General features: G+C 39.7%; 6 protein-coding genes, 2 long non-coding RNA genes and 1 pseudogene across 10 annotated transcripts; 5 read left to right on the top strand and 4 right to left on the bottom strand.

Moving 5' to 3' along the window:
• Window positions 1-13654: 13654 nt before the first annotated feature.
• LOC121805442 lies at window positions 13655-14862 on the top strand. Its single transcript, XR_006051479.1, has 3 exons — window positions 13655-13734; window positions 14176-14372; window positions 14507-14862. It is a non-coding gene; the product is annotated as an uncharacterized LOC121805442 (long non-coding RNA).
• A 272-nt stretch (window positions 14863-15134) lies between these two features.
• On the top strand, window positions 15135-17125 carry LOC121804139 (cleavage and polyadenylation specificity factor subunit 1-like). Its single transcript, XM_042203680.1, has 5 exons — window positions 15135-15317; window positions 15397-15690; window positions 15910-16131; window positions 16291-16422; window positions 16571-17125. Exons 1-5 carry the CDS (start codon window positions 15135-15137, stop codon window positions 16823-16825), a joined length of 1086 nt encoding a protein of 361 aa, XP_042059614.1. The 3' UTR covers window positions 16826-17125.
• Window positions 17126-17159: 34 nt separating this feature from the next.
• LOC121805441 lies at window positions 17160-17941 on the top strand. Its single transcript, XR_006051478.1, has 3 exons — window positions 17160-17180; window positions 17441-17804; window positions 17884-17941. It is a non-coding gene; the product is annotated as an uncharacterized LOC121805441 (long non-coding RNA).
• A 1995-nt stretch (window positions 17942-19936) lies between these two features.
• Window positions 19937-24959, bottom strand: LOC121804137. The gene is made up of 7 exons (XM_042203678.1): window positions 24952-24959; window positions 24544-24641; window positions 24382-24464; window positions 24158-24235; window positions 23976-24077; window positions 23146-23250; window positions 19937-23082 (listed from the first exon to the last, which is right to left on the bottom strand). Exons 1-7 carry the CDS (start codon window positions 24957-24959, stop codon window positions 23023-23025), a joined length of 534 nt encoding a protein of 177 aa, XP_042059612.1. The 3' UTR covers window positions 19937-23022.
• LOC121804138 lies at window positions 20201-21337 on the bottom strand. The gene has a single exon (XM_042203679.1). The coding sequence runs from the start codon at window positions 21335-21337 to the stop codon at window positions 20201-20203; it is 1137 nt and encodes a 378-aa protein (XP_042059613.1).
• An 8343-nt stretch (window positions 24960-33302) lies between the features above and the next one.
• On the top strand, window positions 33303-42908 carry LOC121804136 (annotated as a pseudogene).
• Window positions 42909-43459: 551 nt separating this feature from the next.
• On the bottom strand, window positions 43460-44605 carry LOC121804135. The gene has a single exon (XM_042203676.1). It carries the CDS (start codon window positions 44603-44605, stop codon window positions 43460-43462), a length of 1146 nt encoding a protein of 381 aa, XP_042059610.1.
• A 930-nt stretch (window positions 44606-45535) lies between these two features.
• Window positions 45536-47953, bottom strand: LOC121802433. Of its 3 annotated transcripts, none has more exons than XM_042202107.1 (5): window positions 47680-47866; window positions 47518-47600; window positions 47294-47371; window positions 47112-47213; window positions 45536-46489 (listed from the first exon to the last, which is right to left on the bottom strand). In XM_042202107.1, exons 1-5 carry the CDS (start codon window positions 47714-47716, stop codon window positions 46352-46354), a joined length of 438 nt encoding a protein of 145 aa, XP_042058041.1. In that variant the 5' UTR covers window positions 47717-47866; the 3' UTR covers window positions 45536-46351. The 3 variants fall into 3 exon arrangements, 2 of the variants coding, with proteins under 2 accessions (XP_042058041.1, XP_042058042.1); XM_042202108.1 differs by having other exon boundaries at window positions 47083-47213; window positions 47680-47839; XR_006050779.1 differs by having other exon boundaries at window positions 45536-47213; window positions 47294-47427; window positions 47680-47953.
• A 4313-nt stretch (window positions 47954-52266) lies between these two features.
• On the top strand, window positions 52267-58201 carry LOC121804134. The gene is made up of 4 exons (XM_042203675.1): window positions 52267-52632; window positions 53034-53141; window positions 54965-57315; window positions 57385-58201. Exons 1-4 carry the CDS (start codon window positions 52267-52269, stop codon window positions 58199-58201), a joined length of 3642 nt encoding a protein of 1213 aa, XP_042059609.1.
• The last annotated feature ends 2701 nt before the right edge of the window (window positions 58202-60902 follow it).

Genomic DNA, 60902 nt, shown 5'->3' with positions numbered 1-60902 from the left:
ATCAAACGTCACTTAATAGTACTTAAACCCTTGAAGGGATCCAAAGATGGGCTTCTCTACTAGGGGACGTTCATAAGATGATAAAATAAATCGATACTAGTATTCCCCTATAGATATCTCATGACTGATGCGGGTTTTAAGAAATTGTTTGACTTGTTCAAAAAAGTTCGGTATAAAAAATTAGTGGAACGTGAGTCTTATATTTATATATTAGTTTTATAAGAGCACTCACAAATCACAATAGCGCCAATAAACTTGACCGCTGCACTCGGCGACTTTATTGGAACTATTGCAAGCGACCGCCAAAAAATTAGACGCGGCGGCCGACCTGAGGATCAGCAGCCGCTGGGTCTCGGTTGTCTGGAACAAGGGTTGGTTGGCGCTGTTGCGGGCAGTGGCAGAGCTGTTAGGGAGTTTAAAGAAAAAACGTGAACAAAACAGATATCCTGAAATGCGTGAAACACTTTCAAATCAAATCAATTTGGCGGTTCTACCAATATTTGATCGGATACAATTCAGGTTTCGAAGATATTCGTATGTTAATTATCTATCTTACTCTGAACCGAAAATTGATCAATAATGAGGTTGAAACGAAATATCGCTTCTCTTCACGAAGAGTTGCGTCTCTTCGTTTTGGGTAACCGAATTTAACCGATTTTCAAAGGGTTTCTAAAATTGCAAATTAGTCCTTCGACTATCACAAAATAATTTTTCGGATGAATTTTCTGTACAACAACTTTAATGGAAATAAAGCCAGGGGCTCTGCCCCTTGGACCTCGCAACTCGGGGGCGCTGCCCCCGAACCCCCGTCTAGTCATAACGAATTCAAATAAGTGTACACTTCGCACTTCCAACTTATTTGATGTCTCATTATGATCACGTTGATCAAATCAAGTTTATCCAATTACACTAAAATATCCAACAGGAGCCACGGTGGGGCCAGGGAGGCCCTTGGGCCCTTCAGCCATTCGAATATTTCCTATATATATATATATTATATGTATAATAGGATGAATATGTGTATGCCTAGCTAAGTTGGGTTTGATGGCAGTTTTTAGACAGGCCTTCCTGGGATCATTCTCCTCTCCGTATATTGTTTTCTTAATTTCCTGTTTCTCTTGGATTCTTGAGGTTTTTAGATTTTCTTAATAATTTTGTTAATTTTCTGTTATACGTAGAAGCTAACAATTTTATGTAAACGGTTTTATTTTTTATTTAGTATAAAAAATAATTTTCATAATTTAGGACTGAAAACTATTTCTTTAGTTCTATGAATAAATAAAAATATGTAATATAATATTATTTAAAATCAATTTCAAGGATATGTTCTTTATAAACACATAATTATAATGATATGCTCTTTGATTCCGTAAATACATAAAAATATAAATTAGTAAAATTAATTTCAATATTATGCTTTTTATAATAAAAAAATATTGTTTTTAAGTATTTTGATGTCGACATTAACATTGTCATTATATCTCTAATTTCTAATCCTCTAATTATTTATCGCATTATCTATCTCTTTCCACGTCATTGACACTGAAAACAATTACTCCCTCTATTCCATAGCAGTTAAGTCATTTTGCTACGTTTTATAGTAGTGGAGTCATTTCCGTTTTTATTAAAAGTCAACACATATCTTCTCACTAATTTTTCTCTTTCTCTCTCTTACTTTATTCTCTCTACTTTTTTCTTCTCTACTTTATTTAAAGTCAACACATTTCTTCCTACTTTTTTTATTTAATATATTACACACTTTTTTAATCTTCGTGCCAGAAAGAAATACATCCGCTATTATAAAATGAAGGAAATAATAAATTTTAATAATAGTAATTTGGGTCCCCAGGATTGAAATCCTGGCTCTGCCACTGGTTGCGGGGTCGGTCCGCCGCGGATTCCACCCACTAGATTTGATTTTTTTTAATTACTCAGGTTTTTTAATCCGAAGGGGAAACCTCAGGTCCACCCACTAGTAGTAATATGAATGAATCATCTGTGAATAAGTCGGTGTGTTCTTAGAAAAGAAAATGAAAAGTTAAAAATCATGTAGGTTGTGGTTATTCTTGCATTGTTTAGCTTGTCAAGACTCATGCGATGCCTTCAATTTTATACACTTAGTTTTCTATTGGTAAAACTATTAGAATACACACTTGTGGCAATTTATATCATATATGAAATTCATTGCAATTCTCTTGAAAAACTGTCAAGTTAAGATAAAATAACATAAGAATATCTCTTCTTAGAATCTGTGAATGTCAATTTTCTCTTTCGACATTGGAACTTAGTAGTTGGGATGTCAATTAGACCAAGCCCGTTTGGTTTTGAGCTAGATTAATATCCCTTATCTTCCCAGAAAACATATACTAAATAAAATGCAAAATAACTTAATAAAATGTTCGATCTACACTTTGGAATTGTCCTTTTTGTAGGGTCTAGAATAGTACAAATGCCCCCATGGGTATTTGGTCTCCATACATCTCTGCGAACTATATTATGACGTATAGCATTTTCTATTTAAACATCGGTCTTAATGTCTTATGTATAAGAAAAGTTATATAATTAAATTAAGGCTAAAGTAGTAATTGTAACGAGAGCCTTTTATTTTCTTCTTCGTAGAATGTAAAGCTTTAAGAGTATTTTAGTTTCTCCTTGATGGTTTCATGAGTTTGTTTTATACCTTGTTTCTGAAGGAATCATTACCTGGTGCAAAGGAATTTGGACTGTCTACCACAAGAATTTGCGCAGTGACTCCTTTAAAGGAGTAGCTGATGAGGATGAATATCATACATACTTGATTATTAGTTTGGAAAATCGTACAATGGTATGCCGTTGTTCACCTTTTCCTTTCGAAGAAGATAACATTTGGAAATTCATCACTATCTGTTGTATAAAACTCTTATTGCCTTGACCTGTTATTTTCTTAGAGTTGTATTGATGGGGTACGAACTAAACAACTAAACCCTAATTGCAAGCCCAATAGCAGTGACGGCCCATCAGCCCAAAACCCAAGAAAGAGTATCAGTTCGGCACAGCCAAAGAGTTCGGTCGCGGCCTATAGCTCGGTAAAAGCCGACCAATCGAGCTCTACTCTCAGATCGGCAAAAGCTGACCGGCAAAGCTCAGCAGTTCGGTCTCAGTATTCGACCGAACAAGGAGATAGTGGACCCATGCAGGATCTCCACGACCTCCATTACACCCACGATCTATTTAGTGGTGTTAAGCAGTTATCAACCATCCACGACCTAGTTAGTGGTGCTGCAAACCACGATCTTAGTTCAATGTATAAATAGAACTTAGATCAGATAGACAAGGGTTGGTTAAGCTCTCAAAATCGTGAATCTATTATAGCAAGTCAGTATTGTAAGCTGTAAGCCAGATCAAGCAATGCAAATTTGCCCTCTCTTCCCCCGTGGACGTAGATTTACCTCAGTAAATCGAACCACGTAAATTTCTGTGTTGTGATCTTCATTTATTACTTGCATTTATTACCATCAAAAATTCGCCAAATCATCACTGGCGCCGTCTGTGGGAAACAGAGAACCAAAACTGTGATAAAAGCGAGTTTTTGATCCTCTTCCACCAAAAAAATGCATACCAGATCACATAATACCCGTACTTCCGTCCGTGATGTACGTGAGGAAGTTAGTCCAGCCCGTAGGTCTGGAAAACAGCCTCGTGAGAAATCTGCCTCCAGTCCTCACGGTGAAGGAACAAGCCACTCAAAAAGTCATCGCGCCGAGTCTTCCCAGCAGCTCGATTTGAATGAGGCTGTCAAGTTGTTCTTGGCTGAGAAGCAGGATGAATTCTTAACATTCCTGCAAAAGAGCCAAGAGCCGGAGAAGAAAACAGCGGATTCTCCCTCCCCCTCCAGACATGAAAGTCACTACCGCAGTAGTGTCGTGTCTTCCAGGAGAAAGAATCCTCACCCCCGACATGTTCCTGTTCCTCCTCGTTACCGAAATCACAGGAGAACTCCATCTCCACCATACCGTAGAGATGTCGGGTTCGCTATGTACGGAGCGCTGAAGACTCCATTTTCGGATGATATCACCCGAACTCCGTTGCCACAGAATTACCGAACTCCGTCAATGACTTATGACGGGTTAGCGGATCCTCATGATTTCCTGGGACGCTATCAGTATAATATGGCGAACCAAGGTCTCAATGAGGTCCATATGTGTAAGCTGTTTCCCGAGCTGCTCATCGGGAACGCAAGAAGGTGGTTTGATAGCCTCCCTCAAGGCAGCATTAGATCTTACAGAGATCTAATGGATGCTTTTCACAGGAGATTCTTCCAGAAAGCGGAAGCCCGAATCACTTCGGCTCAGCTGCTTTCTATACGTCAAGGTCGCGATGAAAAGATTAGCGACTTTATGACAAGATTCCACAAGGAATGCCTACAAGTAGATGATCTCAATGATCTACTTGTCATTTCGGCATTCCAAAATGGAATTCTGCCCGGAGCTCTCTACAGAAAGCTCGTTGAGTGCAGTCCGCAAACAGCTCAAGAGATGTGGGACATTGCGGACCAGTTTTCTCGTGCCGATGAGGCAGACCGTCGAAAACGGTCCTTAGACAGCTCATCCAGAGGAGACAGAAGGAAGCCCGATCATAGCGATCAGGGGCATCCTCGCCGAACTCCTTTTGAAAGAATTCAAAGGGCTCCGGTGCAAGACAGATTGGGACCACGTCTCAATCCTGAGAAGCCCCCCGCTCAGTTCGTACCATTGAACAAGTCGAGAGCGGAAATTTTCGAACTACATTCTGATATGTTCGAAAAGCCAAAGCATATGACGAAATCGGCCACGCGCCGAAGTCATGATAAATATTGCTCCTACCATCAAGACCACGGTCACGATACCGAGGAGTGCCGAAATTTAGCAGCAGGTATTGATGTTCTTGTGAAAGCAGGGACGTTAAAAAAGTACCAAAGCAAGCCGCCGAAAAAGAATAAGAAACAGAGGGGTACGAACTGCGCTCCTCAGGATCCTAAAAGGCAACAGGATCCCGAAGATGATGACGAGCCGCAATATGATGGAGTAATCCAGACTATTGACGCTCTCCCAGCCGGGAAGACTAAATCGTCTCTAAAATCAGAGCGCAGAGGCTTCAATCGAGAGGAGCCAACACATAAAAGGCTGAGGAAGGAGGAAGTAATTACATTTTCAGATGCAGATCCCGTCCCGGCCATTTCTCCTCATCAAGACGCTATTGTCATTCAAGCTGGAGTGGCAAATAAACTGATCCACAGAGTGTTTGTGGATACAGGAGCGTCGGTCAGCATTCTTTTTAAAGAATGTTTTGATAAACTGGAAGTGGATCCAACTCGGCTCAGTCCGGCTCCACTTCCTCTGAAAAGTTTCGCCCAGGAGGACACCCGCCCTGAAGGTATTATCAGCCTTCCGATTACAGTAGGAAGAGCGCCTGCTAGCTCCAGTACGATGATCGAGTTTTTTGTGGTAAAAGCTCGGTCCCCGTACAACATTATACTGGGAAGAGACTGGCTCAACACAGTTCGGGCCATTTGCTCTACTTATCACCTCACAATCAAGATCCCCACTAAAGGAGGGATAGCAGTCATCCGAGGTGATCAAAAGAGAGCAAAAGAGTGTTTGCAGATTGCGCTTAAAAGTGCCGAACAATCAGATCGGCACCATCAAGCATAGCAATCACAGCAACCGGAGTCAGAGGCAGGCGAAATGGACGAAGTCACACCGGAGCCGAACTCGATGAAAGTTCAGTTATACGAAGATGATCCATCCAGATCGGTCAAGATCGGTTTCGCGGGAACACCTCTACTCCGGGAGAAGACCATCCAGCTCCTCAAAGAGTACAAAGATGTCTTTGCGTGGTCTCCGTTGGACATGACCGGAGTGTCCCCCGAGGTAATTACACATCGGTTAAATATTGATCCTTCAGTCCGGCCTATAAAACAGAAGCAAAGACTCTTTGCGGCAGAAAGAAATCAAGTCATCCATGACGAAGTCCGCCAATTACTGAAAGCGTATGTATTGTTCGAAGTAAAATATCCTTCTTGGGTGGCCAATCCTGTGATGATCAAGAAAAAAGAAGGAGGATGACGGATGTGCATAGATTTTACCGATCTAAACAAGCACTGTCCTAAAGATTGCTACCCCCTTCCCAACATAGATAAAAAAGTAGAAGCTTTGATAGGCTTCGAAATTTTCTGTTTTCTTGATTTGTATAAAGGATACCATCAAGTTTTAATGGATGAGAATGATGCTTCAAAAACGGCTTTCATTACTGACTTCGGCATTTTTGCTTATAAAAAGATGCCATTTGGTTTAAAGAATGCCGGAGCCACATATCAAAGGATGGTAGATAAGCTATTTCGGCACCTGATCGGAAAAGAGGTTGAAGTATATGTTGACGACATAGTGGTTAAAAGCAGAAGCACTTCGGAGTACGAAAACAATCTCAAATCCACTCTCGACGTGCTCAAAAAAGCCAACCTCAAACTCAATCCCCAAAAATGTACCTTTCTGGTAGATTCGGGAAAGTTTCTGGGTTGTTGGGTTTCAAAGGAAGGACTCAAGGCAAATCCCCTAAAGGTTCAAGTTGTTCAGAACATGGCAATGCCGAAGTCCATACATGATGTGCAAAGGCTAACTGGATGTCTAGCCGCACTGAATAGATTCTTTTCCCAAGCAGCCGAAAAGCAAATGCCGTTCTTCAATGTTTTGAAGAAGGCACCAAAGTTTGAGTGGGGAGCCGAACAGAAAAAGGCTTTTGACGAACTCAAAAGTTATTTAACCGAACTTCCTATTCTCTCCGCTCCAACAGATGCCGAAGTGATATTCTTGTATTTAGCAGCATCAGATCAAACCATTAGCGCGGTGCTGGTACGAGAAGAAGGCCTAAAGCAGCGTCCTATCTACTTTACAAGCCGAGCATTAAGAGGTCCCGAAACAAGGTATCAACCTCTGGAAAAAATTGCTCTGGCATTAGTAAATGCAGCAAGGAGACTGCGGCCATACTTCTATGCTCACAAGGTATGCGTCTTAACCGATCTTCCACTTCGGCAAGTTTTGACTAAGCCAGAAGCATCAGGCAGAATTGCCAAGTGGGCCATAGAGTTGGGAGAACATTCAATAGAATATCTACCTCGGAAAGCCATCAAGGGACAAGCCTTGGCAGATTTTCTTGTAGAGGCAAGGTTCGATCAAGCAATCCCTATTATTGCCGAACAGAAAAATCCTGCCAATGATGAACTAACACAGCCCCAGAAATCCGAAGTAGAGCCGCCGGACTGTTGGATTGGATTCGTAGATGGAGCTTCGAATAAGACAGGAAGTGGAGCTGGTATTCTACTTATCGCTCCCGACGGACACGAAGTAACTTATTCACTTCGGTTCTTATTCCCAACCACTAATAACGAAGCCGAATACGAAGCCCTCCTTGCCGGACTTCAGTTAGCGCAACGTCTACTTGTCAAATCTCTCAAAATCCATTGTGATTCACAAGTCATAGTGAATCACATGCTGGGTACAAGTGAAGCCCGTGATGAAAGGATGAAAAAATATTTGGACAAAGCGCAAAGTATTAGCCGAAATTTCTCTTATTTTCGGATAATCCGCATTCCCAGAGCGGAAAATAGCCGAGCAGATACTTTAAGTAAGTTGGCCTCATATCCGAGCTCAAAGGTGGAGGAATTACCGCACAGAAGCATTGATGATGCTGAGGTACATTCAGTAACCAGTTCACCGAACTGGATGACGCCAATATTAAAGTATCTAGATCAAGGACAACTGCCCGAGGATAAGAGAGAAGCAAGGAAAATCACATGCCGAGCACTTCGGTACGAACTTCATGGAGGAGTCCTATATAGAAAGTCCTACCTTCAACCGTTATTGCGATGTGTAGGACCAGAAGAGACGGACTATATCCTTAGAGAAGTTCATGAAGGATCTTGCGGTAGCCACATCGGAGCTAGAGCATTAGCTAAAAAAGTTCTGAGATGGGGATATTATTGGCCAACTTTGGCACAAGAAGCAGTACAGCTCGTTAAGAAATGTACGAAGTGCCAAATCCATGCAAATATCCCAAGGATGCCGCAGACCGATCTATGTGCTATGCAAAGCCCTTGGCCTTTTATGCAATGGGGCATAGACATAGTAGGACCACTACCACAAGCTCCCCGGCAAATGAAATTCTTGATCGTTGCCGTGGATTACTTCACAAAGTGGGTGGAGGCTGAACCATTAGCTACGATAACAAGCTCAAAGGCATTAGATTTTGTCTGGAAGAACATAGTTTGCCGATTTGGCATACCCCATATCCTCATTTCGGATAATGGGACTCAGTTCACCGACAAAACATTCAAGAATTGGTGCCAAGAGTTGAATATTCAACAGCGGTTCACTTCGGTCTCTCACCCACAAGCAAACGGACAAACGGAAGTAACAAACCGTATTTTGGTGAAAGGATTAAAAGCTCGATTAGAACAAGCCAAAGGACAATGGGTAGAAAATCTTCCTCAAGTCCTATGGTCTTACCGAACTACACCAAAAACCTCCAACGGTGAAACTCCGTACAGTCTAGTGTACGGCACTGAAGCCGTAATTCCGGTTGAGATCGGCATACCCAGCCCCCGAACTCTTAATTTCTCAACAGAAATGAATGACGACGGACTGAGAGCCGAACTAGATCTTGCCGAAGAAAGAAGAGAATTGGCCTGCATAAAAGCGGCCAAGTACATGGAGCAAGTAGCCCGGTATTATAACCAAAGGGTGAAAAAGCTGCAGTTTCAAGTGGGGGATCTCGTATTGAGAAATAATGAAGTAAGCCGAGCAGAAAAGCTAGGCAAACTTGAACCCACATGGGAAGGTCCGTATCGGGTGTCAGAAGTCCTGGGAAAAGGGTCTTATAAATTGACTCACATGTCAGGAGAACAAGTACCCCGAATATGGCATATTTCCAACCTCAAGAAGTTCCATTTATAAGAGACAAGGTCCGGTCAGTCTTGTGTCTAGTTCGGTCCTAGGGATATGTGCTTTCATGTTTTTATTTGTTCTTTATGCTGGTCGTTTTTTTAAAAAAAAAGTTTAAAATCTTAGTCGTCCTTTTTATTTGTCTCTATGTGCGTTTTGTCTCTTATAAATGTTACTGAGGTATATTGATCTTTAAAGGCTGATCCCCTTTTTAGATCATGTATTAAAGACAATTGTGAGTCCAAGCTTCTAAGGAAGATACAAGACTCCACAATTCAGCTTAAGAAACAAGCAGTTCGTCTGAAACGAACTGCAATAAGCCGGAAACCACTCCGGTTAACTAGGGAAAGTCCAATCCAAGCGATAAAACTCGCCAAATCAGGACACAAACCATTTCGGTTAACCAGGGAAAGTCCAATCCAAGCGATAAAACTCGCCAAATCAGGACACAAACCATTTCGGTTAACCAGGGAAAGTCCAATCCAAGCGATAAAACTCGCCAAATAAGGACACAAACTCAGTCCGGTCAAAGAAGAGTTTACTTCATAAGATCGAGCTGCAATAAGCCGAAAACCACTTCGGTTAACCAGGGAAAGTCCAATCCAAGCGATAAAACTCGCCAAATAAGGACACAAACTAAGTCCGGTCAAAGAAGAGTTCACTTCATAAGACCGAGGACGAGTCCGGTCAAAGAAGAGTTTACTTCATAAGACCGAGGACGAGTCCGGTCAAAGAAGGGTTTACTTCATAAGACCGAGGACGAGTACAATAAATGAAATAAAAACTCGCTGAACTGTAAATACGCAGTGATAGAAGCGAAGTGAAAAAATTTCATTTACTAAGTCTTGTTGGGCATACAATTCCGCTGCCCTACGAGAAGGCGTTACACCATTACAAAGGACTATTCTACTGTCCACGGTTGCTAAAGTTGAGCCACCTATCCAAAAAATCCTCATGAGGCTGAGTTCGGGTGTTCCGAGCAGTTGAAGAATAAGTAGGTCGACGAGATGCTCTGATCGACCTACCGCCTCTTCCCTGAGTCCGGGAAGTTCTAGCACCTCGGCGGCGAAGAGTCTCTTCACGAAGCATTCGCTGATCTTGCTCACTCATAATCACAACTCCTCTACGAGCTTCAGGGCGTTCTCGTCTTGACGTTTCCGGTTGCTCCTGAGTCCGTTGTTGATTTGGAGTAGAATCTTGAGTAAGTGGATTAGAGGTTTGAGTTGGAGTGCGAGCATCTGTTAGCGGGAAACGCCTAAGGAATCTCTCGATTGAGGGACGCCGGGAAAGAATGATGTCGTACAGAGAAGCCAAGCGCCGCAATGATTTCACAACTTGTTGGCAAGCCGAGCTCTCCAGCACATTGTTCCTCCGGAGTACATGAAGCTCCTCCCACAGTTCGTCAACTTGATTCTGAACTTCAGATATGCTCATTCCCCCGCGCCCGCAGATGAAATCCTCATATGCAGTCCTCTCAGAGATGACAGTGTTCAGCTCGGCCTCCAGATCTTTCTTTACGGACTTTAAGTCCTTATTGTTGGACTCCAGCTCCACTGACCGAGCCAAGAGTTCATCATACTTCATCTGGTCATCTATAGCTTTTTTCTCAGCTTCGTTTAAAGCCGAAGAGTATAGCCGCTTCCAGTGAAGTACCTCCAGCTCCTTAAGAGTTAAGAATACGAAGCAGCTATGTCAGTTCGGCATTTCAGCTTACCGAGCAGGCAGTAAACCACAACAGGAGTAAAAGAGATTAAGAAAAGCTATAAAGAAGACACGAGTGTAGAAAGAAGAATTTTTTCATTCAAAGAAAAAATTTACACAAGGAGGGCTTCAAGGCCATTTTACAAATAGAAAGAAAGAAACTAAACTAAGAGAAGGGAGACGAAATCATACTCCGCCAGTTTCGTCTCCGGCTTCTCTGGAGATTTCAGCTTCTTTCTCCTTGTCTACCTCGGTCTCAGCCTCGGCCTCCTGCTCGGCGCCCCCATCGCCGATCTGCTGCACCTCCTGCTCGGCGTGCCCGTCGCCGGTCTGCTGATCCGTCTGCTCGGTCTCCTTGCCGGCCTCTTTTTCCTGCTCACCCTCTCGTTGAAAATTGAAGAGGGTGAAACAGGCCCCAAGGAGGCAAAGACAGCCTCCATGTTCTCGTCACGGTCAGCACGGCAAGCACGGACTCGTTCAGCAGAAAGCAAGACCGATGAAGACGCAAGCTCCTCAAGGAGCGGCAGACTCTGGAGGCGCGCTGCAATCTCTCGGCCATACAGCGGCAAAACGACTTCGGGTCCCTGCTCAGCATTATCGGTCATCAATTTCAGCAGATCACCGATAAGGGCCGAAAATTGATTGCTCAAAAAGAGTTTCTCCGTGTAAACACGGAGAGCCTCCCCCTGAGCAACCACGGCAGCAGCCTCCCTCTGTTTCGACTGCTCTCTCTGGATGATGAGCTGGTTTTTGGCACGCTGGGCTTCATCCTGAGCCGAGATCCTAGCGGCCCTTGCCTTCTCAAAGTCTGCCCGAGCCTGTTCGGCCTGGTAACGAGCAGCAGTCAACTTCCTCTGCATCTCAGCATAGTCGCTGGACGCTTTAGAGAGTTCAACTGCGACGAGCTTGCAGAGTACATCGTTCCTCTGAAAATGGAAAAAGGAAAAAGTCAACAGAGGGGCCACAAAAAATATAGGAAAGAAGCAAAGCCAGAGAATCAAGAAGAGAATTCACCTCTACAAAGTCCGTTGGCCATAAAAAGGGCTCGCAGATATGTTCCGAAGGGGCCGCCAGGACAATGTCTTTCCCTGGCGCTTTTGGGGGTTTCTGAAGCTTCGCCTTCCCCTTTGCCGAAGTCGACTCCGGCTGCTTTGGATCCGAAGACTGACTCGAAGAGGTCTTCTGCCTCTTCGGATTCTTCTCGGCATCAGACGCCGAGCCGGTTGCCTTCTGTTTCTCCGGCTCCTTTGACTCAGAGGATTTGCGACCAAGCCTGCTTAGCATGTTCACTGCCAAAAAGCAAGAAAACAAGGTTAGTTTTCGCCGCTAAAGCAGTAAAGCATAAAAAAGAAATCCTCACCCTCGGTCTCTTCGTCCGAAGACGAGATATCGAACACGAAGTCACCCTTGACGAGCTCAGATTCTAAATACTGTTTCCTAATCATGGGAATCTTATTGAGCTCGCCCTCGAGCTCGTCCAACGGTTCTACCCGAGGATGAGGAATTACGGACTTCGGCCCTCTCCAGGAAAAGTCCGGAGCCGCTGTCCTATTGTAAAAAAAGAAACGATTTTGCCACTTCGGCCATTTGGTTTTACAGAAGGCTCTAAAGGGCTGTAAAGGGATCAAGTAAAACCAGGATCCCTTTCTTTTAAACTGAAAGAAATTAAGGATCGCCCTCAGAGACAGATCCTTTTCTAGTCTACGCAGCTCGGCAGCAAAGGCCGATAAGTGCCTCCAAGAATTTGGAGTCACCTGACCTAAAGGAAGTTGGAAAAAATCAAGAAGCTCTACAAAGGCGGGGGGAAGAGGGAAACGAAGCCCGCACTCTAAGCAGGCTTCGTAAACGGTGGCATAACCCTCCGGCGGCGAGTTAGCCCTATGAATGTCGTCGGGAATCACCACTAACCCCCCAGGAAGAAAATATTTTCCGTGTAAGGACATCACAGTATCCTTACTCAAAATGCTATGAAAATATTCTACCGTCTTCTCCCCGGACTTTTTCCGGCCAGAAGATCCCTCCCCCTTCCTACAACTACCTGATTCAGAAACAGATTCAGAAGAAGAATACATAATTCTTACTTTTTGATGGTCGAAAGTCTGAAGAAAGTCTTGAAGAAGCGGAAGAAAATTTTACGAAAAGGAAGAGAATACAGAGGAAAATAATCGCAAAAGTGTTCCAATGATGAAGAAAGGAAATATTTATCAGATTCGCAAATTCGTCGCACCGTTTCAGATCCCACTTTTTCTGGATTCAACGGCCGGATTTACTGTCACATTTAATGCGGACACGCGCAGATCACGTCCCCTGACGTCAGCCTCCCCCTTACATTTATCCAAAATGCCGAACTTCGCTTTTCGGGGGGGGGGGGTGGTGATGGGGTACGAACTAAACAACTAAACCCTAATTGCAAGCCCAATAGCAGTGACGGCCCATCAGCCCAAAACCCAAGAAAGAGTATCAGTTCGGCACAGCCAAAGAGTTCGGTCGCGGCCTATAGCTCGGTAAAAGCCGACCAATCGAGCTCTACTCTCAGATCGGCAAAAGCTGATCGGCAAAGCTCAGCAGTTCGGTCTCAGTATTCGACCGAACAAGGAGATAGTGGACCCATGCAGGATCTCCACGACCTCCATTACACCCACGATCTATTTAGTGGTGTTAAGCAGTTATCAACCATCCACGACCTAGTTAGTGGTGCTGCAAACCACGATCTTAGTTCAATGTATAAATAGAACTTAGATCAGATAGACAAGGGTTGGTTAAGCTCTCAAAATCGTGAATCTATTATAGCAAGTCAGTATTATAAGCTGTAAGCCAGATCAAGCAATACAAATTTGCCCTCTCTTCCCCCGTGGACGTAGATTTACCTCAGTAAATCGAACCACGTAAATTTCTGTGTTGTGATCTTCATTTATTACTTGCATTTATTACCATCAAAAATTCGCCAAATCATCATGTATTCTGTTCTTGTTTTACTCTACAGGTATTACAAACTGCTAATAATCTTTGAGGAGGTAACTGAAAATGTGGACTATTATGTCCAAGGAACTACAGTTGCTGCAGGAAATTTATTTGGAAGGTGTGTTTCTTAGTCTACTGATAAACCACCATATAACATCTTTCTGGCATGCATGTGTGCGCATGTGTTATTGGGAGAGGACTTTTGGGGGCTTGGACTCATAAATATTTTTGTCCCGTTTTGAAGTGTATAACTTTTACCTCTTCAGAAGATGCAATAATATACTTTCAAATGTCATAATGCCACATTTCTGCTAAAGACTAAATTATGCACTGATAGTCAGCTGTTTTTTTAACAGCACACAAATATGCTTTATGAGGAGATTTGATGGTGAAAAGTTCTCTTCTTTATAAGATTGTGTGAGGGAGAGTGTTTTGGCACCTTGGTGCATCAAAAATTTCTGTGACATTAGGTTAAAAATATTTCTTTGCTTTTAATGCATGGATTCCTGCTTATGGAAATTCTAATAAGTGACTACGTTTCATACTAATATTCAAACAGACGTCGAGTTATCCAAGTATTTGCTCGTGGTGCTCGGATACTTGATGGTGCTTTTATGACTCAAGATTTGAGCTTAAAATCTTCTAATACAGAGATGACTGCAGCTTCTGATGGGGCAACTGTGTCCTCAGTTTCCATAGCTGATCCTTATGTGTTGCTGAGAATGACTGATGGAAGCATTCAGCTTCTTGTTGGAGGTATGTCTGGACAAAGTTTATAGAGTTTCAGAGACACATTTATGGATACAACCAGATATTTTTACTTATTTCCAAGAATCGTATGGTACACTTAACCTTTCTTGACATGCTGGTTGATGATTCTTTTGTTCCAGATCCATCCACCTGCTCTGTTTGAGTCATCAATCCACCAGTATCTTAAAACTCTGATAAGTTGGTATTAGCTTGCACTCTCTATCATGATAAAGGTCCCGAATCATGGATTTGTAAGACAAGTACTGATGCTGCCTGGCTTTCTACTGGGATTAGTGAGGCTATTGATGTGGCTGATGGTTCAACACATGAATGGTGACGTGTACTGTGTTCTATGCTATGACAATGGAGATCTGGAGATATTTGATGTACCTAACTTTAACAGTGTTTTCTTGGTCGATAAATTTGTATTTGGAAGGAGCCACATCTTAGATACATTTTCCATGGCACAGCAAATAATCATATAAACCTCACAAACAAATATTCTGAAGATATTGGACAAGTCAGAAAAGAGGCCACTCACAACATAAAGGTGGTTGAGCTTTCTTTGGAGAGATGGGATTCAGAGCATAACCGGCCATTTCTTTTAGGAATATTGTCTGATGGGACCATTCTTTGTTATCATGCTTACATTTATGAAGTTTCAGATAATGCTTCCAAGACTGAGGGTGTCGTTTCTTCTCAGAACTCCGTTAATCTTAGCAATACGAGTGCATCTAGATTCTAGGCTTAGAAATTTACGATTTGAACATGTCCCCTTGGACACATATGCAAAAGAAGAGACACCATCTGGAGTCTGCTCACAACCCATCACTGTTTTCAAATAATCACTATTACCATTTTCTGTTTAAGGGGTGTGATGGACCTATAGTAGCCTTCACCGTTCTTCACAATGTTAACTGCAACCATGGGTTTATATGTATAACTTCAGAGGTTAGCTTTCTAATTATGTAATTCTACTGGAACCTTGTTTGCTATGTCAACGAGCAATATATAATCTTCCTTTTTTCAGGGTGCTCTGAAAATATGCCAGCTTCCAGCTTTATCATATGACAATTATTGGCTTGTACAAAAGGTGCATGCCCATCAGTTCTCGATTTTCTCTTCTCCGCAAGTCAATTTGTATGCTATTAGTAATATGTGCCTAACTTGCTCATGTGAGTTGCTTTTCTTTGTCTTTTGTATGGTTGCTTTTACTCTCTCCATTTGCTATTGGGAGCACTGGCAGATTGGGCTGAAGGGGACTCCACATCAAGTTACCTATTTTGCAGAGAAGAACTTGTACCCTGTTATAGTTTATGTTCCAGTAAGGGCAATCTCTATCATGCAGTCTTTTTCTTTAGTGCATCAGCAATCAGTTTCGTATTTAGTTTCCATCAGCGCACATACTTATTGAATATTGAAGTCTGTTTCCATGAGTACTTACGTGACCCAATTCTGCCTCCCCATGTTGCGATTACCGAATGATAATAAGATATTAAGTTAAAGCTTGGTTAACTAACCGTTCTTTTGAATTTTCATGTAGGTGCTCAAGCCACTTAATCAAGTGCTCTCATCTCTTGTTGATCAAGAAGTCGGAAATCAGTTTGAGCATGATAATATTAATATGGAGGGGACATATCCCATGGAAGAATTTGAGGTTCGGATTATGGAACCAGAGAAAATAAATGGCCCCTGGCAGACTAGGGCTACTATTCCTATGCAAACTTCTGAAGACGCTCTTACTGTGCGAGTGGTGACGTTATTTGTAAGCTCAACTTCACATATTTTGCTGCTTCATTGGACATTTAACATTGTTGTTTTCTCCATTTTTCCCCTTTGCTATCTGGCTTTGCCCTTTTCTTTATGAAGATGGTCAGATATCTGTGGAATTTTCATAGTCCCTGTTGTGTTTATGTACTTTCAGAACACCACTGCACAAAGAAATGAGACACATTTGGCAATTGGAACTGCTTATGTACAAGGAGAGGATGTTGCAGCAAGAGGACGCATTCTTTTATATTCTGTTGAAAGAATCTCAGACAATATACAGGTGAAGGTAGCTTGATGTTTTACTTTGGACTCTTTTAACTAATATGAGAGTTGTACGAGACTTATTCCAGAGTTTCAACCAGTCATATTGGTGTCTTATCTTGCCCTTTACATTTTTAATACTTCAATGCTTAACTTTATCCTAGTCTTTTCAGGTTACAGAAGTTTATTCCAAGGAGTTGAAGGGTGCTATATCAGCTCTTGCATCACTTCAAGGCCATTTACTACTTGTTTCAGGTCCTAAAATTATTCTGCACAAATGGACAGGCTCTGAGTTGAACGGTGTTGCCTTTCATGATGTTTCACCTCTCTATGTCATGAGCTTAAACATCGTAAGCGCCTCTTTATTCTACATGAAACATGTGTATATATCTTTGCTCCTTGACCCGAGGACGGATATAGATGCATAAACAGTGAACTCATAATTATCTGGAAACAAATCTCACTTGCTCTTCAATCCAAGCAATTCTATCATGTGCATTTTGCTATGTAGAGAGAGGTAGGTTAATTCTATCATGTTACAGAAGGCATGACTTGTCCTATTTATAATTGCTTTATTCCCAACTGAACATCCTAGTCATACTAGTCATACTTGTTCAGTATGGACATCAAAATCTTAAATATTTTCAACATTATTTTATGGTGTTGCCAACATCCTCGAATTTCAATTGCAAGGAAGCTGAATGTTGGCAGTGTAAAATTTTCAGTTGATGCATCTTTGTTCAGTATGGACATCAAAATTGCCTTGACCAGAAGAATGTTCAGGTTAGCACATTTGTGAACAAATAATGAAACATTTCGAGTGTGTTTTTTCCTTTTTAGGTTGCCTTTTGATTTCTATTTAATACTGTATTTTATATGTGTATTTTATTTTGGTAATTGCAAGTGAAGTATATTCTTCTTAGTTTAAAAAATATATGTATAAATCTAGTGTTTCTTCTTTCTCTTTCTGAATATTTTGTAATATGCTCATATATATAAATGGTTATATGTGATAACTGGTACCCTTTTTTTGCAACATATAGATATTCTATTATGCTCCAAAAGTATCAGAGAGCTGGAAAGGACAGAAGCTTCTGTCGAGAGCTGAGTTTCATGTTGGCGCCCATAATTTCTACGGTTGCAGCTTCTTCCCGCATCTGCTGATCGAACTATGCCTGGCTCTGATAAGACAACCCGATTTGCCTTACTTTTTGATACCCTGGAAGGCAGCATTGCACCTCTGGAGGAACTTACCTTTCGTCGTATGCAGTCATTGCAGAAAAAGCTCGTAGATTCTGTCAGCCATGTCGCTGGACTAAATCCACGATCTTTCAGACACTTCCATTCGAATGGAAAGGCTCATCGCCCAGGTCCTGACAGCATTGTCGATTGTGAGCTGCTCGTGCAGTACGTATCTTACTCTTTCGCACACATCGTTAGCTTATTTTTCTCTGTGCGAAATAAAAAGTTGCCCTTTTTTTGGCAGTTTCGAGATGCTGGCACTCGAAGATCAACTTGAAAGTGCTATTCAGATCGGTACGACACAGATGCAGATCATGTCTAGCTTGAATGACCTCAGTGTTGCCACAAACTTCATGTTGTGTTGAATAGTGGTCTTTAATCTTTATGTAATATGCTGAGGTTAGAACTTGACACTACTATTTCTTATTAAATTAGTTTCTTTCTTGTATTTGTAAATGAAAAATTTTCAGATCTACTCAACGATGTAACCATGTGATAATGTAAAATTAAAAGATTCTGATGCAAATATTCATTTATTAAGTCTAATTTTAATGGTTATATCATTAACCATCTCTTAAAGATTAAATTATGTGGAATTTAATGATTAAAAAGCCAATTATAAGAGTGAAATTGGGATGAGGCAAAACTTTGGAGACATGCCAAAAAGGAAAAGTTCTATTCCTCGACATATGATGGATAGTATATACTCCCTTCCTTCCATAATAATAGAGTCATTTCATTTTACGCACTCGTTTTTAAAAAATAATTATAAATAGTTAAAGTTTGAGAAAAAGTAAAAAAAAAAAAGAGAATAATTCTACTACTGTGGAACAAGAGTACTACATTAATCAAGTTGATAATTCATTCTTTGTTGCTTGACATTTTTTCCCACAACTCTATAAATGCCATAGAGACTGATAGCTTGATAAACAAAATTTTGTTTGAAATACATACTATGACATCAAATATGACTATTCAATTGAAAATGTGGTGGTAAAAGTTGAGGAATGTGAGCAAGAAATTCAATTGAAGCAAATTCTTGCTGCCCATTAATGCATCATCAATCATTCTCGCTTTTTAAATTTACAAGGAGGAAAATGTACGTACACATGTTAGCATACCAACAAATAAGTATCGGGAGAATTCTACTTTTGTTATAGGATGCTAATTGCATTCCATTTTAATGAAGAAGAATAGATTTGTTCCTACTCAGTGAGTGACGCATCACAGTTATGTGTCACTATTAATGAAACGCATGACAGTTGTGCGTTTTTACCTAGTGACGCATAAGAATAATGCGTTTTACAATGACGCATAATGGTCATGCGTCTTTGGTTAGTGACGCATAATGATCATGCGTCTTTGGGTGAGTTTAAAGCAGTCGTGAAAAAGCAGCGCACAGAACAGAAGGTTTTTGTTTATGCGAGTTCTCTCCGGTGATATCCGGCGATTTCGGTCAATTTCCAACATTTTGCTTTCATTTGTTAGTTTTACCCAATTTATTAAATTAGGGCTTATAGGAAAAATGTCCCTAATTTTGCTAAATTAGGGAAAACCTACACAAATTAAGCAATAAAGGATGAATGTAATCAAATTGAAGAACAATTACTGGAATATGTTTGGAAACGGTTGAAATCGCCGGATGAAAGCTGGATTCGCCGCTGCTGCTTCTCCGCTGGGTAGTGTTCTGCTTCTTCCCGATTTAAAAATCACCCAAAGACGCATGACCATTATGCATCACTACCTAAATACGCATGACCATTATGCGTCATTACGTAAAGACGCATGACCATTATGCGTCTATTTCTCTGTCTATAAAATAAAAAAGTTACCCTCTTTTGGCAGTTTCGAGATGCTGGCGCTCGAAGATCAACTTGAAATTGCTAATCAGATTGGTACGACATGGATGCAGATCATGTCCAACTTGAATGACCTCAGTGTTGCCACAAGCTTCTTATGAGCACTTCATGTTGAAGACCTTGTGTGTTGAATAGTGGTCTTTAATCTTTATGTAATATGCTGAGGTTAGAACTTGACACTAATATTTCTCATTAAATTAGTCTATTTCTTGTATTTGTAAATGAAAAAATTTATACTCAACAATGTAACCATGTGAAAATGTTTAAAGATTTTGATGCAAATAATCATTTATTAAATCTAATTGTAATAGCTATATTCATTTTTTGTTCCTTGACATTTTTTCCACAACTCTATAAATGCTTGATAAATAAAATTTTGTTTGAAATACATAATACTATGACTATTCAATTGAAAATAGTGGTAAAAATTGAGGAATGTGAGCAAGAAATTCAATTGAAGTAAATTGTTGCTGCGCTCGGAAAATGTACGTACATTCCCTTAACGGAGTACCACAACATTGGCGTGCTTTTGTGCATTTAAAATCCAATATGTTAGCAGCATACCAACAAATAATAAGTATCACAATACCAATTTATATTGTTCATTATAAATACGCTAACTCATGTACTTAATAAACTTAATGTAATGTTGCAGCCCAAAAATTAAGTAGCATAATCAAATTTTAAAAAAAAATACTAGAATCAAGCAAGTGTTGGAGTAAACCAAACGGGTGTGGGTACAATATTAGTATGGGTATTGGTTTGATGCCAGGGATAGTAGCAATTGGAGAGAATTTCGTTGGCGCAGTCGTAGATTCCGACATCTGGTTGATGATGATGATGATGATGGCGTTTATGGTCGGTGAAGTATATAGAATTGGGGTTTAAATGGGAGATGGCAAAGGAGTGGTTGGTTCCAAGAAACAAGGCGAGATGAGATGAAAATGAAGATCGTGTCCGAAACCATCCATCCTCCTTTATAATGTCACATGTACTGAAAAACGCAGTTTTGTGTAGGCGTTTGTGGATAAAACGTGACACGAGGAACAGCTCATCCGTCTGCTCCACATACGCCAGGTGCTCCTCACTCAAGAGCTCATCATCAATCGGCCCAGACGGACTATCGGTGTGTGTCTGAATCCAAGCTAATTTGGGAGAATCCATGTCCGTCAGGTCCCATTCCTCCAGCCCCGTTGCGTGGAGCATCGATTTGGTCAAGCAACTGAACACATTGCTCTTGCTAGAATACACAAAGTCATCGTAGGACTTGGGATAGACCACGTTGAAAGTCTTGTTCTCTCGATCCATGTATGGCTTCCCTATGGGGAGCCACTCCTGGCTGTGCCCCGGGCAGCAGAAGGCCAGCCGGTCGTCCTGCCCGTACGACACCATGGCACGGCACTCCTCCGAGCCGGGGGGGGCTGCAGACAGGATTAGCTTCGACACCCTGGCTTTGCCGCTGACGTGGTCGAGGTTGAGCACGGGGTCAGGAAGGGACTGGATTGGGGGGAGCCTGATGTGGCGGCGGGTGATGGGGTTGGAGAGGAACAGCTCGTTGTTGCGGTTATTCATCAATGCTAGCCACCCGTGGGATGACCCCACCACCCGGGCGTTGTCGTCCGGGATCTCGGGAGGCTCCGGTCCCGGGCCGTACTTGTTGATCAGCACAACCTCCTCGTCGGCCAGGCTGTAGAAGTTGTACACCATGCCACCGCGCCTTCTGTCGAATGTGGGCGGCAGCATCAGCCATGGATTTAGATTAGTGCTCGTGCTCATCATCCTACGCCCACGCCCATGCCCATATAATCTGGCTCCAAATACTAGTAGCTTTTTCATCATTTGCATAATAATAGCTTGATTATAGAGTTAGGGGCATATCTTATTATACCTACTTATAGGGAGTATTAAATAAGTAAGAGGTGATGATCTTCGACTTGGAGCGCAAGTTACAATAAGATTGGGTGAATCTTAAATTCAAATTATTAATTATATCCGTGGAATATTCATATTAATATGAACATATTAATCATCCTATATTAATTACAATAAAATCTTAAGACTTGAAGCACAAGTTATGTAAAAATTTCAGGTTTAAATTTGCTGACCATGCGTATTCTTCCTAATAAGGGATTTCTAATATTTTATCTGTTTTTTTTTATTAGCATTATAGGGTATATATATAGCATTTTCGTCATTAATACTAGTAGCATTTTCATCATTTGCGTAATTAGTTGATTATTAGCATTTAGGGTATATATATAGATACTATTATTAATTCGTATCTTCAACAAATTAGTATTTTATAAGATTGGGATGAAATCTTTGAAATTAATGCTCCTATATTAATATTAATTGATTATGTATGTCTCAAATAGTAAATCTTGAGGCGCAAGTTTTATAAGATTGAATTATATACTATATCTCAAATAAAATCTTAGCCCTAATTACATAATCTCAAATAAAATCTTGGAATTCAATTTATTCTTCCTAAACCCTAAATTTAATCTGGCCGCACCTCCAAATACTAGTAGCTTTTTCATTTGCGTAATAATAGCTTGATTATAGAGTTAGGGGCATATCTTATTATACGGGAGTATTAAATAAGTAAGAGGTGATGATCTTCGACTTGGAGCGCAAGTTATAATAAGATTGGGTGAATCTTAAATTCAAATTACTATTAATTACCGTATATTATAATGTATATCCGTGGAATATTCACAACATATTAATCATTCTATATTAATTACAATAAAATCTTAAGACTTGAAGCACAAGTTATGTAAGAGTGAATTCAATATATTAATTGGAGGGATAGGGATAGGGATAGGGATAGGGATAGGGATATTATTATAGTATACTCCAATGAGTCTCCAATTTATATTCCGTAGGAATTATTGCAAAATATCAATATCCCCTTGGCTGATGCTACCATATAGGAGTAGTACTAAGTTGTACAGCCTTGCGGAGAAGAAAATGGTGAGCATCAAGAAGGAGACGCCACCGCCGGCGTGGGCACAAGGCCAAGTAATACATGACTTGGGATGTAACCGCGGCTGGATGGCATCATTCAATCAAGACAACCAACAGGCTTTCCTCTCCAATCCCATCACCGGTCGCCATATAAAGCTTCCCAAACTTGGTTGGCCTTTTCCCTCCAATATTATCCTAACCTCCTCCTCTCCCGATGCCCACGACTTCCGCGCCATCGTCACCTACAATTGCAAAAGCAGCCGCATTGAGCTCTGCTTCCCCAGCCACAACAGGAGCACCTGGCTCCCCGTGTGCAACCCAGTCTACTACCGTGTTATCGCCTACTCCGCCCGCCAGAAACGCCTCTTCTGCTTAACGAGTAACTCGGTCGAGTGCTGGGACCTCGAATCTCCCTCCTTTCTGTGGGAGCATCCCTTGTACTCCGAGGGTGACTTCAAGTTTGACGACAGCTACTTCGGAAGATTATCTAATCACCACAACTATCTGGTGATGGACGAGCATTCCGACCGCCTATTTCTAGTGGAGCGTGATATCTACAGGCGTGTCGGGCCCGACGGATCCCACATGAAATACGCCATGACTGGTTGTATGGACTACCCATGCAAAACCTTTAATTTCAAAGTCTATGAAATCGATGCCAACAAAGGGACACTCACCAAAATGGAGGGTTCATTGGATGGTTTGGCAATGTTTGTCAGAACCAGCAACTCATTCGCGCTTCCGGCGGCTGACTTCAACTTGACACCCGACTCCATATATTTCTGTGATGATTATGTGACACTAAGAGGCGGCAATGATATTGGCATCTTTAATTATGTGGATACAAAGATATCTTCCATCTATTATCCCTCTCATCCCTCTCATAGAGGCAGGAGGCTTGCAAAAACCTTTTGGTTCACTCCAAATCCACATTAACACTAGCTAGCTACGATTTATGCACTAGTTTTGTTTTGCACTATGATTTTATGGAGTACTATTTCACTATTGTTAGTATTTCGATACTGTCAAATTCAATATTTTTATCAACCTACTCAAGTGGATTTCTGAGTATAATGTCATTAATATTTCTTTAATTGCTTATTTGCGGTGTACTAACTCTCATATTATCGCCCATTTTTTCCAAGATTTTTAGTTTATGATATAAAATAATGTATCCAAATATTGCTTTTATCAAGATAATTGTTCCATTCACTATAATTAGCTAGTTTCAAACCTAAAACTAAAACTATTCTTAATTTATTATTCACATTTTTTTCTCTTTCTCCTCGCTTTATCTATTCTTCTTTTTGTTTAGGGAGGTAACTCGTATTTGTTTACTTGGAAACGCAACCATCGGGGAGAGAACAAAAGCATTATGCATAGAGAAATGAATAAACTAAGTGCATATGCATACTCCAAGATGAAGGTCTGAGTGAATCATACTGAGGGCGTATGTGTATTGGAAGATCTGCTCGGGTTCCAAGATGAAGGTCTGAGTGAATCATACTGAGGGCGTATGTGTATTGGAAGATCTGCTCGGGTTCAGAGACTCCATTCGGCGCTTCAGTTCCTCCAGTCGAGCAAGTTGGCTGTTGCTACTTTCCTGGACCTGCAAGAGCATAAGATTTGAGATGAGATAAAAGTACTCGAATAAGTTAACTGGCAATGTTACCATCAAGAATCGATTACCAAATTATTTAGATCGTCACAAAGCTTCTGTTTGCTCGCTTCCTCATCCTGTACGTCTTTTGCTGCTGCTTCCCAGGCCTAGCGATAGGAACGGTGTTTATCAGAGAGTACGGAGAAAAGTAGAAGTACAAATTCTGCAGCTTAAGAAAAAAGCACATATAATGAGGTTAAACTGAGTTAAGCTGACTACTTTAAGATCAGCTCCTTAATGGAAAGAAGCATACCTTTTTAGCTTGTTCTTCTTTCATCTTAGCCAATCGAATTCTCTCTGTTGACATTTCTATTTTCTTCCGTAGGCGTTCAAGTGCTAATAGAGTAAGACAAGAACACGTTATACTCTGCAGAAGACGCGAAATTATTCTTAGGAATTGCTGGAAAATGCATACCAGCTTTCTTTGGACCAGCTGTAAGCTTCATTTCCATCGAGAGGTTGGCAAGTTCTCGCTCGACATCACGAATCTTAGAATAGTTTTCTTCAATATACCTGAGTGGACATATAATATATTATTCACACATGATAAGTTGATATGGATATTGGCATGATGAGGCGACTGAGATAGGAAATGGTAATGCTAAACGAGGAATCTGTTTGGGGTGAAAGGACATACAAAATCTGTAAATCCTAATAACCCCCAATGGTAACTCAATTACAACCAAGAACTGAATCATTATTGCTAATATGGTTTCGTTATATAATCCAACTCAGGCATTCGACTTAAACTCAAGAACTTCCTAAGCATCACCTTTTCACAGTCACCAAAATTTTCTAAGAAACACCAGGATCACAAATGCACCTGAACATTACATGGCATGAAAGCATATCAACAACTCCACTACTGATTTGAAGGCAAATAAATTATGCTATACTGGAATATCACGATAAGTTCATCACACACACCCGTATCAACACTACGTTTCAAGAAATACTTGTCGTTGGCCAAGACTGAGTTGATCATCAGATTGTATATTATTGATAGAAAAACATTAGTACAATGGTTCCGTTATCTAATCAATATCTGGCATTTGAATTAAGCTCAAGAACTTCGAGTCCATGAATCACCCACTAGTCTAAGCCTCACCTTTTCACAATCACAAAAATTTTCTAAGAAACATTAAGATCATGAATGCAACTGAATATCATATGCCATGAAAGCATATCAATAGCTCCAATACTGATTTGAACACAAAATAAACTATGCTAAACCGGAAAATCTCATCACACACTCTCTGTTCAACACTACATCAACAGAATGTACATTAATCTAAACCGGAAAATCTCATCACACACTCTTTGTTACGCACTTCCTCGATGATCTGAAACCCGAAATTGAAAACAAGATGAGCTATCAAAATAGTGTTTTCGTGATTCGTGAGATCTAAACGAGGATTCCGACGCTATACCTTCTCGGTGTAAGCTATGACTGGAGATTCTCGGGCCAGGCCGTCCGGCCCGATCTCGATTGGAGCCGCATTGCTGTTCGGGCTTGGGTTCTGATTCGTCGACATGTCAAACAAATCTCAGCAATTCAACGCCCAATTTTCCTCTCGAAATCGAGCTTAATTACTCAAGAAATGGAGTGTTTTGTGGTGAAGTGATTTGGGCGCACGTTTATTTTTGGCAACGCTAAATTAGTGCTCAATTCTTCTTTAGAAATATTAGAGAGAGGAATATAGATATTCAGTTAGTCCTCAAACATTAACTGAATAAAGTGAGTAAATAAAATGAGGAAAATTCAAACGAGCTCATGTATTGAGTAAATTCTCAATTTTAAAATTGATTAGGAAAAAAATAGTACTCCTTGAAATGTTAAAAAGGTAATCTTTTGACTAATCATAAGCCACAATTAATGTTGGAGAGAGATTCATTCAATTACCATTTACCACTAACTAAAATTTTTATCTTTGAGTGTGTTTCTATGAAATTTTATAGTTCATGGCCACAACCGTCAATATAGGACAAATAGCAATACAATGTCCAAAAACACCATTCTCACAAATGAGATTATATGAATCAAATTATGAAAAACCAAATTTAAAACAAGAGATATTTATAATCAAGTTGATAGAAATGAAGAACACACGTAGATTTGCGAACCACATTCAGTCCATAATTTAAAAACCTCAACTTCACTCACGTCTCAAGAAACAAAGAAAAAGTGAGCAAATTTCTCAATAGAAAGAAGAGATTTTTAAGCTTGTTTCTTTCATCGCAGTGGGGACATGGCTTTGAACTCCATAGCTTCAAGGCCCACATCTTCTTTGCTGTCAAGAAAATTGAGGAATTCTAATGGAAACAATTCAGCTCTAGACCATTTGGCTAAATCTCTTTCTTTCTTCAATCCCACTCCACTTTTCTCTAACATTTCTTTCAGGAGTGCTTCACCATCACCACTTTTGTCTGTCTCGGTCAGGGCTTCCTCTTCATCAACTTCTCCTTCAGCCACTGTTGCTAACTCCCAAGAACTCAAGGTTCCATTTTTATTGCATAAGGGTTTAGGGAGAGAGAGATAGAGATAGAGAGGAAAGAGGGAGAATATCGAAGTGGGGTGCTGAGATATTACCTTGATTTGATTGATTGGTTGATTGATTTCAGATTAAGAGTGTGCCAACGCAGCCATTTTTATTGCCAATCATGTTTGATGATAATTGGATTTTGATTTTTTGCTGCTGTTAGGTGAAAGAGTTCATGCGAGAAAATTATCTTGCCAACTGGATTCAGGTCTGACAGTTTGAATACTGAAGTAGTGATGCTTTGCTTAGGGACAAAAGGTGATTCGCTCACCCCAGGCGCCCCCATAACCCGGCCCGACATCGCTATGGAGGGGTTCAAACACGGTACCTCAGCGGCCCATTAGGTGGGAGGAACTTACACTGGTAACCAGCACACAAGGAGCCACCACAGTGGTGAAACTCCCACACTGCGGCTGCCAGCATTCGATCCTGTCTGCTTAGGGACAATCTACCACCCAGGAACCAACTGAGTTAAGCCCGTGCGGGCGTATAGTGATGCTTTGCTTATGCTATGTGTTTGCTTCTAATGAGGGATTTGTGTGTGATTGAAGGCACTTTTAGAAAAATGAAAAGGTTTTATTTATATAAAACAAGTTAAGTACATGATACACTCTAAGAAAAATCAATCTATTTAGTAGTATTGTTGGAAAATGATGGTTTCAATTAATTTAATATTATGTGGTGTTTAGTTTTCTTTTATGTATTTTCTTGAATATTGTTGTGTTTGATTTATGATTGGAAATGTTTCGATACTATGATCCATTACTAACATTACATTATAATCATGCATATGTTTCCATACTAAATTATCTAATCTAACAAAGCGTGCGAAAAAATCAAGCAGTCAAATTTAATTTTAAAAAAATGTGTTTTGTTGGTCATGATGATTTTATTTTAACGTTAAGGGTTTAGGATTTAGGTTTCAATGTTTGGGTTTTAGCATATTAGGGTCACTATATTGCAATGTAATGAAGCTCGACTATGATAAAGTATAGTACTAATTTAAATGGATACATAATACAAAAAAGATTGCACACAATTTTGTGACAATATTATTCTGCGTCGGCGCTTTTATACTTCAAAATACAATTTAAAAACCGTTTTGAGGTTTGAAAAGCTATCGTCCAATTTTAAAACTTGCAATACTACCAATTTGTTTTCGGAATCAAAACTTGATCTTGTGTTAATCAATTAACAATTTAAAATCGTATGATAAAAAAATATTTCGTCGTGCATCGCACGTGGGTTGAAACTAGTTTATAATAAGGAAACAGTTTTTCATCATGTAATTTTTTTGGAGACATCAATTCTTTTAGTAATGTCTATTTATTCGATCCAATGAATATTTTGCAATAATTTATCACTTGTGTAGTGATTTTAAATATTTGAATTTTCTTTTCTAGTTAGTTTTTTTTAGAATTAAAACAATACACAATCATCACCAATTTCCTAGAAAAAAGTAACTTTGAGATTTAAAAATATGATCTTGATAATTTGTGTTCCGCTTTATTAGTTTTGAATGTCTTCTAAAGATTTGGACATAATAATTGCACTATATACAAAAATTGACTTTGAAGGTGAATCAATAATAGAATGATTTTTGGTGACACGGGGGATATTTTATCTTCATGTGGAAATAGTTGTGGATGATCAGAAAATGTTAGATGAATTAATAACGTTTTGGTAAAATCATTGTGAGTAAAAGAGGGTGCCAAATGCCATTAACCCAAACATGGGCAATCCTTGTTTTAATGAGAAAGAATAACCATGCTTTGACAACATATTATCTGAATATTACAGCTTATAACAACCAGGAGGAACATGATGGTCTTGCACACAGCTGGCTCGTATATGAACTCGACCGGGTGACCCAGTGCCGGGTTACTATCAGCAGTGAAGTCGAAACGGTGAGACACGTAGCATTATGTGTGGGTGCATATAATACACTTGAAATTGCAAAGATGACCAGTATCCATAGAGACGAATATTAGCAACACAAACCAACCTCCTTCACAAACAGCAATCCTGTCTTCTACTTTGATTGCTGGAACTTCATTGATCAATTCCATTGGGGACTTTTTACTCGTATCCGAAAACCATAATTAGACTAAGAGACCGCATTAGTGCTCAGCCGGATGATGATATATGAACAAAACAGTAGTACATGAAACCAGGAGCGAAAGTGACAAAATTGTTGAAACCTCAAATAATACATAACGTAAAAGTAAGTAGCCATCAACGCGACCACGTACATCTACAGCACATATCACAACTTATATTTGTATTGTATGCTATCCAGACAGAACTATGAAACCGTAATTGGCAAATGCACATACTGCCCATTTGTGTAGAGATCAACGGCCAACTCAAGTGTGAATGTGTGATCATAATCATCACGGCCTACTCAACCAAATATGCTACTCAAAACAAAGCAGTACACAGAACCAGGGGAAATAAGTGACAAATTTGTTGAAACCTCAAAGATAATTTCAGTGATATAACCTAAAAGTAAGTATTTATCAACTTAGGGAGGAGGTATGCGACCATGTACATCTACAACACATATCACAAACCTATATTTGTATGCTATCCAGACATAACTATGAAACCATTGCCATGCATACTGCACATTAATGCAACTTGCATAAAGATCAACGGCAAAACTCAACCAAATACTCTACTCAGTATTCAAACACTTCCTATTTTCCTCTTATTCAGTACCCTCAAGGATCTTGGACTCAACTCACTCCTCGTATTTTCCTAAGCTACGAACAAATGGAAAAATCCAATGAACTTACCGCTCCTCGTATTTCCTAAGCTATATTTTTAAATATAAAAAATTACTCTGTGGCGGGTGGCCTATACACATGAGTGCAGCTTAAACTATTCACTATTTCTACTAAACCAGATTGCAAAACATTATGTATCACCTTCAATCGGTTTTTATACACTCAACTCAAGGAGAGTGACAGCCAGAAACATCTGCAGCCGTAACAGAGACTCCATCTATAAGGAAAATATAGGACCAGAAAGGTAAATAAGAAGATAATATTCACACTCTATCCCGCCCCTTCCATAATTGGGAAGACAGTTCTTGAGTCCTCTATCACCTTCCTATCCATTCGGGTAATAGATAAAACAAAAGGTTGAATACAACAACACTGAAAACCAACAAACAAATGGTTACAGATCAGCCCTCCGCATGATACCTAAAAGTAAGTAATCACCTTAGGGAGGTATGCAACCACATACATCTACGGCACATATCACACCTTATTATTGTATGCAGATACAACAAGGAACCATATCAAAATGGCGCCCAGGTCACCGCCCCAACATGGGTGGGTTGATCGAGGTACAAGGTCGCCGCCGGGTCGAGATACAGGTAATTCCTAGACCTTTATTCTCTGAATCTTTTCCTTTTTAATGGTGATTTGTTTTTACTAAAATAAACATAAGTATAAAAGTAAAAACTTACCTAAAAGTCTGCTGATTTTCTCAAATCTTTCACACTTTTGCTCTGATTTTCACTAATCTCAACAGCAGCACACGTTTTTCTCCTCTCTAATCTCAGCAGTGTGCTCCTCTCTAATCTCAGCCATTTTTCCTCAAATCTCTCACACTTATATTCTGACTGCACACGTTTTTTCCTCAAATCTCTTACACTTATATTCTTGTGGATGAAGATTAAGAGAATGGAGATATAAACTTGGTTGGAGCAGAAGAGAAGATGACTATCATCTAAGTGAAGATGATATATAACTTTCTTTTGACATTTTCAGACAATGGTTTCAATTATTTATTTTGTGTTATTCTTATGACTTATGAATTGTTTTGATATTTTGATAATTTCTATTTTCCACTTTATCTCTATTCACATGAATTACGTCTACATTTATATTATTTGATATATTATAAACATTAGAGTAATATATTTATTTGATTTAATATTAAAAGGCAAAAAAATTAGCCTAGATTAGTGGGTCTCTCGACCCAGTCGACTCGTCGACCCGCGACCTGAATTTTCACCTTATCGAACCCGGTGCGACCCTCGACCCTAACAACACTGATGCATACTGACCATTCGTGCAATTTGTGTAGAGATCAATGGCCAACTCAAGTGTGATCTTAACCATCACAGCCTACTCAGCCAAATACACTACTACATTTTTTCTGTCCTCTTATTCAGTACCCTCGAAGATCTCATCTCCTCACTCCTCGTATGTTCCTAAACGAGGAACAAAATGGAAAAATCCAACGAACTTATCACTCCTGGCATTTCCTAAGCTAGTTTTCTAAATTGAAGGCGCAAAGCATAAAGAAATAATAGTATACATTAGTTTGCTGACACTACCCTGCCTAGGCTATACGCGAGAATATCAACAGGAGTAAACCACAGACACTATAGCTTACAATATTCACAAGCTCTATTAAACCAGATTGCACAACATTATGCATCATGCGAGAGAAGGCGGTGTGATTTCGGTTTTATACACTCAGCTCAAGGAGAGGGACAGCCATAAACATCTGCAGCAGTAAGTCCGTAACATAGACTGAATCTGGAGAGGACAATTCTCGACCTATAACCATTCCCTTTTGCATCAAGGGACTTAGAACTAGCCTCAACCAATCAGTAAGGAATTTTGCATCACAATTAGCCAAGTTACAATGCAATCCAGTAGCCTAAAAATTAGAACAAACTCTCTCCAACAAGATCACAACTTGAGAGAACTACATAGTCAAACCCAGCAATGAATCAAAGCTGTCGTAACTCGAAGCATGTAATCACAAATTAGTGAAAACGGGAAAGGGGGAAAATGACTTAGCTTTAGGCCGAGAGTGAGGCGACGCCTCCTCCATGCTGCTGCTGACTTCGCAGCAGGCGGAGCCACGGTTCGGCTGTCGCGGGGAATGGAAGTGGGAACACATAGCCATGGATTTTGTCACGGGACTGCCAAAATCTCAGAGAGGAAATACTGCGATTTGGGTGATAGTCGATCGTCTCACTAAGAGCGCTCACTTTATACCAATCCCTATCACGTACGGATCAGAGAAGTTAGCCCAGTTATACGTGAAGGGAATCATTCGCCTGCACGGCATACCGGCAACGATCACGTCAGATAGAGATGCCAAATTCACATCCCGATTTTGGCAAAGCTTACGGAAAGAGCTGGGGACGCAATTGAATTTTAGCACGGCATTTCACCCACAGACCGACGGACAGTCCGAGAGGAAAATTCACACACTCGAGGACATGCTGAGAGCAGTAGTGCTTGATAGAGGAAGCGATTGGGAACAAGTACTGCCACTAATAGAGTTTGCCTACAACAATAGTTACCAGACAACGATTAATATGGCTCCGTACGAAGCACTGTACGGGAGGAAGTGTAGATCACCCCTCTATTGGGACGACGTCGGTGAGAGGAAAATTTTGGGTCCGGAAGTAATTGAAGAGATGATAGGAATTGTCAGAAAGATACGAGAAAGAATCAAAGAGGCTCAGGACAGGCAGAAGTCCTATGCAGATGTCCGATGAACTGATTTGCAGTTTGAGGTGGGAGATAAGGTTTTCTTAAAAGTATCACCCTCAAAGGGGATAGTCAGATTTGGAGTTAAGGGGAAACTCCGACCCCGGTACATTGGACCGTACGAGATCCTAGAAGCAGTCGGACCAGTGGCCTATCGATTGGCGTTACCGCCAAGCTTTGGAAACGTTCACAACGTATTCCATGTATCACAGCTTAGGAAATACATGTTTGATCCGAAGCACGTGATTCATCAGGAAGAGATGATATTAAACCCGGATCTGAGCTATGAGGAAAAGCCGAAAGCGATTCTGGACAGAAAGGTACATCAGTTAAGAAACAAATACATCCCTTCAGTAAAAGTACTATGGGAACACCACGGGCAGAAAGAGGCCACGTGGGAGTTAGAGAGTAAAATGAGGGAGCGATATCCCGAGCTGTTTGAGTAAAGCCGTACAAATTTCGGGACGAAATTTCATTTAAGGAGGGTGGAATGTGACGCCCCGGATATTTAATCCTCTTATTTATAATTAAGTCGGATTATTAGCTCGATTGATCGCAATTAGCAAACGTGTGGACGTGTGATTCGATTGTTTCCCGACGTCGGATCAAATTAAGTACCTTGTGGAGAAGGAAAGTTTAAGTGCAACATGGAAATCTTATTTGAATAGCAATGTTGAAATAAATGATTATTGGAATTTATTGGAGAAAATCAATTACATGCCTCGTTTTCTGCGCAAGGAAAATCAAAACAACAATTCATCCTACACTACATCTTTGAAAGGGACAACATTCAAGCTAATGAGAGCTTGGACAAGAGCTACTCCAAACCTAATACTCTAACAAAGGACTAAACTTGGCATATAGACAAATAAGTGAGGTGACAAATCCATTCACCTCTCTTCCTAGATCTTTTCGATCTTCCCCCTCCACAAAGCTCCAAGAATGGACAGCCTTTGTACCTGCAAGGAATACACCAAAAAGGGGTTAAATAGGAACTCACAAATAAAGGGAAAAGAGGTACATGCTCAACTAGGAAATGAGGAATAGTAGAGCTAAATGGTCAGCCCCTAGGCTGCAATGCTAGAACCAAGAGCACGCTTCATCAAATGGAGAGAGGGAGCAAATGGACACTGTGGAACAAGCTCACTAGGCAACCCCATTTAGGGAAGTATCCTGCCCCTCCATCCCCTAAGAAAATGGTCAAAAGGGCAGCCCCAAGGTTCACACCAAAGAGGTAAGATTCCCTTAAACAATAACCTCAAAAGAAGGCTGAGGTTGTAACCAAATTTGGGATCATCAATTCCCCAAATCTCTGCCACAAGAAGCCAAAGGAATGGCTTATAAATACCGCCCTCCCCTCCCCACTCCACGCACATTTTTCTGCCAAATTCTCTCAAGGCAAGGGAGTGCAGCGGAGTAAGGAGCGGCGGTACGGAGCAGCGGCAGTGAGGAGGGCACACCGAGAGGGTGCACCGAGCAAGGTAATTCCCTCAACACCCTCCCTTGCATCATGTAGAGCAATCACAGGAGGTAACCTAGAACAAGAACTCAAGGGACTTAGAACTAGCCTCAACCAATCAGTAAGGAATTCTGCATCACAATTAGCCTAAGTTACAATGCAATCCAGTAGCCTAAAGATTAGAACAAACTCTCTCCAACAAGATCACAACGTGAGAGAACTACATAGTCAAACCCAACAATGAATCAAAGTTGTCGTAACTCGAAGCATGTAATCACGAATTAGTGAAAACGGGAAAGGGGGAAAGTGACTTAGCTTTAGGCCAAATAATTTTTCGGATGAATTTTCTGTACAACAACTTTAATGGAAATAAAGCCAGGGGCTCTGCCCCTTGGACCTCGCAACTCGGGGGCGCTGCCCCCGAACCCCTGTCTAGTCATAACGAATTCAAATAAGTGTACACTTCGCACTTCCAACTTATTTGATGTCTCATTATGATCACGTTGATCAATCAAGTTAATCCAATTACACTAAAATATCCAATAGGAGCCACGGTGGGGCCAGGGAGGCCCTTGGGCCCCTCAGCCATTCGAATATTTCCAATATATATATTATATGTATAATAGGATGAATATGTGTATGCCTACCTAAGTTGGGCTTGATGGCAGTTTTTAGACAAGCCTTCCTCGGATCATTCTCCTCTCCGTATATTGTTTTCTTAATTTCCTGTTTCTCTTGGATTCTTGAGGTTTTTAGATTTTCTTAGTAATTTTGTTAATTTTCTGTTATACGTAGAAGCTAACAATTTTATGTAAACGGTTTTATTTTTTATTTAGTATAAAAAATAATTTTCATAATTTAGGACTGAAAACTATTTCTTTAGTTCTATGAATAAATAAAAATATGTAATATATTTAAAATCAATTTCAAGGATATGTTCTTTATAAACACATAATTATAATGATATGCTCTTTGATTCCGTAAATACATAAAAATATAAATTAGTAAAATTAATTTCAATATTATGCTTTTTATAATTAAAAAATATTGTTTTTAAGTATTTTGATGTCGACATTAACATTGTCATTATATCTCTAATTTCTAATCCTCTAATTATTTATCGCATTATCTATCTCTTTCCACGTCATTGACACTGAAAACAATTACTCCCTCTATTCCATAGCAGTTAAGTCATTTTGCTACGTTTTATAGTAGTGGAGTCATTTCCGTTTTTATTAAAAGTCAACACATATCTTCTCACTTATTTTTCTCTTTCTCTCTCTTACTTTATTCTCTCTACTTTTTTCTTCCCTACTTTATTTAAAGTCAACACATTTCTTCCTACTTTTTTTATTTAATATATTACACACTTTTTAAATCTTCGTGCCAGAAAGAAATACATCCGCTATTATAAAATGAAGGAAATAATAAATTTTAATAATAGTAATTTGGGTCCCCCAGGATTGAAATCCTGGCTCTGCCACTGGTTGCGGGGTCGGTCCGCCGCGGATTCCACCCACTAGATTTGATTTTTTTTAATTACTCAGGTTTTTTAATCCGAAGGGGAAACCTCAGGTCCACCCACTAGTAGTAATATGAATGAATCATCTGTGAATAAGTCGGTGTGTTCTTAGAAAAGAAAATGAAAAGTTAAAAATCATGTAGGTTGTGGTTATTCTTGCATTGTTTAGCTTGTCAAGACTCATGCGATGCCTTCAATTTTATACACTTAGTTTTCTATTGGTAAAACTATTAGAATACACACTTGTGGCAATTTATATCATATATGAAATTCATTGCAATTCTCTTGAAAAACTGTCAAGTTAAGATAAAATAACATAAGAATATCTCTTCTTAGAATCTGTGAATGTCAATTTTCTCTTTCGACATTGGAACTTAGTAGTTGGGATGTCAATACCAAGCCCGTTTGGTTTTGAGCTAGATTAATATCCCTTATCTTCCCAGAAAACATATACTAAATAAAATGCAAAATAACTTAATAAAATGTTCGATCTACACTTTGGAATTGTCCTTTTTGTAGGGTCTAGAATAGTACAAATGCCCCCATGGGTATTTGGTCTCCATACATCTCTGCGAACTATATTATGACGTATAGCATTTTCTATTTAAACATCGGTCTTAATGTCTTATGTATAAGAAAAGTTATATAATTAAATTAAGGCTAAAGTAGTAATTGTAACGAGAGCCTTTTATTTTCTTCTTCGTAGAATGTAAAGCTTTAAGAGTATTTTAGTTTCTCCTTGATGGTTTCATGAGTTTGTTTTATACCTTGTTTCTGAAGGAATCATTACCTGGTGCAAAGGAATTTGGACTGTCTACCACAAGAATTTGCGCAGTGACTCCTTTAAAGGAGTAGCTGATGAGGATGAATATCATACATACTTGATTATTAGTTTGGAAAATCGTACAATGGTATGCCGTTGTTCACCTTTTCCTTTCGAAGAAGATAACATTTGGAAATTCATCACTATCTGTTGTATAAAACTCTTATTGCCTTGACCTGTTATTTTCTTAGAGTTGTATTCTGTTCTTGTTTTACTCTACAGGTATTACAAACTGTTAATAATCTTTGAGGAGGTAACTGAAAATGTGGACTATTATGTCCAAGGAACTACAGTTGCTGCAGGAAATTTATTTGGAAGGTGTGTTTCTTAGTCTACTGATAAACCACCATATAACATCTTTCTGGCATGCGTGTGTGCGCATGTGTTATTGGGAGAGGACTTTTGGGGGCTTGGACTCATAAATATTTTTGTCCCGTTTTGAAGTGTATAACTTTTACCTCTTCAGAAGATGCAATAATATACTTTCAAATGTCATAATGCCACATTTCTGCTAAAGACTAAATTATGCACTGATAGTCAGCTGTTTTTTTAACAGCACACAAATATGCTTTATGAGGAGATTGATGGTGAAAAGTTCTCTTCTTTATAAGATTGTGTGAGGGAGAGTGTTTTGGCACCTTGGTGCATCAAAAATTTCTGTGACATTAGGTTAAAAATATTTCTTTGCTTTTAATGCATGGATTCCTGCTTATGGAAATTCTAATAAGTGACTACGTTTCATACTAATATTCAAACAGACGTCGAGTTATCCAAGTATTTGCTCGTGGTGCTCGGATACTTGATGGTGCTTTTATGACTCAAGATTTGAGCTTAAAATCTTCTAATACAGAGATGACTGCAGCTTCTGATGGGGCAACTGTGTCCTCAGTTTCCATAGCTGATCCTTATGTGTTGCTGAGAATGACTTGATGGAAGCATTCAGCTTCTTGTTGGAGGTATGTCTGGACAAAGTTTATAGAGTTTCAGAGACACATTTATGGATACAACCAGATATTTTTACTTATTTCCAAGAATCGTATGGTACACTTAACCTTTCTTGACATGCTGGTTGATGATTCTTTTGTTCCAGATCCATCCACCTGCTCTGTTTGAGTCATCAATCCACCAGTATCTTAAAACTCTGATAAGTTGGTATTAGCTTGCACTCTCTATCATGATAAAGGTCCCGAATCATGGATTTGTAAGACAAGTACTGATGCTGCCTGGCTTTCTACTGGGATTAGTGAGGCTATTGATGTGGCTGATGGTTCAACACATGAATGGTGACGTGTACTGCGTTCTATGCTATGACAATGGAGATCTGGAGATATTTGATGTACCTAACTTTAACAGTGTTTTCTTGGTCGATAAATTTGTATTTGGAAGGAGCCACATCTTAGATACATTTTCCATGGCACAGCAAATAATCATATAAACCTCACAAACAAATATTCTGAAGATATTGGACAAGTCAGAAAAGAGGCCACTCACAACATAAAGGTGGTTGAGCTTTCTTTGGAGAGATGGGATTCAGAGCATAACCGGCCATTTCTTTTAGGAATATTGTCTGATGGGACCATTCTTTGTTATCATGCTTACATTTATGAAGTTTCAGATAATGCTTCCAAGACTGAGGGTGTCGTTTCTTCTCAGAACTCCGTTAATCTTAGCAATACGAGTGCATCTAGATTCTAGGCTTAGAAATTTACGATTCGAACATGTCCCCTTGGACACATATGCAAAAGAAGAGACACCATCTGGAGTCTGTTCACAACGCATCACTGTTTTCAAGAATGTTGGTGGTCTACAAGGTTTTTTTCTTTCTGGCTCAAGGCCAATGTGGTTTATGATGTTTAGAGAGCCGCTTTGGACCCACACCCACAGGTTAGTTTGATTCAATTACTAAGCCACTATTCTTATAGCATTTTGTTGTAATACTAGAATATCCATATTCCAGTTTTCCAGTAATTAATAAACTCATTAATCACTATTACCATTTTCTGTTTAAGGGGTGTGATGGACCTATAGTAGCCTTCACCGTTCTTCACAATGTTAACTGCAACCATGGGTATATATGTATAACTTCAGAGGTTAGCTTTCTAATTATGTAATTCTGCTGGAACCTTGTTTGCTATGTCAACGAGCAATATATAATCTTCCTTTTTTCAGGGTGCTCTGAAAATATGCCAGCTTCCAGCTTTATCATATGACAATTATTGGCTTGTACAAAAGGTGCATGCCCATCAGTTCTCGATTTTCTCTTCTCCGCAAGTCAATTTGTATGCTATTAGTAATATGTGCCTAACTTGCTCATGTGAGTTGCTTTTCTTTGTCTTTTGTATGGTTGCTTTTACTCTCTCCATTTGCTATTGGGAGCACTGGCAGATTGGGCTGAAGGGGACTCCACATCAAGTTACCTATTTTGCAGAGAAGAATTTGTACCCTGTTATAGTTTATGTTCCAGTAAGGGCAATCTCTATCATGCAGTCTTTTTCTTTAGTGCATCAGCAATCAGTTTCGTATTTAGTTTCCATCAGCGCACATACTTATTGAATATTGAAGTCTGTTTCCATGAGTACTTACGTGACCCAATTCTGCCTCCCCATGTTGCGATTACCGAATGATAATAAGATATTAAGTTAAAGGTTGGTTAACTAACCGTTCTTTTGAATTTTCATGTAGGTGCTCAAGCCACTTAATCAAGTGCTCTCATCTCTTGTTGATCAAGAAGTCGGAAATCAGTTTGAGCATGATAATATTAATATGGAGGGGACATATCCCATGGAAGAATTTGAGGTTCGGATTATGGAACCAGAGAAAATAAATGGCCCCTGGCAGACTAGGGCTACTATTCCTATGCAAACTTCTGAAGACGCTCTTACTGTGCGAGTGGTGACGTTATTTGTAAGCTCAACTTCACATATTTTGCTGCTTCATTGGACATTTAACATTGTTGTTTTCTCCATTTTTCCCCTTTGCTATCTGGCTTTGCCCTTTTCTTTATGAAGATGGTCAGATATCTGTGGAATTTTCATAGTCCCTGTTGTGTTTATGTACTTTCAGAACACCACTGCACAAAGAAATGAGACACATTTGGCAATTGGAACTGCTTATGTACAAGGAGAGGATGTTGCAGCAAGAGGACGCATTCTTTTATATTCTGTTGAAAGAATCTCAGACAATATACAGGTGAAGGTAGCTTGATGTTTTACTTTGGACTCTTTTAACTAATATGAGAGTTGTACGAGACTTATTCCAGAGTTTCAACCAGTCATATTGGTGTCTTATCTTGCCCTTTACATTTTTAATACTTCAATGCTTAACTTTATCCTAGTCTTTTCAGGTTACAGAAGTTTATTCCAAGGAGTTGAAGGGTGCTATATCAGCTCTTGCATCACTTCAAGGCCATTTACTACTTGTTTCAGGTCCTAAAATTATTCTGCACAAATGGACAGGCTCTGAGTTGAACGGTGTTGCCTTTCATGATGTTTCACCTCTCTATGTCATGAGCTTAAACATCGTAAGCGCCTCTTTATTCTACATGAAACATGTGTATATATCTTTGCTCCTTGACCCGAGGACGGATATAGATGCGTAAACAGTGAACTCATAATTATCTGGAAACAAATCTCACTTGCTCTTCAATCCAAGCAATTCTATCATGTGCATTTTGCTATGTAGAGAGAGGTAGGTTAATGGTTACAGAAGGCATGACTTGTCCTATTTATAATTGCTTTATTCCCAACTGAACATCCTAGTCATACTAGTCATACTTGTTCAGTATGGACATCAAAATCTTAAATATTTTCAACATTATTTTATGGTGTTGCCAACATCCTCGAATTTCAATTGCAAGGAAGCTGAATGTTGGCAGTGTAAAATTTTCAGTTGATGCATCTTTGTCCAGTTGAGATAGCAGACAAGCTCTTTCAATTGATTAGATTTTCATCTTTGTTAAGACGTGAATTGAAAAAACTTATGGGTTGGGCGAGTTTTCCTAGAAAATCTATGTTTAACTTTCAACTTAAAATGCTTTTCTATCTTGTTAATTGCAATCTGTTTGGTTTTATAAAACTCTAAAAGAGATGCAGCACTGTAGCTTTATTATGAACTTTCAAGCTTTTTTACTAGACTTGCTGTTAATCATGAAACTTGTGCAGGTTAAAAATTTTATTCTTCTCGACGATTTTCACAAAAGCATATATTTTCTTAGTAGGAAAGAGCAGGGCTCTCAACTCAATCTGTTGGCAAAAGATTTTGGGTCACTTGATTGTTTAGCAACTGAGTTTTTGATCGATGGAAGCACACTCAGATGACCAGAAGAATGTTCAGGTTAGCACATTTGTGAACAAATAATGAAACATTTCGAGTGTGTTTTTTCCTTTTTAGGTTGCCTTTTGATTTCTATTTAATACTGTATTTTATATGTGTATTTTATTTTGGTAATTGCAAGTGAAGTATATTCTTCTTAGTTTAAAAAATATATGTATAAATCTAGTGTTTCTTCTTTCTCTTTCTGAATATTTTGTAATATGCTCATATATATAAATGGTTATATGTGATAACTGGTACCCTTTTTTTGCAACATATAGATATTCTATTATGCTCTAAAAGTATCAGAGAGCTGGAAAGGATAGAAGCTTCTGTCGAGAGCTGAGTTTCATGTTGGCGCCCATAATTTCTACGGTTGCAGCTTCTTCCCGCATCTGCTGATCGAACTATGCCTGGCTCTGATAAGACAACCCGATTTGCCTTACTTTTTGATACCCTGGAAGGCAGCATTGCACCTCTGGAGGAACTTACCTTTCGTCGTCTGCAGTCATTGCAGAAAAAGCTCGTAGATTCTGTCAGCCATGTCGCTGGACTAAATCCACGATCTTTCAGACACTTCCATTCGAATGGAAAGGCTCATCGCCCAGGTCCTGACAGCATTGTCGATTGTGAGCTGCTCGTGCAGTACGTATCTTACTCTTTCGCACACATCGTTAGCTTATTTTTCTCTGTGCGAAATAAAAAGTTGCCCTTTTTTTGGCAGTTTCGAGATGCTGGCACTCGAAGATCAACTTGAAAGTGCTATTCAGATCGGTACGACACGGATGCAGATCATGTCTAACTTGAATGACCTCAGTGTTGCCACAAACTTCATGTTGTGTTGAATAGTGGTCTTTAATCTTTATGTAATATGCTGAGGTTAGAACTTGACACTACTATTTCTCATTAAATTAGTTTCTTTCTTGTATTTGTAAATGAAAAATTTTCAGATCTACTCAACGATGTAACCATGTGATAATGTAAAATTAAAAGATTCTGATGCAAATATTCATTTATTAAGTCTAATTTTAATGGTTATATCATTAACCATCTCTTAAAGATTAAATTATGTGGAATTTAATGATTAAAAAACCAATTATAAGAGTGAAATTGGGATGAGGCAAAACTTTGGAGACATGCCAAAAAGGAAAAGTTATATTCCTCGACATATGATGGATAATATATACTCCCTTCCTTCCACAATAATAGAGTCATTTCATTTTACGCACTCGTTTTTAAAAAATAATTATAAATAGTTTGAGAAAAAGTAATATAAAAAAAAGAGAATAATTCTACTACTGTGGAACAAGAGTACTACATTAATCAAGTTGATAATTCATTCTTTGTTGCTTGACATTTTTTCCCACAACTCTATAAATGCCATAGAGACTGATAGCTTGATAAACAAAATTTTGTTTGAAATACATACTATGACATCAAATATGACTATTCAATTGAAAATGGTGGTAAAAGTTGAGGAATGTGAGCAAGAAATTCAACTGAAGCAAATTCTTGCTGCCCATTAATGCATCATCAATCATTCTCGCTTTTTAAATTTACAAGGAGGAAAATGTACGTACACATGTTAGCATACCAACAAATAAGTATAGGGAGAATTCTTCTTTTGTTCTAGGATGCTAATTGCATTCCATTTTAACGAAGAAGAATAGATTTGTTCCTACTCAGTGAGTGACGCATCACAGTTATGTGTCACTATTAATAAAACGCATGACAGTTGTGCGTTTTTACCTAGTGACGCATAAGAATAATGCGTTTTACAGTGACGCATAATGGTCATGCGTCTTTGGTTAGTGACGCATAATGATCATGCGTCTTTGGGTGAGTTTAAAGCAGTCGTGAAAAAGCAGCGCACAGAACAGAAGGTTTTTGTTTATGCGAGTTCTCTCCGGTGATATCCGGCGATTTCGGTCAATTTCCAACATTTTGCTTTCATTTGTTAGTTTTACCCAATTTATTAAATTAGGGCTTATAGGAAAAATGTCCCTAATTTTGCTAAATTAGGGAAAACCTACACAAATTAAGCAATAAAGGATGAATGTAATCAAATTGAAGAACAATTACTGGAATATGTTTGGAAACGGTTGAAATCGCCGGATGAAAGTTGGATTCGCCGCTGCTGCTGCTCCGCTGGGTAGTGTTCTGCTTCTGCCCGATTTAAAAATCACCCAAAGACGCATGACCATTATGCATCACTACCTAAAGACGCATGACCATTATGCGTCACTACTTAAAGACGCATGACCATTATGCGTCTATTTCTCTGTCTATAAAATAAAAAAGTTACCCTCTTTTGGCAGTTTCGAGATGCTGGCGCTCGAAGATCAACTTGAAATTGCTAATCAGATTGGTACGACATGGATGCAGATCATGTCCAACTTGAATGACCTCAGTGTTGCCACAAGCTTCTTATGAGCACTTCATGTTGAAGACCTTGTGTGTTGAATAGTGGTCTTTAATCTTTATGTAATATGCTGAGGTTAGAACTTGACACTAATATTTCTCATTAAATTAGTCTATTTCTTGTATTTGTAAATGAAAAAATTTATACTCAACAATGTAACCATGTGAAAATGTTTAAAGATTTTGATGCAAATATTCATTTATTAAATCTAATTGTAATAGCTATATCATTAACCAATTATAAGAGTAAAATTGGGATGAGGCAAAATTTTCGAGACATACCAAAATGGCAAAATGAAAAAGTGATATTCCTCGACATATGGGGGATATTGAGTTGATTATTCATTCTTTGTTCCTTGACATTTTTTCCACAACTCTATAAATGCTTGATAAATAAAATTTTGTTTGAAATACATAATACTATGACTATTCAATTGAAAATAGTGGTAAAAATTGAGGAATGTGAGCAAGAAATTCAATTGAAGTAAATTGTTGCTGCGCTCGGAAAATGTACGTACATTCCCTTAACGGAGTACCACAACATTGGCGTGCTTTTGTGCATTTAAAATCCAATATGTTAGCAGCATACCAACAAATAATAAGTATCACAATACCAATTTATATTGTTCATTATAAATACGCTAACTCATGTACTTAATAAACTTAATAACATGTTGCAGCCCAAAAATTAAGTAGCATAATCAAATTTAAAAAAAAAATACTAGAATCAAGCAAGTGTTGGAGTAAACCAAACGGGTGTGGGTACAATATTAGTATGGGTATTGGTTTGATGCCAGGGATAGTAGCAATTGGAGAGAATTTCGTTGGCGCAGTCGTAGATTCCGACATCTGGTTGATGATGATGATGATGATGATGGCGTTTATGGTTGGTGAAGTATATAGAATTGGGGTTTAAATGGGAGATGGCAAAGGAGTGGTTGGTTCCAAGAAACAAGGCGAGATGAGATGAAAATGAAGATCGTGACCGAAACCATCCATCCTCCTTTATAATGTCATATGTACTGAAAAACTCAGTTTTGTGTTGGCGTTTGTGGATAAAACGTGACACGAGGAACAGCTCATCCGTCTGCTCCACATACGCCAACGCCAGGTGCTCCTTACTCAAGAGCTCATCATCAATCGGCCCAGACGGACTATCGGTGTGTGTCTGAATCCAAGCTAATTTGGGAGAATCCATGTCCGTCAGGTCCCATTCCTCCAGCCCCGTTGCGTGGAGCCACGATTTGGTCAAGCAACTAAACACATTGCTCTTGCTAGAATACACAAAGTCTTCGTAGGACTTGGGATAGACCACGTTGAAAGTCTTGTTCTCTCGATCCATGTATGGCTTCCCTATGGGGACCCACTCCTGGCTGTGCCCCGGGCAGCAGAAGGCCAGCCGGTCGTCCTGCCCGTACGACACCATGGCACGGCACTCCTCCGAGCCGGGGGGGGCTGCAGACAGGATTAGCTTCGACACCCTGGCTTTGCCGCTGACGTGGTCGAGGTTGAGCACGGGGTCAGGAAGGGACTGGATTGGGGGGAGCCTGATGTGGCGGCGGGTGATGGGGTTGGAGAGGAACAGCTCGTTGTTGCGGTTATTCATCAATGCTAGCCACCCGTGGGATGACCCCACCACCCGGGCGTTGTCGTCCGGGATCTCGGGAGGCTCCGGTCCCGGGCCGTACTTGTTGATCAGCACAACCTCCTCGTCGGCCAGGCTGTAGAAGTTGTACACCATGCCACCGCGCCTTCTGTCGAATGTGGGCGGCAGCATCAGCCATGGATTTAGATTAGTGCTCGTGCTCATCATCCTACGCCCACGCCCATGCCCATATAATCTGGCTCCAAATACTAGTAGCTTTTTCATCATTTGCATAATAATAGCTTGATTATAGAGTTAGGGGCATATCTTATTATACCTACTTATAGGGAGTATTAAATAAGTAAGAGGTGATGATCTTCGACTTGGAGCGCAAGTTACAATAAGATTGGGTGAATCTTAAATTCAAATTATTAATTATATCCGTGGAATATTCATATTAATATGAACATATTAATCATCCTATATTAATTACAAGACTTGAAGCACAAGTTATGTAAAAATTTCAGGTTTAAATTTGCTGACCATGCGTATTCTTCCTAATAAGGGATTTCTAATATTTTATCTGTTTTTTTTTATTAGCATTATAGGGTATATATATAGCATTTTCGTCATTAATACTAGTAGCATTTTCATCATTTGCGTAATTAGTTGATTATTAGCATTTAGGGTATATATATAGATACTATTATTAATTCGTATCTTCAACAAATTAGTATTTTATAAGATTGGGATGAAATCTTTGAAATTAATGCTCCTATATTAATATTAATTGATTATGTATGTCTCAAATAGTAAATCTTGAGGCGCAAGTTTTATAAGATTGAATTTTATACTATATCTCAAATAAAATCTTAGCCCTAATTACATAATCTCAAATAAAATCTTGGAATTCAATTTATTCTTCCTAAACCCTAAATTTAATCTGGCCGCACCTCCAAATACTAGTAGCTTTTTCATTTGCGTAATAATAGCTTGATTATAGAGTTAGGGGCATATCTTATTATACGGGAGTATTAAATAAGTAAGAGGTGATGATCTTCGACTTGGAGCGCAAGTTATAATAAGATTGGGTGAATCTTAAATTCAAATTACTATTAATTACCGTATATTATAATGTATATCCGTGGAATATTCACAACATATTAATCATTCTATATTAATTACAATAAAATCTTAAGACTTGAAGCACAAGTTATGTAAGAGTGAATTCAATATATTAATTGGAGGGATAGGGATAGGGATATTATTATAGTATACTCCAATGAGTCTCCAATTTATATTCCGTAGGAATTATTGCAAAATATCAATATCCCCTTGGCTGATGCTACCATATAGGAGTAGTACTAAGTTGTACAGCCTTGCGGAGAAGAAAATGGTGAGCATCAAGAAGGAGACGCCACCGCCGGCGTGGGCACAAGGCCAAGTAATACATGACTTGGGATGTAACCGCGGCTAGATGGCATCATTCAATCAAGACAACCAACAGGCTTTCCTCTCCAATCCCATCACCGGTCGCCATATAAAGCTTCCCAAACTTGGTTGGCCTTTTCCCTCCAATATTATCCTAACCTCCTCCTCTCCCGATGCCCACGACTTCCGCGCCATCGTCACCTACAATTACGAAAGCAGCCGCATTGAGCTCTGCTTCCCCAGCCACAACAGGAGCACCTGGCTCCCCGTGTGCAACCCAGTCTACTACCGTGATATCGCCTACTCCGCCCGCCAGAAACGCCTGTTCTGCTTAACGAGTAACTCGGTCGAGTGCTGGGACCTCGAATCTCCCTCCTTTCTGTGGGAGCATCCCTTGTACTCCGAGGGTGACTTCAAGTTTGACGACAGCTACTTCGGAAGATTATCTAATCACCACAACTATCTGGTGATGGACGAGCATTCCGACCGCCTATTTCTAGTGGAGCGTGATATCTACAGGCGTGTCGGGCCCGACGGATCCCACATGAAATACGCCATGACTGTTTGTATGGACTACCCATGCAAAACCTTTAATTTCAAAGTCTATGAAATCGATGCCAACAAAGGGACACTCACCAAAATGGAGGGTTCATTGGATGGTTTGGCAATGTTTGTCAGAACCAGCAACTCATTCGCGCTTCCGGCGGCTGACTTCAACTTGACACCCGACTCCATATATTTCTGTGATGATTATGTGACACTAAGAGGCGGCAATGATATTGGCATCTTTAATTATGTGGATACAAAGATATCTTCCATCTATTATCCCTCTCATCCCTCTCATAGAGGCAGGAGGCTTGCAAAAACCTTTTGGTTCACTCCAAATCCACATTAACACTAGCTAGCTACGATTTATGCACTAGTTTTGTTTTGCACTATGTTATGTCAAATTCAATGTTTTTATCAACCTATTCAAGTGGATTTCTGAGTATAATGTCATTAATATTTCTTTAATTGCTTATTTGCTGTGTACTAACTCTCATATTATCGCCCATTTTTTCCAAGATTTTTAGTTTATGATATAAAATAATGTATCCAAATATTGCTTTTATCAAGATAATTGTTCCATTCACTATAATTAGCTAGTTTCAAACCTAAAACTAAAACTATTCTTAATTTATTATTCACATTTTTTTCTCTTTCTCCTCGCTTTATCTATTCTTCTTTTTGTTTAGGGAGGTAACTCGTATTTGTTTACTTGGAAACGCAACCATAGGGGAGAGAACAAAAGCATTAAGCATAGAGAAACGAATAAACTAAGTGCATATGCATACTCCAAGATGAAGGTCTGAGTGAATCATACTGAGGGCGTATGTGTATTGGAAGATCTGCTCGGGTTCAGAGACTCCATTCGGCGCTTCAGTTCCTCCAGTCGAGCAAGTTGGCTGTTGCTACTTTCCTGGACCTGCAAGAGCATAAGATTTGAGATGAGATAAAAGTACTCGAATAAGTTAACTGGCAATGTTACCATCAAGAATCGTTTACCAAATTATTTAGATCGTCACAAAGCTTCTGTTTGCTCGCTTCCTCATCCTGTACGTCTTTTGCTGCTGCTTCCCAGGCCTAGCGATAGGAACAGTGTTTATCAGAGAGTACGGAGAAAAGTAGAAGTACAAATTCTGCAGCTTAAGAAAAAAGCACATATAATGAGGTTAAACTGAGTTAAGCTGACTACTTTAAGATCAGCTCCTTAATGGAAAGAAGCATACCTTTTTAGCTTGTTCTTCTTTCATCTTAGCCAATCGAATTCTCTCTGTTGACATTTCTATTTTCTTCCGTAGGCGTTCAAGTGCTAATAGAGTAAGACAAGAACACGTTATACTCTGCAGAAGACGCGAAATTATTCTTAGGAATTGCTGGAAAATGCATACCAGCTTTCTTTGGACCAGCTGTAAGCTTCATTTCCATCGAGAGGTTGGCAAGTTCTCGCTCGACATCACGAATCTTAGAATAGTTTTCTTCAATATACCTGAGTGGACATATAATATATTATTCACACATGATAAGTTGATATGGATATTGGCATGATGAGGCGACTGAGATAGGAAATGGTAATGCTAAACGAGGAATCTGTTTGGGGTGAAAGGACATACAAAATCTGTAAATCCTAATAACCCCCAATGGTAACTCAATTACAACCAAGAACTGAATCATTATTGCTAATATGGTTTCGTTATATAATCCAACTCAGGCATTCGACTTAAACTCAAGAACTTCCTAAGCATCACCTTTTCTTGAATATTGTTGTGTTTGATTTATGATTGGAAATGTTTCGATACTATGATCCATTACTAACATTACATTATAATCATGCATATGTTTCCATACTAAATTATCTAATCTAACAAAGCGTGCGAAAAAATCAAGCAGTCAAATTTAATTTTAAAAAAATGTGTTTTGTTGGTCATGATGATTTTATTTTAACGTTAAGGGTTTAGGATTTAGGTTTCAATGTTTGGGTTTTAGCGTATTAGGGTCACTATATTGCAATGTAATGAAGCTCGACTATGATAAAGTATAGTACTAATTTAAATGGATACAGAATACAAAAAAGATTGCACACAATTTTGTGACAATATTATTCTGCGTCGGCGCTTTTATACTTCAAAATACAATTTAAAAACCGTTTTGAGGTTTGAAAAGCTATCGTCCAATTTTAAAACTTGCAATACTACCAATTTGTTTTCGGAATCAAAACTTGATCTTGTGTTAATCAATTAACAATTTAAAATCGTATGATAAAAAAATATTTCGTCGTGCATCGCACGTGGGTTGAAACTAGTTTATAATAAGGAAACAGTTTTTCATCATGTAATTTTTTTGGAGACATCAATTCTTTTAGTAATGTCTATTTATTCGATCCAATGAATATTTTGCAATAATTTATCACTTGTGTAGTGATTTTAAATATTTGAATTTTCTTTTCTAGTTAGTTTTTTTTAGAATTAAAACAATACACAATCATCACCAATTTCCTAGAAAAAAGTAACTTTGAGATTTAAAAATATGATCTTGATAATTTGTGTTCCGCTTTATTAGTTTTGAATGTCTTCTAAAGATTTGGACATAATAATTGCACTATATACAAAAATTGACTTTGAAGGTGAATCAATAATAGAATGATTTTTGGTGACACGGGGGATATTTTATCTTCATGTGGAAATAGTTGTGGATGATCAGAAAATGTTAGATGAATTAATAACGTTTTGGTAAAATCATTGTGAGTAAAAGAGGGTGCCAAATGCCATTAACCCAAACATGGGCAATCCTTGTTTTAATGAGAAAGAATAACCATGCTTTGACAACATATTATCTGAATATTACAGCTTATAACAACCAGGAGGAACATGATGGTCTTGCACACAGCTGGCTCGTATATGAACTCGACCGGGTGACCCAGTGCCGGGTTACTATCAGCAGTGAAGTCGAAACGGTGAGACACGTAGCATTATGTGTGGGTGCATATAATACACTTGAAATTGCAAAGATGACCAGTATCCATAGAGACGAATATTAGCAACACAAACCAACCTCCTTCACAAACAGCAATCCTGTCTTCTACTTTGATTGCTGGAACTTCATTGATCAATTCCATTGGGGACTTTTTACTCGTATCCGAAAACCATAATTAGACTAAGAGACCGCATTAGTGCTCAGCCGGATGATGATATATGAACAAAACAGTAGTACATGAAACCAGGAGCGAAAGTGACAAAATTGTTGAAACCTCAAATAATACATAACGTAAAAGTAAGTAGCCATCAACGCGACCACGTACATCTACAGCACATATCACAACTTATATTTGTATTGTATGCTATCCAGACAGAACTATGAAACCGTAATTGGCAAATGCACATACTGCCCATTTGTGTAGAGATCAACGGCCAACTCAAGTGTGAATGTGTGATCATAATCATCACGGCCTACTCAACCAAATATGCTACTCAAAACAAAGCAGTACACAGAACCAGGGGAAATAAGTGACAAATTTGTTGAAACCTCAAAGATAATTTCAGTGATATAACCTAAAAGTAAGTATTTATCAACTTAGGGAGGAGGTATGCGACCATGTACATCTACAACACATATCACAAACCTATATTTGTATGCTATCCAGACATAACTATGAAACCATTGCCATGCATACTGCACATTAATGCAACTTGCATAAAGATCAACGGCAAAACTCAACCAAATACTCTACTCAGTATTCAAACACTTCCTATTTTCCTCTTATTCAGTACCCTCAAGGATCTTGGACTCAACTCACTCCTCGTATTTTCCTAAGCTACGAACAAATGGAAAAATCCAATGAACTTACCGCTCCTCGTATTTCCTAAGCTATATTTTTAAATATAAAAAATTACTCTGTGGCGGGTGGCCTATACACATGAGTGCAGCTTAAACTATTCACTATTTCTACTAAACCAGATTGCAAAACATTATGTATCACCTTCAATCGGTTTTTATACACTCAACTCAAGGAGAGTGACAGCCAGAAACATCTGCAGCCGTAACAGAGACTCCATCTATAAGGAAAATATAGGACCAGAAAGGTAAATAAGAAGATAATATTCACACTCTATCCCGCCCCTTCCATAATTGGGAAGACAGTTCTTGAGTCCTCTATCACCTTCCTATCCATTCGGGTAATAGATAAAACAAAAGGTTGAATACAACAACACTGAAAACCAACAAACAAATGGTTACAGATCAGCCCTCCGCATGATACCTAAAAGTAAGTAATCACCTTAGGGAGGTATGCAACCACATACATCTACGGCACATATCACACCTTATTATTGTATGCAGATACAACAAGGAACCATATCAAAATGGCGCCCAGGTCACCGCCCCAACATGGGTGGGTTGATCGAGGTACAAGGTCGCCGCCGGGTCGAGATACAGGTAATTCCTAGACCTTTATTCTCTGAATCTTTTCCTTTTTAATGGTGATTTGTTTTTACTAAAATAAACATAAGTATAAAAGTAAAAACTTACCTAAAAGTCTGCTGATTTTCTCAAATCTTTCACACTTTTGCTCTGATTTTCACTAATCTCAACAGCAGCACACGTTTTTCTCCTCTCTAATCTCAGCAGTGTGCTCCTCTCTAATCTCAGCCATTTTTCCTCAAATCTCTCACACTTATATTCTGACTGCACACGTTTTTTCCTCAAATCTCTTACACTTATATTCTTGTGGATGAAGATTAAGAGAATGGAGATATAAACTTGGTTGGAGCAGAAGAGAAGATGACTATCATCTAAGTGAAGATGATATATAACTTTCTTTGACATTTTCAGACAATGGTTTCAATTATTTATTTTGTGTTATTCTTATGACTTATGAATTGTTTTGATATTTTGATAATTTCTATTTTCCACTTTATCTCTATTCACATGAATTACGTCTACATTTATATTATTTGATATATTATAAACATTAGAGTAATATATTTATTTGATTTAATATTAAAAGGCAAAAAAATTAGCCTAGATTAGTGGGTCTCTCGACCCAGTCGACTCGTCGACCCGCGACCTGAATTTTCACCTTATCGAACCCGGTGCGACCCTCGACCCTAACAACACTGATGCATACTGACCATTCGTGCAATTTGTGTAGAGATCAATGGCCAACTCAAGTGTGATCTTAACCATCACAGCCTACTCAGCCAAATACACTACTACATTTTTTCTGTCCTCTTATTCAGTACCCTCGAAGATCTCATCTCCTCACTCCTCGTATGTTCCTAAACGAGGAACAAAATGGAAAAATCCAACGAACTTATCACTCCTGGCATTTCCTAAGCTAGTTTTCTAAATTGAAGGCGCAAAGCATAAAGAAATAATAGTATACATTAGTTTGCTGACACTACCCTGCCTAGGCTATACGCGAGAATATCAACAGGAGTAAACCACAGACACTATAGCTTACAATATTCACAAGCTCTATTAAACCAGATTGCACAACATTATGCATCATGCGAGAGAAGGCGGTGTGATTTCGGTTTTATACACTCAGCTCAAGGAGAGGGACAGCCATAAACATCTGCAGCAGTAAGTCCGTAACATAGACTGAATCTGGAGAGGACAATTCTCGACCTATAACCATTCCCTTTTGCATCAAGGGACTTAGAACTAGCCTCAACCAATCAGTAAGGAATTTTGCATCACAATTAGCCAAGTTACAATGCAATCCAGTAGCCTAAAAATTAGAACAAACTCTCTCCAACAAGATCACAACTTGAGAGAACTACATAGTCAAACCCAGCAATGAATCAAAGCTGTCGTAACTCGAAGCATGTAATCACAAATTAGTGAAAACGGGAAAGGGGGAAAGTGACTTAGCTTTAGGCCGAGAGTGAGGCGACGCCTCCTCCATGCTGCTGCTGACTTCGCAGCAGGCGGAGCCACGGTTCGGCTGTCGCGGGGAATGGAAGTGGGAACACATAGCCATGGATTTTGTCACGGGACTGCCAAAATCTCAGAGAGGAAATACTGCGATTTGGGTGATAGTCGATCGTCTCACTAAGAGCGCTCACTTTATACCAATCCCTATCACGTACGAATCAGAGAAGTTAGCCCAGTTATACATGAAGGGAATCATTCGCCTGCACGACATACCGGCAACGATCACGTCAGATAGAGATGCCAAATTCACATCCCGATTTTGGCAAAGCTTACGGAAAGAGCTGGGGACGCAATTGAATTTTAGCACGGCATTTCACCCACAGACCGACGGACAGTCCGAGAGGAAAATTCACACACTCGAGGACATGCTGAGAGCAGTAGTGCTTGATAGAGGAAGCGATTGGGAACAAGTACTGCCACTAATAGAGTTTGCCTACAACAATAGTTACCAGGCAACGATTGATATGGCTCCGTACGAAGCACTGTACGGGAGGAAGTGTAGATCACCCCTCTATTGGGACGACGTCGGTGAGAGGAAAATTTTGGGTCCGGAAGTAATTGAAGAGATGATGGAAATTGTCAGAAGTCCTATGCAGATGTCCGATGAACTGATTTGCAGTTTGAGGTGGGAGATAAGGTTTTCTTAAAAGTATCACCCTCAAAGGGGATAGTCAGATTTGGAGTTAAGGGGAAACTCCGACCCCGGTACATTGGACCGTACGAGATCCTAGAAGCAGTCGGACCAGTGGCCTATCGATTGGCGTTACCGCCAAGCTTTGGAAACGTTCACAACGTATTCCATGTATCATAGCTTAGGAAATACATGTTTGATCCGAAGCACGTGATTCATCAGGAAGAGATGATATTAAACCCGGATCTGAGCTATGAGGAAAAGCCGAAAGCGATTCTGGACAGAAAGGTACATCAGTTAAGAAACAAATACATCCCTTCAGTAAAAGTACTATGGGAACACCACGGGCAGAAAGAGGCCACGTGGGAGTTAGAGAGTAAAATGAGGGAGCGATATCCCGAGCTGTTTGAGTAAAGCCGTACAAATTTCGGGACGAAATTTCATTTAAGGAGGGTGGAATGTGACGCCCCGGATATTTAATCCTCTTATTTATAATTAAGTCGGATTATTAGCTCGATTGATCGCAATTAGCAAACGTGTGGACGTGTGATTCGATTGTTTCCCGACGTCGGATCAAATTAAGTACCTTGTGGAGAAGGAAAGTTTAAGTGCAACATGGAAATCTTATTTGAATAGCAATGTTGAAATAAATGATTATTGGAATTTATTGGAGAAAATCAATTACATGCCTCGTTTTCTGCGCAAGGAAAATCAAAACAACAATTCATCCTACACTACATCTTTGAAAGGGACAACATTCAAGCTAATGAGAGCTTGGACAAGAGCTACTCCAAACCTAATACTCTAACAAAGGACTAAACTTGGCATATAGGCAAATAAGTGAGGTGGCAAATCCATTCACCTCTCTTCCTAGATCTTTTCGATCTTCCCCCTCCACAAAGCTCCAAGAATGGACAGCCTTTGTACCTGCAAGGAATACACCAAAAAGGGGTTAAATAGGAACTCACAAATAAAGGGAAAAGAGGTACATGCTCAACTAGGAAATGAGGAATAGTAGAGCTAAATGGTCAGCCCCTAGGCTGCAATGCTAGAACCAAGAGCACGTTTCATCAAATGGAGAGAGGGAGCAAATGGACACTGTGGAACAAGCTCACTAGGCAGCCCCATTTAGGGAAGTATCCTGCCCCTCCATCCCCCAAGAAAATGGTCAAAAGGGCAGCCCCAAGGTTCACACCAAAGAGGTAAGATTCCCTTAAACAATAACCTCAAAAGAAGGCTGAGGTTGTAACCAAATTTGAGATCATCAATTCCCCAAATATCTGCCACAAGAAGCCAAAGGAATGGCTTATAAATACCGCCCTCCCCTCCCCACTCCACGCACATTTTTCTGCCAAATTCTCTCTAGGCAAGGGAGTGCAGCGGAGTACGGAGCGGCGGTGCGGAGCGGCGGTGCGGAGCAGCGGCAGTGAGGAGGGCACACCGAGAGGGTGCACCGAGCAAGGTAATTCCCTCAACACCCTCCCTTGCATCATGTAGAGCAATCACACTAGGTAACCAAGAACAAGAACTCAAGGGACTTAGAACTAGCCTCAACCAATCAGTAAGGAATTTTGCATCACAATTAGCCTAAGTTACAATGCAATCTAGTAGCCTAAAGATTAGAACAAACTCTCTCCAACAAGATCACAACTTGAGAGAACTACATAGTCAAACCCAACAATGAATCAAAGCTGTCGTAACTCGAAGCATGTAATCACGAATTAGTGAAAACAGGAAAGGGGGAAAGTGACTTAGCTTTAGGCTGAGCCACGGTTCGGCGGTTCGGCTGTCGCGGGGTGGAGACGAGCCATCGCCGATGATTCGCCGGAGAAACCGTAAGAGAGGAGAAGGAGGCTTAGCTCCTAAATTCTCATTTCAAATTAGGGATTTGCAGGAATTAAGGAAAGGAGAGTGGTGCATGGAAACGATCATGACACGTAAGCATGGGTGGATGCATGCGAAGGAATCATAGAAGCGGACGACACGTGGCAGTAAAGAAGAGTTAGCTCAGTTAGTTAGATTCATAACCGCTTGTTAGTTACGGTTAAGTGAGAGTTAGTTACGTGAGTTCATCTATATAAGATGAACTCTTCTCATTTGCTCATTGACAGAAATTAATGCAATTTACTCCTTCTTCTCCATTTTATTTTCCTGCTCAAGGTTCCATACAAGTAGGTGCAATTCCGGTCGTTGTTCAGTTCATCGACGACCCCGATTCCGCACCAAGTGGTATCAGCCTTTCCGATCCGATTCCTGTGGCGATGGACACTCGCTCCGGTGATATGCGGCGGTTGGAGGAGTCAGTCAAGGCTACCATAGCTGAGCTCTCTGCTTATTCGGAGCGACGCTGTGATGAATCTGAGGAGGCGCGCGACCTCTCCATGAAGGAATTCAGAGAGGAGCTTCTAGCTCTCCAACTGCAACAAAATGAATTGATACCTCGCCTGATTCCACCACCGGAGGGAGCTCCTAATGCTCAGTTTGCAGGGGGCGTTCAGCATCGACAACAATATTTTGCTACTCGCCAATCTAAGGTTGGTTTTTCGATCTTCAACGGAGAGGACTTAACTGGATGGATTCTCCGTTGCGATCACTTCTTCGCGGTGGATCTGACACCGGAAGAATCGAAGGTGCGTTTGGCAGTGATTAATTTTGAAGGCCGCGCGCTTCAATGGTTTCAAAATTGGGCAAAATATCAAGATCGAGCAATGACTACACCGTGGCCAACGTTTCTGCGAGCTTTGGAAGGTCGATTTGGAAATCAGCTCCTCGGAGATCCAATGACCGAGCTCCTAGCACTCAAACAAACAGGTGCGTTTGCTAACTACCATGACCAATTTGAACTGCTACTTAGTCGTGTTTCATTTTCTGAGTCTTATGCTATTAGCCATTTTATCAATGGATTGAAACCGCATGTGCAAAAGGTTGTCAGAATGTTCATGCCACAAACACTAGTCCATGCCTATGCTCTAGCTAGACTTCAGGATCAGTCGACTAATGCTACAGATGTTATGCCTCACAATTCTAAGAGGTTTACTACCACTGATGCTAGATCTACATCATATTCAACACCACTATTACCCACGCCTACTATGCCTGCTGTAAAAACTAGACGCTTATTAACCGAAGAAGAAATGGCTGAAAAAAGAGCAAAAGGCTTATGTTATGGCTGTGATGAGAAATTTGAAAGAGGACATCGTTGTGCTAGGAAACAATTGTACTTATTGGAAATAGATGATGGTGTGAGAGATTCATCTATTGAGGCTGAGATTCAGGATGAGGAGATAAATGATGATGAGAATCCTCTGATCTCAATACATGCTATAAACGGCTCTCCTTCAAGAGGCTTTCGCACCATGCGAGTTACTGGCCGTGTTGGAAAGAAAGCTATTCACATTCTTATTGATTCTGGAAGTACGCATAATTTTCTTGATTTGCTTTTGGCAAAGAAACTGGGACTTCAACTGACTCAAGTAAATCCAGTGATGGTTGATGTTGCTGATGGAAACCGATTGGAGTGTAAATCAATGTGTAAAGGTATGCATTGGTTATTAAGAGGTACTCCATTTGTAACTGATGTTCTTCTTCTGCCTCTGGGAAGTTGTGACATGGTGTTGGGAATACAATGGTTGGAGACATTAGGGGTTATCCAATGGGACTTCAAAAATCTAACTATGGATTTTACACTAAATGGTCGAAGACACTTAGTCAGAGGAGGTCACAATGAGCTGCAAGTACACAAGGTTTCTGAAAAGGAGATGAGCAAACTCTTGACTCATACTGAGGGGATACAAGTGACTGATGAAGGGTCTACAACATTACTTTCTGTAGAACAATCAGAGGAAGCTGAAGTCTCAATTCCCTCCAGTATTCAACAGCTTCTGGAAGAACAGAAAAATATATTTGTTGAGCCGTCTTCTCTGCCTCCTTTGAGATCTCACAATCATAAAATCACCTTGATCCCAGGCTCTTCACCAGTAAACTCTAGACCCTACAGACACTCAGCCATACAGAAAAGTATTATTGAAAAACAAGTGGCTGATCTCTTGAAGCAAGGCTTTATTCAACCAAGTTCAAGCCCGTTTTCTTCTCATGTGGTTTTAATGAAGAAAAAGGATGGAACATGGCGCATGTGTGTGGATTACAAACAATTGAATAAGATGACAATTAAAGATAAATACCCTATACCTCTTATTGATGAACTCTTGGAAGAATTGAAGGGAGCCAAGGTTTTCTCCAAAATTGACTTAAGAGCAGGTTACCACCAGATCAGAATGGAGGCCGAAGACATTCCTAAAACCGCTTTTCGTACTCATGATGGTCACTATGAATTTGCAGTGATGCCTTTCGGACTAACCAATGCACCAGCCACGTTTCAGAGTCTAATGAAGTTCGTGCTTGTTTTCTTTGATGATATCCTGATATATAGCAAGGATGTGGAGGCTCATTTGGATCACTTAAAGTTGGTCTTCAAGAAACTACAGTAGTATACTCTATTTGCTAAAGAAAGTAAATGTGAATTTGCTAAAAGCAAGGTTGAATATCTAGGCCACATTATTTCTAAAGATGGTGTAGCTACTGATCCTAAGAAGATTCAGGCTATGAAAGATTGGCCAACCCCTACTGATGTGTCCAAACTTCGAGGCTTTCTTGGACTCACACGTTATTACAGAAAATTTATCAAAGGATATGGCATAATATGCAGACCTCTCACTGATCTACTTAAGAAGGATGCTTTTTCTTGGGATGCTACTACTGATGCAGCTTTTGCAGCACTTAACGAAGCTATGCTTTCTCCTCCTGTGTTAGCATTACCTGATATCTCTTTACCCTTTGTCATAGAGACCGATGCTTCAAGTTATGGAATTGGTGCTGTTTTAATGCAAAACAACCGCCCCATTGCTTTCATTAGCAAGACACTGTCACCAAAGAATAGGGCTCTGTCAGTTTATGACAAGGAATTATTGGCTATTGTCTTTGCAGTGACACATTGGTGCCACTACCTGAGCACTAAACCGTTTGAAGTAAGAACAGATCACAAGACTCTGAGTCACTTATTGAAACAGAAGTTATCCACCCCTGCTCAGCTTAGCTGGCTTTCTAAGCTAATGGCTTTTGATTTTGAGATTACATACAAAAAGGGAGTTGAGAATCTAGTGGCTGATGCACTCTCTCGTGTGCATTCTTCTGAGATTTTCTGCATGGCCCTCACAACTATCTCCACATATATATACCCTATGATTCAAGCGACATGGGAAACTGATACTCAACTGAAAACCCTGATAACTGACCTACAGCAGAACCCTGATGCCAACTCTAAATTTTCTTGGATTGGCAACCAACTATGAAGGAAAGGCCGACTAGTGGTTGGAGATGATCAGAATTTGAGACTCAAGATAATTCAGCTCTTCCATACCTCAAGTACAGGGGGTCATTCTGGAGTCTTGGCTACCTACAAAAGACTCTCTTCATTGTTCTATTGGGTAAATATGGAGAAGCAAATTCGGAATTACATTCGAGAATGCGACATATGCCAACATTATAAATATGATAATAGTGCTTCTCCGGGGCTGCTACAACCTCTCCCAATACCCGAAGATGCGTGGTTCCAGATTAGTTTGGAGTTTATCGAAGGTCTTCCAAATTCTCATGGAAAGTCTACCATTTTAGTAGTGGTGGATCGCCTCACCAAGTATGCTCATTTTATGTCACTCACACACCCTTATTCAGCTATGTCAGTGGCTCAAGCTTTCTTAGATCACGTCTTCAAACTTCATGGGTTGCCGAGTATTCTCATCAGTGATCGGGATAAGGTCTTCATGAGCAAATTCTGGTCCGATTTCTTCAAACTTCAAGGAGTAGAATTACATATGTCAACGGCCTATCACCCTCAATCGGATGGACAAACGGAGGTGGTTAATCGTTGCCTTGAAACTTATCTTCGTTGCATGTGTGGTGATCAACCAACCGATTGGAGTAGATGGTTGAGCTTAGCGGAGTTTTGGTACAACACTTTCTTCCATTCGGCCATACAAACTACACCTTTTGAGGCACTATATGGTTACCCCCACCTATCCACATTCCCTACTTCAGAGGAGATTCTTCAGTTCATGATGTTAACGAGAGCTTAATGGCTATAGAAGCAATGCTAGAAGTCCTTAAACACCATCTGGAACGAGCTCAGAAAAGAATGAAACAGCAGCATGACAAGCATAGGTCTGATCGCAAGTTTGCCTTGGGAGATTGGGTGTACTTAAAATTACAACCATACCGTCAGAATACACTCCGTGACAGACAATTTCACAAATTAAGCCCCAGATACTTCGGTCCTTTCAAGATCATCGACAAATTTGGAGAAGTAGCATACAAACTATCTTTACCAACCAGCTCAAAATACACCCTGTTTTTCATGTATCTCAGTTGAAGAAAAAGTTGGGACCTTTGTCTCAATTGCACGGTACCTTGCCGGAGGTAGGAAACTCGACTTTTTTGGAACAAGTCCAAATCCTTGACCGACGTTTGGTGAAACGCGGCAACAAACCGGCAACGCAAGGTTTAATTCATTGGGCAAATTCATTTCTGGAGGATGCTACGTGGGAATTTCTTCATGATATACAGGAACGCTATCCACATTTTCAACCTTGAGGACAAGGTTATTTGAAGGGGGGAGATTTGGTGCATGGAAACGATCATGACACGTAAGCATGGGTGGATGCATGCGAAGGAATCATAGAAGTGGACGGCACGTGGCAGTAAAGAAGAGTTAGCTCAGTTAGTTAGATTCATAACCGCTTGTTAGTTACGGTTAAGTGAGAGTTAGTTACGTGAGTTCGTCTATATAAGATGAACTCTTCTCATTTTGTAAGCTCATTGATAGAAATTAATGCAATTTACTCCTTCTTCTCCATTTTATTCTCCTGCTCAAGGTTCCATACAAGTAGGTGCAATTCCAGTCGTTGTTCAGTTCATCGACGACCCCGATTCCGCACCAGAGAGCTCACTCCGAGCGTGAATCCGCCGGGAGGGAGAGAGACAGAAGAGAAGGGAACGGTTGAGGCGTTGCTTCTCTTTCGTTTCTTTCAAATTAGGGATTTGGGAGAGAAATTTGATTTGGGGGAAGAGGAATCGTGGAGAAGAAGAAGGCGCTGCCCTCTTCCATTCTTAATTGGATTTAGAAGAAATGAATTAGAGAGGGAGGCCGACAGATAGGAAGGGAGTATTTTTTCTACTTGGGCTCATTAATTGAATTGGGCCATTTAATTTATTGAATTGGGCCATTGAATTAATTAAGTTGGGCCACTAGATTTAATTGGAGTTGGGCCACTTTAAATTAATTAAGGGGACTTGGGCCTGGAGTTTAAATGGAAGAAATTAGTGGACTTGGAGATTAATATTTGGAAAGAAATTAATTTAAGTAATTAAGCTTGGAGCTTAATTAAATTAATTTCCGTATAAATTGAGATGGAAAAATATAAGCGGAGACGCGAAAGCCGACCGGCGTCGCCCCGCGACGCCATGGGCGGCCTTAAGAAGACTTAAGAAAAATCCGAAGAAAAAGGAATTTAAGGAGGGATTTTGAGAATCCGTATTTTATTGAGAAAATAGAATTTCTCCAAATGAAGTAAAGAAAATGATTAAGTGCTGCAGAGCAGTAAAGCCGAGTTAGGATTTAAGGAAAAATCCTATAAGCCGAGACTAAGAGATAGATGCTATTCTGTAGGATGCATGCATTCTTTTTCAGAAAAACAGTTCAAGTATTAATTAGCGTGTTACGCTATTCAGTTTCAAGGGAGAAAGTATTCAAGGGCAAGTGAGGCCTAACGAGGAATTTAAGTGAAGACAAGCACACGAGGTGGGCTTTCTTTTAATATCCAGCACTATAGTGTGGATATAAAACAAATGTTTTGAAGTTATGAAATATCTTTTCTGAAAAATGAAAATGTGATCATCTCTTTTAAAGTTGTTGTCATGCCATAAAATATTTGTTTTTGAGACCTGTCTGATAAGGCTATATGCCGAGAGTTTGGCGATGCCAAAAGTTTAGTAACG

This window comes from Salvia splendens, chromosome 5 (assembly GCF_004379255.2).
Source record: "Salvia splendens isolate huo1 chromosome 5, SspV2, whole genome shotgun sequence".
Taxonomy (NCBI): domain Eukaryota; kingdom Viridiplantae; phylum Streptophyta; class Magnoliopsida; order Lamiales; family Lamiaceae; genus Salvia; species Salvia splendens.
The sequence above is the reverse complement of the archived record's forward strand: the minus strand, read 5'-3'. Positions and strand labels throughout refer to the sequence as shown.

What these genes read in the sequence shown, in the direction of transcription:
- LOC121804139 (XM_042203680.1), top strand. Translation starts at nt 15,135, where the DNA reads ATGTCCCCTTGGACACATATGCAAAAGAAGAGACACCATCTGGAGTCT. An exon ending in TTATATGTATAACTTCAGAG is followed by an intron (nt 15,318 to 15,396) that starts GTTAGCTTTCTA and finishes TCCTTTTTTCAG; the next exon opens with GGTGCTCTGAAAATATGCCA. An exon ending in TGCGAGTGGTGACGTTATTT is followed by an intron (nt 16,132 to 16,290) that starts GTAAGCTCAACT and finishes ATGTACTTTCAG; the next exon opens with AACACCACTGCACAAAGAAA.
- LOC121804138 (XM_042203679.1), bottom strand. Translation starts at nt 21,337, where the DNA reads ATGATGAAAAAGCTACTAGTATTTGGAGCCAGATTATATGGGCATGGG.
- LOC121804137 (XM_042203678.1), bottom strand. An exon ending in AGCTGGTCCAAAGAAAGCTG is followed by an intron (nt 24,465 to 24,543) that starts GTATGCATTTTC and finishes TTACTCTATTAG; the next exon opens with CACTTGAACGCCTACGGAAG. An exon ending in CCAATGAACCCTCCATTTTG is followed by an intron (nt 23,083 to 23,145) that starts GTGAGTGTCCCT and finishes TTGCATGGGTAG; the next exon opens with TCCATACAACCAGTCATGGC.
- LOC121804135 (XM_042203676.1), bottom strand. Translation starts at nt 44,605, where the DNA reads ATGATGAAAAAGCTACTAGTATTTGGAGCCAGATTATATGGGCATGGG.
- LOC121802433 (XM_042202107.1), bottom strand. Translation starts at nt 47,716, where the DNA reads ATGGAAATGAAGCTTACAGCTGGTCCAAAGAAAGCTG. An exon ending in AAGAAGAACAAGCTAAAAAG is followed by an intron (nt 47,372 to 47,517) that starts GTATGCTTCTTT and finishes TCCTATCGCTAG; the next exon opens with GCCTGGGAAGCAGCAGCAAA. An exon ending in GTGACGATCTAAATAATTTG is followed by an intron (nt 47,214 to 47,293) that starts GTAAACGATTCT and finishes ATGCTCTTGCAG; the next exon opens with GTCCAGGAAAGTAGCAACAG.
- LOC121804134 (XM_042203675.1), top strand. Translation starts at nt 52,267, where the DNA reads ATGGATTTTGTCACGGGACTGCCAAAATCTCAGAGAGGAAATACTGCG. An exon ending in AAGCGATTCTGGACAGAAAG is followed by an intron (nt 53,142 to 54,964) that starts GTACATCAGTTA and finishes GCTCATTGACAG; the next exon opens with AAATTAATGCAATTTACTCC. An exon ending in GCTCATTTGGATCACTTAAA is followed by an intron (nt 57,316 to 57,384) that starts GTTGGTCTTCAA and finishes ATTTGCTAAAAG; the next exon opens with CAAGGTTGAATATCTAGGCC.